Source organism: Camellia sinensis, chromosome 15, assembly GCF_055761805.1.
Source record: "Camellia sinensis isolate YWXY chromosome 15, ASM5576180v1, whole genome shotgun sequence".
Classification (NCBI taxonomy): Eukaryota; Viridiplantae; Streptophyta; class Magnoliopsida; order Ericales; family Theaceae; genus Camellia; species Camellia sinensis.
The window spans coordinates 35,159,869-35,231,957 of record NC_138975.1 but is presented as its reverse complement, the minus strand read 5'-3'; the positions used below and the strand labels follow the sequence as shown (position 1 = coordinate 35,231,957).

At 33.4% G+C, this 72,089-nt stretch overlaps 1 protein-coding gene and 1 long non-coding RNA gene across 2 annotated transcripts; both read right to left on the bottom strand.

The window, feature by feature from the left end:
• Window positions 1-5,581: 5,581 nt before the first annotated feature.
• Window positions 5,582-8,814, bottom strand: LOC114260697 (receptor-like protein 13). Its single transcript, XM_082908155.1, has 3 exons — window positions 7,059-8,814; window positions 5,816-5,907; window positions 5,582-5,683 (listed from the first exon to the last, which is right to left on the bottom strand). The coding sequence occupies exons 1-3, from the start codon at window positions 8,812-8,814 to the stop codon at window positions 5,582-5,584; spliced, it is 1,950 nt and encodes a 649-aa protein (XP_082764281.1).
• A 43,101-nt stretch (window positions 8,815-51,915) lies between these two features.
• LOC145813358 (uncharacterized) lies at window positions 51,916-54,815 on the bottom strand. Its single transcript, XR_014356354.1, has 2 exons — window positions 52,831-54,815; window positions 51,916-52,705 (listed from the first exon to the last, which is right to left on the bottom strand). It is a non-coding gene; the product is annotated as an uncharacterized LOC145813358 (long non-coding RNA).
• Window positions 54,816-72,089: the final 17,274 nt, after the last annotated feature.

Sequence of the window (72,089 nt, the reverse complement as noted above, 5' to 3'; positions counted from 1 at the left end):
GAAGTTGCGCTTGAGCGACCACTCTTATTTTTGAACCTCCGTTCGAGCGAAGGAAGTTGCACTCGAGTGAAGACCCTGTTTTCAGCAAATTTGACTAAGTGTTCTGAACCACTTTTTGGCATCCTCATTGTATCTTAGGCATTCATAAGCCCTAATTAAGACATTATAATGAGGATAAATGTTAGAAACACACTAAGAATGAAATGAAATAAATTAAGTACGATCCAAGTGTGTGTTTCAATAAGTGTATCTGGTATATGTTTGTGTAGGTCACACGCCGTGAGTGGTTTAATCCATTTGTTCTACTATCGAAGCTATCTATGAGTAATAACTCTGTAAAGTTATTCTGATGATATGTAATAATCAGTTTTTTGAAATGCTATGTTTTGTATGAATGAATGATGATTAAGCTCTTGAGATGTAATTGTGGTATCCTTAGCAGAGGCCCTCGCCTAGGGGACATAATACTGTGGTTTATGGTTATGAGGCCCTCGCTCGGAGGAAATAATACCATGGCCTTCATATGCTATATGATACCCGGTACTGGAAGTTCCATTATGAAACTTGATATGCTTGACCAATATGATATGTGAATGCTAATGGGCGTACCACGCATGATTTGAATATGGTTATGACTATGTTTTCGATTTGAAATCTGAGTTTGATATGGACATCATTCTTTAAAATCTTTACTTTGTTATTATTCACTGGGTTTCAGCTCACTCTATTATTTATGTATGTAGATGACCAAGCTCAGTGATGATTGCTTGGAGGTCTGTTTTGTTGGCCAACCATTGGGCCTTCCGAGGAGGTTCTGGAAAGAGTTTAGTAGCCTAATTTTGCGAACCCAGTTATAAGTTAACGACTTTTGTTGTTTTGCAACAATTCTTTGGTCTTATGTTGGATACTGACAGTGTAAAATGGATATGTATATGACGACATATATGGCTTTATGTATATTAGTTTTAATTTTTGTCCCATGTATGCCTGCACAGCTCTATGGACTATGTATGTTTTATATATCTTCTTCCGCAGCCCCTTATTATTGAGTTAATCTGTTCAAAGGCCTTGGGTAATCCCAAGATTACTGACCGGTTACGATGCTAAACCTATAGGAGCGGGTTTGGGTTGTGACAGCAACATTAGTCGCTCGAGCGAACCCTTCAGTTTACAAAAGTACTGGATGCTCGCAATGTGCACTCGAGCCACCATTTGGTCACTCGAGCAGTCTGTCAAATTTTTGGAATTTCCAAAATTCTGGTTGAGCTTCAAACACACATTTAAAGTTCCAAATTTCATGCATGACATATTCTAATGTACAAAAACACTCCCAAAGACATGTATATAAGGTTATTTCTAACTCTTAGCTCAAATCTCCATGAATTTAACTATTTTAATACTTTTCTTCCTTTCTTACAAAACATAAAATTAAAGCTACAAGCTCTTAGAAAAATATTTGCAAGTAGGAAATTCAAATCAAAATTAAGTCAATTCTTAATTGTCAAATTTTAAATCATAATTAATTTCTTAATTTATCCAAATTAATTTTCTTCATATCAAACCCAATTTCAAACTCATAAATGCATTAAACTTTCAAAATATAATTTTAAAACTTGGGTTCATACATGGCTTGTCTAAAAACGCACACACTCTTAAATAATCAAGAAAATATGATCAATTTTAAATCATTTACATCAAAACTCCTATAATTTAAAAGTTAAACTCATTTGTTCATAAAGTCAAAATTTTCCAAAGCTTAGTTCTTATTTCTTCAAAGCATGAAATCAATTCTAAGAAATCTATAATGCGTGTACAATTAGAGTATTAAGACATGTAGAATTTGTTCATGCATGTAGAAATAAAACTCAAATTCATGCAAGATAATCAAAATCAAACCTAAAATAATCTATTTCCAAATTAATTTCCATAATCATGAATCTAACTTAATTTCTTCATCTTCTTGCTTAGTTCTTTTCAATTACATGAAATTGAACCCAATTACTTCTTAATTTCAACTTTTAGATGACTTTTCTACAAGAATTAAGCTTGAAATCCTTATCTAAAGTCTTCAATTTGGTGTATTGTTGACAACTTCTTCACTTCTGCTAGCTTTCTTAGTTTTTCTTCAAAATTCCAGCAAGTTCTAAAGAATCGAACTCTCTCTCTCTCTCTCACAATCACGATTTTGTCCAAAACAAAATAACATAGAGTTGCCTACTCTCTCTTCTCATGTACACATATAAAACTTGAAGGTTTGAAATTTTTCTCACAATTTCTAGAATACTCTTTAATATACACCAACAATGTTAATTAGTTGAGTAGAATTAAATTAGTCACTAATTATCCATTAGCTTAATTAATCACCTCTTAATTTTAATTGATCTTGATTAATCATAATTTAATCAATCATAACTAATCACAAGTCCCACATAATTTAATTAATCTAATTGACTTTATTTAAGACCCAATTAATTATATTTAATCTTTACCATTCTGAATCAGATTTCTAATCAAACTCCTAAAAGGCTCCAAATATCAAATTAAACTTATTGCCATCATCAATTTTGGTTTTTCAAATCATTAAGGCCTTCAATTTCAGATCAAATTCAAAATCTCCGTCAATAAATAACATATTCAAATTGGACACCTCATAAGTGTATTTAATTCAAAATAATCACAATTACTAATTTTTATAACCAAATTGGCTTAATTAATTCTAATTCGGACCCAATTAATCAAATCTCAATTCTACTAAACTGAACCGAATATTTAACTAAACTTTCATATGGTCTAATACTTGAAATTAAACTGATTCAGCTTATCAATTTCACCTCTCAATTTCTAATTCCAAAATAACTCTTTTATAAAATCATACACGAATCAGACCCAATAATGTTCATCAATTCTACAATTAAATCAGAATAATAACTAATTAAAATCCAAATCACCTTGATTAATAAAATATAAAATATTATAAATGGTGTGGTCGTCACAGTTTCTTTTTTGCTTTGGACACTGTCATCCAAGACCCATATGTACCTAGGTTTAGCTCTTGCTTTTGTTTTGTATTCTTATGGTCAGGCACATTGTTAGTGTTGGTTTCCAACTTCTGATTGTCTTCTTCGATTTCTTCTTGTCCTTTCTTCTTCGGCACCGTTCTAGGATTATCTCTGCAAACTTCCCTCTGGTGTCCAATCCTACCACAAGAAAAACATAGTGAGTGTATATGCTTATATTCAATTCCATATGTATACCTATCGAAAAGTGTGAAATCAAAGGTTTTCAAAGATACATCTTGTGACAATTGTTTTTGGTGGACTGCTGGAGCGGACATTTGGTCACTCGAGTGAAGATTTGTAGCTCTCAATAGTTTGCCATTTTTTAAGTGAGACCGCTCGAGTGGTGAAAGTGGTCGCTTGAGCGTAGATTTCATGCTCCCAATATTTTCACTGTAGCTCTACAAAACTTTTAGGACCTCACATTTAAGCGGTGGAAGTATCGCTAGAGCGATCTCTTTAAAATTTTGTTGGTCGCTCGAGCGAAAAAAGTTTGCTCGAGCAGTCTGTTCGGCACAACTCACTTAAAAATTGGTCTAACTCATTATTTCCTCACTTTTTCCAGTTGCTCTTTCTTTCTCTATTACCCATTTCGAAACCCTAACACCCTAAACACTTGATTTCTTCAATCTTTACCTAAAATCCACCTTAGATCCTCCAAGAAAATTGAAGAGTAAGTCAAGTCCAAGGTATGTACTGATTGTTTTGCTTTTTCGTCAGAGTTTTGCGTGGATTCTCGTTTTTAACTTCCACTCTTGAGGTAGGTGTGTCTTTAACTTGTTATGCCTTTAATTTGAAACTCATATGTAGTAATTTCATTAGATACTCATCATATATATGTATAGGAATATATATATATATATATATATAGAGAGAGAGAGAGAGAGAGAGAGAGAGAGATTATTTTGTGTTAGTGAAGGGATTGGACAAAAGTGAGCAATGTTTCAAGGTTTTGGAAGGATTTGTGTTTAATATTGATGATTATTGTTGTTTGTGATGTATATTAGCTTCAATTTCATGAAAGGGAGGAAAATTCCTAAATTTTATATAAACCCTTGTTTTGGAAATTGTTCAATAAAAATGGGTTTTTCTTAATTGATTTCAAAAACATGAAATTGAAGGTAATTGCATAACTTTGAGTTGAAATGTATGATTTGAAATGCTTTTCTACGTACACCTTGTGTTGGTGATGATTGTTAGAAGAACAATGGTTATTATTGAAAAGTGAAATAGTGATTTGTGTTCATCGAAATCATTTTAGGGAAAAACAAGAATTTATAAATTCATGCAGCATCTGCATTGTTAAATAAACAGTGGAAAGTTGAAAGGGTTTAAATAGTTTATGAGTCCAGATGGTGAGTCGGGTGGTTTTTGAGTTGTGTATTGTATTTAGTAGCCGCGCGAGGAGTCAAGGTGCCCAATTGCCTGGTTTGTGCATACCGTCGGACGAATGTGGAAAAATGATTTTGGGTGTCCATGAGCCTGCTATTTTTGGAGTCGACAAATGTGGAAAAACTTGGTTTTGGGTGTCCGTGGCCCCGCCATTTTTGGAGTTGGCAAATGTAGAAGGAAAAAATGTTTTTGGGTGCCCATTGCCCCGCCATTTCTGGAGTCAACAAATGTGAGACTATTTTAAGTATACAAAACCTATATCTATGTATGTGTTTTGAATTTCAGCTCTTACTTGGAAGGTCATAGTATATATACTGCCTTGTTTGAACTCAGGAAATGCTAACTTAACTTTACATTGCTCATTTCATACTCATGCACAAAGGCATTTATGAGCATAAAATAATAAAATTTCCAAATGTTGCATTGCATGATCATGTGTTTTTCAATTAATGTTATAACTTGTTAAATGCATTACCTACTGAGCTTTCGCTCACCCCAAAGCTAACTAAATTCAAGAAATGACAATGAAGTGCCTTCTAAGTGAATGTTTTGTGTTGAAGAAAACTTTTGGAATGTGAAATCTTATATTTGAAATCATATTATGTGTATGCCAAGGGTAGTTTTTGGGTGACTATGTGCTGACATGTATTTTGATGTAACAAGGAACAAATTTTGAAGAAGAGATGAACAATAGTTGATTTTGTTGTATCATTCCTTACTTGTTGAACTATTTTATTTTGTTTGTAAATGTAATGAAACAATGTTGTAAAGTTTGGAAATAGTTCAAAAGGGAAGGAATGTTGTTGATATTATATCATCACTCTATTGTTTTGTTTTTGTTGTCGATCTTGTATTGGTAATGCCCTGATAAAAAAGGGAACATGGAGGTTCATTTGTCAGGACGTTACACATCTCCACGCAAACTCGTTCATATTTCCCTTGTGTTGCCATTGCCATGTTGATATTAATCTTCAGAGGAACACCCAGCACTTTTGCTATGTGATATAATTCCTTCTCATTATAATACTCAATGGGTAGAGTTGGGAATCGCACCCAAATCACAGTGATATCCTCTTCTGCTTCATCAGATTTGAAGTCCTATTGCCACTTCCATACCATCACATAATGATCCATCACGATCCAAAGGCCACAGTAAAGACTTTCATGTAGTCATCTGCCATATCGAACTTGACTATGAAGAAGCCATTACCTATGTCAAGGGCTTCAAAATCAGCCTACAATCCCCAAATTTTTGTCATTTTTGTCATGAAGAGTTTGTAACCTATAATCTTCTCCAATAATCTCACTATTAAACACTTCATCTGTGGTTCTCTAATTTTCTTTAGAAGAGCCATAGGGGTTTTTACTTCAGGAATCCCTTCTCTGCCCTCTTCCATTGCCTTTTCTTCATCTTCTGTGTGTGTCTCAGTGGGAAATTCCTCCTCATTCGATGAAAGTTCTTCCACATCGCAATCGAAGTTTTTCTTATTTCTACTTTCATTAAATCACGATCGGAGAAGTGCTTGTTTGAATGATCAAGAGGTGTTTTTGTTTTCCTCTATGATTTTTGTTTAATCTTTACCTACACTTTCTTCGTCCCCATTAGAGTGTCCTTCTTTTGATTTCTTTGCTTCATTACTGATTACCCCTATTTCTATAACCTCTAAAAGGGATTCACTCATGGGTTCATCATCTTGAACGATGGTGCTCTTGATCTTTTTAGTACTTCAGATGAGATGGCCCTTCTCCTTCATTAAGCATCCATGTTCATTCCATTGGTCCACCAGTCTCAGAGCTTCGTTAACAGTCATATTCACTTCTAGGCTATGTTTGGTATATAGATTTAGGTAAGAATTTGAAAAGAGAAAGGAAAAATGTGGATGAAGTATAGTTACATTTCACACACTTTTCCCTTTTTTCTTTTCAAATTCTTACCCAAATCCATAAATCAAACACAACCTTATGAATAATGAGTGGATAGTAATTTTTGCCAAACATGAAATAATCTCAATCTTAAAGAAAAACATTTCTAATTTGTAATTTTAAACTTTCTCAATGTCCTAAACATTATTTTCTCTATCTTAAATCCAGAAGTAGCTAGCTAGTCTGACATGCCAAAGTAATTGTCAATCAAAGAATTAAAATAGATTTCTTATATATGTGTTGTATCTTTTCAATTTTTTGATAGCCAATGAACTTTTTCATAAATCCATATTATTTCAATGTATAAAGGGAAATGCGATACTTACCAAAAACCTTACAAACTTTGCTTCCAAATTATATATATGTTTTCTGGGACCCTATATATGTTTTCATAGCAATATTTCCAAGCAGCGTGGAATGAAATGAAAACAAGTAACCAATAATGCTTACTATGTTTCCATTTATTCATTCATAAGCAACATAAAGCTAGCACTATTACAATATTTGCCATACTTGTCCATCAAAACAAACCATAGCTAATAATACAAAAGGCCTAATAGCTTGAAAAGCGAATCAGAAAACAACATTTGCTATACTTGTCCATGGAAACAAACCATAGTTACTAATATAGAATGCGTAATATTTTGCAAAGAGAATCAGAAACAAAATAGTAACTGGAATACATACCCTCCTCAATCAGATAGAACCACCTTTGTCTCCAATACGGGTTGATGTAAAGAATAGCAGCAAATCCAAACAAGAAAGTGATGTATGTTCCAACAAAACTTGCAGAAAATGCCGCTAAATTGATATCATACCATTTCCCCTCAATTTCATCTAAGGATACTATCGTTGGCAAGTGTGGTGAGTCAGCAATGGCTGTACAATTTTTCTCCAATGGCGGTCCACAAAGAAATGGATTTCCCTCATAACTGGTCGCTTCAAAGGTCCCAAATTGTGCTTTCCTGTCTAATATTTTACTTGATAAATTGTTGTGAGCCACAGTGAACACTTCCAAAAAATTTAGATTGATTAGTTCTGTTGGGATGTTTCCGCTCAAACTGTTGTAAGAAAGGTCCAAACTCTCTATTTGGGCAAGGTTTGAGAAGGTCTTTGGGATGGGTCCAGTCAAGAGATTGTGAGGCAAGTTCAGTGCTCGAACACTACTTAGCTTCCCTAGTTCAAAAGGTATTTCACCTATTAGTTTGTTATGTGACAAATCCAATCCAGACATGAAATTAAGGATGTTGCCCTTGTAAGAGCTACTCCTACTTTTTGTGACAAACTCAACTTTGTCTGCTTCATCATACAAAACTTCATCATTGGGCACATATGTGCTCTTTAATATACCTCCATATTGGTAAGTTTCATACTCACCAAACAAAATTATAGGTCCTTGCATGAAGGCAGGGTCACTAGCCCCTACCGTGCCAAAGGTGATATTACTGAAACAAGGAGGTATAGAACCACTGAAATAGTTATTGGAAAGGTCCATCAAATTTATCCAATTTAGTTGACACAATTGATTTGGAATTGAACCGCTCAGTTGGTTCCCTCTGAACAAAAGAATTCTGATGTTGGAAAGTAGCCTAATGGAATCAGGAATGCTAGCAAAAAAGATGTTGTCTCTAATATCCAGAGTCAAAAGAAATGACGAATTAAGGAGAGCCCTTGAAATTAACCCTGTGAACTTGTTTCCTTGCAAATGCATATGCTCCAAGTATTGTAGGTTTGGGTTTGAGCAAGAAGGAAGTATTGATCCTGAAAATAAGTTATAAGAGATATCCATAAACACCCTTGGAACCAATGCACATGGGAACTCACCATTGAATGAATTATTTCCCATGATTAGTGTTCTCAACGATGTCATGTTACCCATTGAACTTGGAATCTTACCAGTCATGTAGTTGTTGCTAATATCAAGGAAATACAATTCATGCAATTTGGAGAGCACATTTGTTACAGGTCCTGTAAATTGATTATCATTCAACTGCAAAATCCATAGCTGCGTCAAGTTGAAGTCAACTGAAAAGATTTGGCCACAAAAATTGTTATTTGATAATTTTAAAGCTCCTAAAGATATGCAATTTCGAACTAACTGGTTCGGTACCTCCCCTGAAAAATTATTAGTGGATAAATCCAGAACATCCAAGTTACTCATCTTACCAAATGAGGATGGGATACCACCTTCAAAAGCATTCCTGGATAAGTTTATGTATCGAATATATGGAAACATATCCCCAATGTTGGCTTGAATTTTCCCACTGAAGTGATTGTCAGAGATGTCAATTCGGGAAATACTTGTATAGCAGTATTGCGGCAGAAAAAATAGATCAACAAAAGAGTTATTCTGCAAGATTAAATGTTCTAGTCTCGTGTTGTTTACCAGTAGCCAGTTTGGGAAAGAACTTGTCAAGTTATTGTGAGAGATATCAACGAACATTAGCCTGTTTTGGTAAAGGAGAAATTTTGGAACATCGCCAGAGAGCTTGTTTAGATTACAATTTGATAGAACAAGGACTTTCAACTGAAACATGGGATTCCAATCTGTAAATTCAGTCTCTACCTCAAATTTGTCATTTTCACTTATCAATTCAACCACTTCAAGGTTTGAATGGTTTGCAAATGACCTGAAAGAGAATAAACCCTCGAAACGATTATGACTAAGACCAATGTACTCTAGGGAGTTGAGGCTTTCAAACATAGATGGAGAGAGGTTTCCTGTGAATTGGTTTAGAGAAATATCAAAAAACTTGAGAGATCTCAAATTGCTTAGGCATGGAGGAAGGATCCCTTCAAAGAGGTTATGGCTGAGATCTAACTCCTCAAGTTTCTTCAATTTGCACAAACCTACAAAACAAGAAGCTTATGAAACACGTATTGTTTGTAATGCCATGGATTTATGTAAAAAATTTGTTATTATAAGATGTATACTAAAATGTTGTTCGATAACAAAATTCAATATTTAAAACCAAATGTATTGAATGAAAATCAATTACATCCTTTTGATAATTATAATTAACATCACTTAAAAATTTAAGTGGTCTTAAAATTTATGCTAAAAGTTAAGAAAGTTTTAAATGATATGAAACTTACTTAATACTAGCTGAATTTATAAATACTTATGCACAAGCATTGACATATACCGTTATAACCTCACCATCATCACCACCACCACCATCACAATATAAAATTTGAAACATATAATTTGAAAATAATAAATTTCAAATTTAATCTCTTACATATCAAACAATTTCAACACTTAAATTTTTATCAAATAACTTTTCAACTAAAAGAATTTAGCTTTTAATTTTCAGTACTTAATTTTCAACTTGTAATTTTATCAAACTCCACCTAACTCTTGAAAAAAGAAATATGATGCTAGTTTATAGTTTTCTTCAATGCTAAACAAATTAAACAAGCATGAAGCAAATAAATAAATAAAAGAAAGGAATAAATAGAATTTTTGTTGGCCTTCTAGTTTATAATAGATAACCTTAACGAATATAATTTTTACCTTGAATTGGTAAAGAACCATTAAGGTAATTTTGAGCCAGAGATAGAGCTTTCAGAGAAGATAATGCTCCTATGGATGGAGGAATACTTGCAAAGAAATTATTCTCACTCAAATCTAAGATCTCCAAACGGCGAAAGGATGTCAAACCTACCAAAACAAATGACAAAGGTAAAATCGAGCCAAGAGAGCTTAACAAAATACAATCAAGATTGCAGGGTGATCCTAAGTCAATTTAAAAAACAAATTTCTTGCCTTCCATTGGTAGCGTTCCATTGAGCTTATTAGATTTGAGGAGGAGGACCTCTAGATTGCTAAGATTATAAGTCAATTCTGTAACTCAGATAAAGAGACTCGTTAATTAGATTGAGACAAAGAAAATAGAGATAAATATAATTTGATGTTGTGACCTACATTCTATTGTTAGTAGCTCAATGTCAAATGAAAATGTAATGTTAAAAAAAATTTTATGGACAATGATGCCATTGATGGCAGTAATAGATTCCAAAAAGATATATTTGACGAAGAAAAACTATAAGTTTGCACAATTTGCTAGTTGTAAGGCTTCATTTTTCCAACTATTTGAGTCTTCTTAACACTCAAATGGAGATATAAAAAAAAAAATTAGGGTAAACTACCAATAGGTCCTAATAGTTGGACTTAATTCCTATCAAGTCCTATTGAAAATAAGTCTTGGTAAAATTGTCGCTAAAAATAAATTTTTGTGACAATTTTTATATATGTCGCTAAAAATTGACAATTAGTGACTTTTTTTGTCATAATATTTATAAATTGTCGCTAAAACTTACAATTAGCGACATTTTTTTATGACAAATTTTTCTCATTGGACCTATTAGACAATAAATCCACTTATTAGGATCTACACGTAAGTACCCCAAAAAATTAACTTAAGTAGCATGAATTTGAGAAATAAAAAATACACGTACCTTGGTTAGAAAGTGGTCCTTCGATTCTATTGGACTCTAAGGATATAAACTTAAGGGATGGGAGAGCACCCAAAATCCTGAAGGCATCCTTGTCAAAATGATTACCACTTAGATCCAGATGTCTCATCTTGCTCAAATTAGACAGCAGTTTAGAATCTGAGCATATGACCATGATCAAATGCCATTAAAAGTCAACCCCAAAGAACCATAAGTGAAAATAACAGACTTATTGCTTTTATAGGTAATTAGGTACTTTTTAAAAATATTTTCACTTTAGTCTGATTCACAATTGTAGAGAATATATATAGTGGTATGGAATGAGCGCATGCGCACCCCTTATTTCACCAAAAACAGTAATTAGGTAAACCACAAACCACTAGCTATGTCATTTTAATTAAAGAATCAATACACTTTCATTTGTTTCTGCTCATGGGGAATTACTTGCTACATATAAAACTAGTCAATGTAGTCAATTTCTGTCATAAGTAACATCAAACGTATTTCATCATATTTTCAATTTCAAATCAATAAGTAAGTTGGACCAGTTAAAAAAATAAAAAAATAATAAACAAAATGAAACAAAAGAAGTTATAGAGCTAGAAGTACTAACAACTATTTACTAGCCTTTTATTTCTTTTTCATTTATCTTGCTTTCTCTTTTTGGGCTTTTCTGTTATTTATTTAAATATTTGAAAATCAAGAGCACAACATTGAATGGCACCATCATTCTTTTACACATAATTGCAAAGTAGAAATCTATGATCTTGAATGTTACTATCAAGGAAAGTGTTAGCTATCTAAAAGCAAAGTTATAACATTAGATTTTTATTTTTTTAGTGATTTCGAGTAAACATTAAAATGCTCTTCTGAAGCTCAATGAATGACACAACACTCTAAAATCCATGCATTATGAAATATATATATATATATATATTATTCTTTGTATTTCATATTTAGATTATAGGCTCCTCCCTATTAGGTATGTTCAATCTTGCCATGTTCTTTCCCTACCTTATTCTTTCCCTTGTACAGCACTCCTACATAGCGCTATATATATACCTATAGCTCTGTATTGTAAATACATCAATTGAATACAATTCTTTCTTTTCTCTCTTTCTATTTTCTCTTTCTTATTTGGCATATGAATATTATGTTTTCATGGTACCAGAGCTAAAGGTGAAAATCCTTGATCCTCTTAATTCCACTAGCACACAAATATACTACTCTCAATCTGCACAATAATCAAAAGTTGTCGAAATCAACTTTTGTATACATCAAACTCTTCCTCTCATTACCAGGAGTTCAACGGCACAAAAATCAAGGCTAACCAACCCTCCACGCGCCCTTACGCACTGCCTCACCTTCTGCGCATATCTCAATGTGTCGCACGCACAAACACGCACTATCTCTACCTTTCTTGGCTAGTGCCATATTTGACGTTATCCCAATGCATTAGCGTCTTGCGCTCAGCCTTAGCCGACTCAGCAGACACTCTGTCCTCAGCTTCCGCCCAGCTTGTTCTAGCCGTGTGCCACGCCATCTGTGCCCTTTATGCTAACATATGTCAGGCCTCACTCATGTGCGCCGCGCCCCACTTTTGCTACTAGGTGTCGCACCCCACTCCTGCCTAGTTTCATCCATTGTTTTATTTTTTTTTAGCCACTATTTAATTTATTTATCTATAAAAAAAATTTGTTTTAATTTTTCTTTGCTCTCTATGGATCGTTCTGACATGGCCCAACCAATTTCCATCATTCTTGATGGTTCTAATTACACCATTTAGGCTCAAGCCATGTCTAGTTTTCTCGAAGTGAAGAAGTTGTGGCATCTTGTTATTGGTGATACTGTCAAACCTATCAAAAATATTGATGAACTTGCCTCTAAATATAAAAAACGACTTGATGACTAGGATAGTAAAAACCATCAAGTCATCACATGGTGCCGTAATACTTTAATTGTCTCCATTAATCTTCAATTTGGGTACTTTGACACATCAAAGGAAATCTGGGGCTTTCTAAAGACTCGTTATAGCACCACTGCTTTTGCTCACCAATATCAACTTCTTAGCCAGCTTCATCACATGCGCCAAGAGTTTGGTCAATTTATCAATGTTTTTCTATCCCAGATGTATGCCATTTGGAATCAACTATCTCTGTCTGAACTTGAATGGAATTGTAAGGAAAATGCTAGTCAGTTTTCCACATATCGAGATGAGCAATGCTTGGCATCCTTTCTGATGGCTCTTCGGGATGATTTTGAACATGTTCGAGCTTCTCTTCTCTACTACCATCCGCTTCCAACTTTAGAATATGCCATCTCTGAGCTCCTTTTTGAAGAAACTCGTTTTGGCTCTCTCAAATCTTCACAGACTCATAATGTTCTTGCTACTTCTCATCAGCCTAGCAAATCATCCGTTGCACAATCATGTACTTATTGCCATAACTTCGATCATGGTTTACTTACATGTCCAATCTAGATTTGTAAGTGGTGCAACAAGACTAGTCCTAGCCATTATTAGAGTGATTACTTCAAAAATCCCAATCACCAACCTAGTCGTTCCAAAGAAGGTCAATCTCGACACCATTACCACTATCGACCCGCTGCTCATTCTCATTTTGCTGATGCTACTGCTACCACATTTTCTTCCTGTGTTGCTCTTCTTGAGCCCAACCAAACCTTCACACTTCATGACATTGAATCCATAGTCAAACAGGTCCTCTCGACTTCTGGTACACCATCTACCGCTCTTTCAGTCACCTCAAGTACCTCTTCATGGTTTTTTGATTTTGCTTGTTGCAATCATATGGCATCTAATTCTACTATTTTCTATTCTACCATGTCTACGTCTAATATTCCTACTATTTATACTGCTGATGGCTCTCCCATGCATGTTAGCCATATAGGCCATGTCTCTAATTCTACTATTTCCCTTCATAGCACTTGTTTAATTCCTTATCTTACTCTCAATCTAATCTCTATTGGGCAACTTTGTGATCTTGGTTTTACTATTCTTTTCTCTTCCTCTAGTTGTGTTGTGCAAGACCCCCGGGCGAGACAAACTCTTGGGATCGGCCGTAAAATTGGGCGTTTATATAAGCTCATTCATCTTTACATTCCATCTCAACTCTCTCCTTCTACAGTCGCCACCTCCATTAGTTGTACTCTCAATCTTTGGCATTCCCGTCTCGACAATGTGTTATTTAGTCGTTTACGTAGTTTAGTGTCAAGTGGTCAGTTAGGTCATGTTACAAATATTTCAGTGGATTGTTTATCTTGTCAACTTGCCAAACAACCATCTTTACCATTTAATAAAAGTGTTTCTATGTCCCATGCACCTTTTGATCTCATACATTTTCATGTTTAGGGGCCTTCACCACATCCTACCATGGAGGGATCTAGGTATTTTGTAATTTTTGTGGATGATTTTACTGACATGTTATTTTTAATGAAAAATTGTTCTAACTTACAACAATACTACTATGATTTTTCTAATATTGTCAAGACCCAATTTTCTCACACCATCAAAATTTTTTGTGCCAACAATGCCCAAGAATATAAAGAAACTAATTTTTAAAAATTTCTCCGTCAATATGGTACACTCCCTCACTCTTCTTGTCCTGGCACATCTCAACAGAATGGTCGTGCTAAGCTCAAACATCGTCACCTTCTTAATACTGCTCGTGCACTTTCAATATCTGCCTCTTGTCTAGAGCGTTTTTGACGAGACATAGTCTTCACTGCTACTTACATTATTAATTAGGTTCTCTCTCTCATCATCAACAATCAAACTCCATATGATTGTCTTTATGGTAAGTCTCCGACTTATAATAATCTTCATGTTTTTGGTTGTGCATGTTTTGTCTTATTACAACCACATTAACGTAACAAATTAGAACCTCAGGCTCATCTTTGTTGTTTCTTGGGATATGGCATTGAACACAAAAGTTATCGCTGTTGGGATTCCATCACTAAACACCTTTGTGTCTCTAGACATGTCGTCTTTTGGGAACATAAAATGTTCTCTTCGATGTCTCCATTCCAAAACTCTGATTCTCCCACTACACCTTTCTTTACTGATCCCTTCATTCCTCTATTTTCTGATGATGAGCTTGATACAGATGCTACTAATGAGCTTACTACAGGTCCACTCCCCTCTATAGAGTTTTTCTCTCCTGATGGTCCTGCATCTCCATCTTTTATTCCTAGTCCTCCTACTTCTCTTGAAGTCCTTGCATCCACTGATCCTCCGGAGCTTCCCACTAATTCCTCTGTGCTTTCGAATACATCTCTTTGTCAATCCACCCTGGGTAAAAGAACATTCTATCTTGCTTCGTGACTATCATTGTTATTCTATTATTTTCTCTCAACATAAACCTCACTCTTATCGTGAGGCTAGTACTAACCCACTTTGGCAACAAGTAATGATAGAAGAGTTATAAGCCTTGGACCAAATTAGATTGGTTGGTTGGTTGCAAATGGGTCTACAAGATTAGGACACACATTGATGGGACTATCGAACATTATAAAGCCCATCTAGTTACTAAGGGCTTTACACAAGAATATAGAATTGACTATGAAGAAACCTTTGCACTTGTGGCTCATCTCACTTTTGTTTGAAGCTTAATTGCTATTGTTGCCATTCAAAAATGGACATTATTTTAGATGGATGTCAAAAATGCATTCTTGAATGGTGATCTTCAAGTCAATATGAAACCACCTCTTGGATATCCTAACTTATCTAATCAGGTCTATAAACTTCTAAATGCACTCTATGGACTCAAACAAGCTCCTCATGAATGGTTTTCAAAGTTTAGTTCCACTATCCAGGCCTTTGGTTCTCTTCCAGCTCTTATGATTTTGCTCTCTTTATCCGTAAATCTGAACATGGCACTGTTCTTCTTCTTCTTTATATGGACAATATGATTCTTACTGGTGATGATGTTCATGGAATTTATGTACTCCAAAAGTCTCTTAGTGAACACTTTGAGATGAACGATTTGGGTACTCTCAAATGTTGTTTGGGGCCATAAGATCTCCTCTAGCTTCGATGGTTATTATCTCTCTCAAGCCAAATATGCTTCTGACCTTCTAACAAAGTATGGCCTCACTGACAGCAAAACCGTCTCTACTCCTCTTGAGCCTAATGAACACCTAACACCCCTGGACGGTACACCTCTTCCCAATGCCACCTTGTATCGACAACTAATAGGCAATCTTTTTTGTCTCACTATTGCTTGACTTGACATTGCACATGCTCCTCACCTTGTTAGCCAATTTTTGTCAGCTCCTCAATCTACACATTATGTTGCTGTGCTCTGCAGTCTTCTTCGGTATGTTAAAGGAATTTTATTTCATGGTCTTCATTATTCCTCTAGTTCCTATTCAGATGCTGATTAGGCTAGTAATCTGACTGATCGTCGCTCTACCACAGGATTTTGTTTCTTCTTGGGTGATTCTCTCATATGTTGGCATAGCAAGAAACAAACCTTGGTGTCTTGCTCCAGCACCGAATCCGAATATAATGCTCTTGATGATACCATTCAGGAGCTCTTTTGGCTTTGGTGGTTACTTTCAGATAGGGGTGCTACTTCTTCCATTGCCACTCCTCTATATTGTGATAATCGTAGTGCTGTCCAAATTGCGCATAATTATGCTTTCCATGATCGAACCAAACACATTGAGATTGATTGTCATTTTGTTCGCCAACATGTTACTCAAGGCACTATTCATCTTCTTCCTATTTCCTCTGCTGATCAGATTGCTGACATCTTCACCAAGACCCATCCACTTGGACGTTTCCAAGATTTGGTTTCCAAACTCAAGTTGATTTCTACCTTGCCACCTTGAGTTTGAGGAGGGATGTTAATATATGATATATATATATATATATATTATTCTTTGTATTCCATATTTAGATTATAGGCTCCTCTCTATTAGGTATGTTCAATCTTGCCTTATTCTTTCCCTACGTTATTCCCTCCATACCTTATTCTTTCCCTTGTACAACACTCCTACATAGTGCTATATATATACCCATAGCTTTGTATTATAAATATATCAATTGAATACAATTATTTCTCTTCTCTCTTTCTCTTTTCTCTTTTCTCTTTCTTATTTGTCATATGAATATTCTGTTTTCAGTCCAATGTCTTTGTCAAATCCTCTTTACTTTAATTGATTCATGGCCTTTCTCTTTATGTGAACTTGTTGGAAATTGTCTCAAGTTCCTATCTTTAGATGTTGGTTTTTCTTTTATGTAGTATTGTTGCCTCAATAATTTCATAATCTTTGCAGTAATAATCTGGTTTAAAAGAGGCTTAGAGTTAAGAATTTGAGCATGCCCAAGGTTTTAATACGCCAGAGGGTTGAGGGGCTCTCCTCTCATGGGAAAACATGTTCCTTGTAAGAGTAATAGAGTTGATTCTCTAAAGAAGAATGAGTAGTGCTGCTTGAACAGAATATTTAGGCCAAAATTGCAAACCGACTCCAAATGGAATTTTTCTATTAAAAAAGCAAGTTAAAGGGTTATGCATTGGTATCATTTCTATTAAGTTATGGTTTGTAGGTAGTATTATTGTGTTTGGGTATTTTGGTAGTGTAGTCGCTTTGCTAGGTAAAGATGGTAAACGTAAACCACATAATTGTGTTTTGTATTTATTACCTATGCTTTTTTTTTTCCTGATAATTACACAAGTAATATAAGAGCTTGTGTTGGCACAACAAAACCATGTAGTACAACATATACCAACGGCTACAACTCAACGCCTAGGCTAACAAAAACAACTAGATGGAGGAGCGTGTAAACATGTTGTAATAACTTTTTGAGGATAAACTACTAATAGGTCCTAATAGTTGGACTTAGTTCACATCAAGTCCTATTGAAAATAAGTCTTAATACAATCGTCACTAAAAATAATTTTTTGTAACAATTTTTTACATAAAAATTGACAATTAGTGACTTTTTTTTATCATGATTTTTATAAATTGTCTCTAAAACTTACAATTAGTGGCATTTTTCTGTGACGAATTTTTCAAACAGTCATTGAAAGTTGAAAATTAGTGATGCTTTTGTGACAATTTTTTTAAATTGTCGCTAAAACTTATAATTAGTAACTTTTTTGTGACAAATTTTTTAAACTGTCGCTGAAAATTAATAATTAGTAACGCTTTTTAACAGTGTATGATGAAAGATGCCATTAATTATCATAGTACCTATTGGAGAATAAGTCAATTTAGTAAGACCTATACGTAAGTATCCCTAATTTTAAATGGGTATACAATATTTAAGAAGTTGTTTTCAAATAAACAGATATACTTTTAATCCATTGTTGTAAGTTATACTTGTGCCATTAATCATTGTATTTGGTACTTGTGTATCCATAACAGGTAGTTTAAACATGAACTCATACATATAAATATAAAATTTATTGATAGTTCTATTCAACTGAATCTAGGAAGTTCTTAAGTCGTACCTTGCATTGTTAGGGAACTAAGCTCAGTAAGGCTTAAATCCAAAGTCTCCAAGTTTTTCAACACCGCTAATTCTGCATTGAAACAATTCTTGTTAAGATATGAATAAGATAACGATGGATAATATATTATATTTGGGAGTTCTCAAAAAGATAGACATGCCTCGGGCAGGAAAGAGATCCCCCAAGTTGTTTCCGTAAAGAGAAAGGTTTTTGAGAGATATCAATGAACTCAAACATAGAATGATCCTATTGTTGAACTGGTTTACTCCAAGATATAACGTCTCTAGCTTTTGCAATCTCGATAAACTCTCACAACCTGCAGTAAATAATTGAAAATTAACAACATTTGCTTCATATTTATGTAACTTTCAAGGAATTGATCATGTTTATCATATTACAAGTTAATGAAACATTGAATCGATCAATCTTTCATTGGAGTTATGAGAATGACATTTAATAAACCACTATGATAATTCATTATGTTTGTAGTTACCACTTGCATACATAATTTTCATTTCGTTAATTCATCCTATATTGAAGGAAACAGAAGAGAGAGAGAGAGAGAGAGAGAGAGAGGCAACTCCATATCAAAACAAAAGGGGAGAGAATAGAGATTATAGAACCCGTCTTGCTAATATTGCTATATGATTGTAAACTAATGTATTATTATTATTTTGATCGATTTATATTTGACATTATAATGAAATCCAATGAATTACAATAATAATAATAAAAAATTAAATACAACACACAATTAATACAAAGAAGCTCTCAAAGACGGAGACAGAAACCCAACAAATATACAAAGAACAATATTCACACGCAGGTGGAAAAATTTGAATTACTAACCTCCTAGTGAGGTGTAAAGGTTTTGGCCAAACGGATACGTGATTGAAATGATTTTGTGATACACCAAAATCCTCCAATAGTTGTATTGGGATTTTAAACCATAAATGGGAGAGTTTAAGTGGAATGCTATCTCTACTTACTAACTAAGATTACGAGCATCAATTTTTTTTTATAATTGGGTGACCGGGCCAACTTACGCGCACCTCGACTAATCTTGAGGTCTGAAATTAACAACTAGGTAAACCTCCAATGGCCCCAAGGTTTGTGATGTTTGGTCTTTGTTGGGTTCGAACTTGTGACCTCTTGAGTGGTAAGCACTTTGGTTGCCTTCTTTTCCTACTAAGTCAAACCCCTTGAGGTAATTATCAGCATCAATTTTAACCAAGAGTAATCAACAATCCTGCTCTATTTAACATTGTAATTCTATTACTAGAAGCCCCAGAGGTTTATAATTTTCTCATGCAACCTTCTCTTTCAGAAGGGCTATAATATTTATGATTATTTATAATATGTTTCTGACTTGTGGGACAATTTGGTTAGTTGATGCACTATGTATATAATGATTTTGGTTTAAACCCGACCCATTCATTATTTTGGATCTAGAATTTCTTGTCTTGATGGTTGTTCATGTCTTCTTTCATCTTTTTCCTTGTTGAGATTGGTTATTGGAGTGTCTTGGTTGTGTTTAAAACAGATTGAGAGTTAGTTTTTCAAAACTGTTGCTATCCAGATTTTGGCTTGTTCACTCGAGCGAACTTTTTTGCGCTCGAGCAAACTTTGAAAACTTCTAGTACTTTTGCAGGTCTATAAAACTACTGGGAGTATGGCATTCTTTGCTCGACCGGTCTTGGCTCGAGTGATCGTTCTTGTGCTCGAACGGTCTTTTAGAACTCTCAGTACTTTTGTAGGTCTATAAAAGTACTGGGAGGGTGGTGATCTTCACTCTAATGGTACTTTGTTTGCTCGAGCGGTCTCTCTTTTTGTGTCTGGTCGCTCGAGCGATATTTTGGTCGCTCGAGCGGTCTGCGTGTATATCAATTCGTAAAAGTCACTTTTTCATATCTCTCTCTCTCTCTAAACATTTCAAAACCTTAAATCTAGACCCTCTCTCTCTAAAACTCATCTTCAACCTCCAAATACTCTCAATCTATTGATCTTTATACCCTAGTTCCTTTGTTAAAAAGGTAAAGCTCACCTAGAGCTTCATTTTAATCGGAGCAAAATTAATTTTCAGCTTTGCCAAAGTTTCTTCTCTATCTCCCTTGTCTTCAAGCTTTGAGGTAGGGATTTTTCCACATTTTAGTATGATTTTTAACTTAGCTATTTGCCTTTTTAAAGAAATCTTGATATTGGGGATTTTTTAAGAAATCTAGGGTTTTGGTTCGAAATTAAAAGAGGGGTTTTCAAATGGGTCTTGAAAATGATTGTGAATTGTAAATGTGGTTGAGTTGTGGTAAAATGATGTATTTTTACCCTTAGAATTGATTTATAAATAAAAGGGGGGGGAGATTTTGCCCTAAAATGTGAATATTTGATTTTTGTAAAGAGGAAATGGAAATAATGTGGGTTTTATGGAATTGGACTGATGATGACAATGATGGTGGAGTTGAATATGTATTATCATTCCTATCTTGAGATTTTGGAAAGTATATCTTTATTGAAAATTATCTATCTATTTAGAGATATCTGTTTGGGCTATCGGTGGAAGATAGCTATGATTGTTATAGAAATTGCATGAGAATTAGCTGAATTGAAACTAATTTCTCGTCTATTTGCATCGAGCATTGTAATATATTTAACACATTGACAATGTTTATTGTGTTGAGAAAAATTGATGAATACCTTGGTGAATCTAGGTAGGAGTATAGTTGTGATATTATGTTGGCCTGTGTGTCTTTGGTGAAGTCCAGAAACTCGCACGGATAGGTACTAAGCCCTCCGGTTAATGCCGGATGCGGTGGTGGAACCACAGAGAACGGTCACAAAAGAAAGAAAGAATCTTAACGTGCATATTCCTATATTGCAGATCCATTGTTGGAAGGTCCTGTTTTCGCTTAAAAATGACAATTGGTAGTGCTTGTAGCCTACTTGCAGAAACATCCTAAAGATTCCAAGTGTTGTATCCACTGCCCTTTTTTCTATTGTAAAGGAAATGATTTCATGAATTGTGATATAAATATGACATTGCATGGTTTTTGGAAAGAGATATAAAATGTTTTGACACGAGCATTGCTTATGCATTCACCTTATAGCTTTGTTAAGATTCATACACTGGGATAGAGTTTTTCTACTAGGTTTTGGCTCACCCTATGTGGAAAAACCATTTTCAAGTGCTAATGATATGCTTCCGCCAAGGCCGTAACTTGAGAGGACTTAGAACTAAGAGTTTCTTTTGTTATTGTTGTAATTATTTTTGTACAAGCCAAGAGCTTTATTTGTATTGAGTTTCAAACTCACGTTTGTTGTAACTAAGTATCGACTTGGAAAGTTATAGCCATTAAAACATTTATTTATCTATTTAACTTTTATTTCATATCTTTTGCTTTTGACGCATATGCTGTAGATTTAGGGTTAGAACTTATGAATGTATAATTGCATGCTCCATCTTTTGTACAACTGAATCATATGGATGTAAAGATATCATATTCTGAAATGTATTGTTAATTGGTAAATATATTGTGAGATGATTTTATTATTATATTTTAAGGGCGTTACAATGTATTGAGCACCACAGATACAAACATGAATACAACATGATATAGACAAACAAACAAAATAATATTAAAAAATCTCAACATGTGAAGTGGAAGAATACAACAACGACAACTAATGTACATATATTTTATACGTATACCTCAAAAGAACAAATATAATAATTTTATTTATTTATTTCTTTAACAGTGTGAAAACATTAACCTTGTTTTGTTTAGTTTTCGAAAGCTGCTTTTGAATTTTTTTATTTTTCAAGTTTTTTTTTTAAAATTTTAATTTTATATATTTAGTTCAAATATTTTTACTTCTTATATACACCTAAAAAGTAATATATTTTTAAAGAAAAACTAAAAAAAAAAATTCATGAATGACAAAAAAACACAAAAATGTGCTCTTTTGTGTGTGTATATGTGTGTGTGTGTGTGAACTTTCTTCAAATTTCTTCACATATATTTGGAAAAGATATGTACCCCAAAAAGGTGATATGAAATTTATTCTCGAAGTGAAATGTGTAGTGTTGATTTAACATGGTATTACGTAGCCAGCTTTAGAATGAATGTGATCAATACATTTTATTTTCTAGATACTTTTATGGATATATTTTTTTATGAGTACCTCACATTACAAATATTTTACTTTTTAAGTGTATCTAAAAAGTAAAAATAAAAAATGACACAAATTTGAAGAAATTCACTAAAAACAAAACATAAGAAAATAAAATAACTAAAACCAATTTTTGAGTTTGAAAACTAAACAAGATGATTTATAATTTATTATAAATTATTTTCTAACAATATTTAATTAAGATTAATTGTAATTAAAATTAAAAAATTTCAATATTAAAAGGTGTCTCTTGTTTCCTTAACTTTTGCATTCTTATGATATTAATTGGCAAACAAAGTTAGTGTGGATAAGAGAAGATATTTTGAAAATTTTATTTGAGGTAAGAATATGTGAAAAAAAGAAGATATTTTGAAAATTTTAAAAATGGTTTTTGTTAAGAAAAAAAGGCCTTGGGAAATAATAATAATAATAATAATAATAATATTATTATTATTGTATTTTGAAAGAGCTTTCATTGACGGTATAGATGTATACAATTCTCTAGTCTGATTGTTATTTATTTTTTTATTTTGTCAATCGGTATGAAATGATTAATTACAAACATAAAATAGTTAGAAATCATTTTTTACATTCTTTCTACCTATTAGAAAAGAAGTGTCAATAAACAAATCCTAACATAAAAAATCTATTCATAAACATTGGAAGTATTGGGCTTTACAATTCTTAAAATTCGAAAGTGAAAGAATAAGAGATTAATAAGCATTCACAATTTCTTTTTCCCATTAAATCCCAAGTTATTTTTTCAAACTTGCAATACATGTGTTTGAAGCAATAGATGTGATGGGAGTCCCCCAAATATTTGAAATGTCTCTGGCTGTAAAAATAAAAAATAAAAATATATATATATATATATTTTTTTTTATCAGCAAAAAGAATCTTTATTGATGGAATCATACAAAATGATAGAGTACATCAATAAAGAGGAGCTCGGAGCCACATTAAGCCTGGAGCTCCAGTTGGAGAGAATCCAACACAAAGAGAAAACCAACAACGGAGCAACATACAAAGTAGCAGCATGCAGATCAGCAACAAAGCAAACTAGCAGCATACAAACTAGCAGTATACAGAACATTAACCGATCAAACTAGAAGCATACAAACTCCCCTCAGAGTAGGCAGCCACAGAACATATTTCCTGCAGGTTGCGCACCACTCAGCACCCAAAACTGAACAAAAGTCAAACTAAATATAGCGATCTCAGTTTCAATCCTTCTTTCACGTTTTGCCACTTCGACTAGACCGGTCGGGGGTCGAGCTGCTCGGTCAGCTCGCGGGGGTCCAGGGGGCAGTGCCCCTTGGTGGGTCCGAGGCAGCGCCCTGGCGGGGTCGAGGGGCATCGCCCCTTGAAGCAAAAAGAAAAAATCCATTCGAAGTTGCTTGTACGCTCAAGCGTCCATTTCCTCGCTCGAGTGGAGAATGTTTGGTTCCTGCACTTTGACCTGTCTGCAAAAATACTGGAAAGGTGTATTCGATACTCGAACGGATCTTTCCACGCTCGAGCGGGAGTCTGTGTCTTACGCTCGAGCGGGAATTTCCACGCTCGAGCGGACCACGCTTTCAGATCGTGAAAGTGACATTTTAGATCATTTTCTGCTTTTCTCTCTCTCTAAAAGTCTCCAAATTTCCAGATCTAGAGTTTCTCTCTCTAGAAACTCACCTTCTCTCTAAGATTTCATCTAAATTCATTGTATTCTTGACCCTAGTGTCTTTGAGAATAAGGTAGAGGGCTTCAAGAGCTTCGTATTGATCTAAGTAAAAGTGGGTTTCGTCATTTTTGGGGTTCAACCTTACTTTGCTCGTCTTCTTTTTTTGAGGTAGAGATTTTCTACACTCTAATATGGCTTTTAGCTTAGTTATTTGCTATTGTGTATAGATGATGAGATTTGATAGTGGTTTGGACAAATCTAAGATTTGGGTGTGAAAGGAAAAGAGGGGTTTTTTATGAATATGAGGTAAATGAGTATGGAGTTTGAATATAAGATCTTGGTGTACCAAAATAGTTGATTTTGGGTGTTTGGGTCAATATTAGAAAAAGATAGATTTTTGCCTTAATTTGATTAATGATTATTTTGTATAAATAATTGAAATTAACATTGAATATGTTAAATTGGATGGTTATTTATATAGGTGGTGAAATTGGTTATGTATTATCTCACACCTTTGGAAGTTTTAAATAATTATTTGTCTTGAGATTTCATATATGTCTAGAGATAAATGTATTGGGCTATCGGTGGAGGATAGTCATGATTGTTGTAGAAATTGTATGAGGATTAGGCGATTTAATGTTAGACTATTGATTGGTTGTCATTGAATATGACCGTGCTATAAATACATTATATATGTATGTTTATTCGGAAGAGATAGGGGATGTACTCCATATATGGTTATGTTTATATGTACATTGTATATGTATGTTTATTGGGAGGAGATAGGGGATGTACTCCATATATGATTATGTCTATAAATACATTGCATATGTATATTTATTTGGGAGCTGAAAGGGGATGGACTCCATTTTAAAGCAAGTTGGTTAAAGTGTCTTGGGTGAAAGACCCGAAATTATATATATAAATGGGTGCCGGTTCCTTTGGACGAAATATCCGTAAAATGGCAGGATTGAAGTGTTTATGTGTGTTTTGCATAGTTGGAAAACCATTGAGTTGTAGTCTCATTTTGGTTGTTAAAAGATAAAGAATTTAACTCATGAATTGAGTAGCATATATGAACTGGAAATGAATTCAAAGAAAATGGAATAAGATTGGTCTTGGTGGCATATGATTATGCAAGCCTTGTGAATACTTCCGTATCGGTATTGTTTATATACATGGTATTTATACCTTTGCTAAATCTCATAAATTGTGTTAGATTATTTCTACGGGGCTGTTGGCTCACCCTATACGGGAATATCATTTTCACGTGCAGGTAAGATGTTTCCTCCAAGGCAATAGCATGGATAGACTTTCAGGAAGCAAGAGCTTCTTAATTATGCATTATGTGTGTATGTTTGTTATTTGTAAAGCCAAGGGCTTAAGTTGTAATGAGCGAGACTCAATTTGTGTAACCAAGCAATGACTTGGAAAGATGTAAGCCTATAAGGCATTTAACTGGTTGTTAAACAGTGAACTATGATGTATGAAAGTATGTTGTTTCTCATATTTATTCCGCATATGAGCTATCTTTGTTGTATTATTTTGGGGGCGTTACACTAAACTTGCACTAGAGTTGAAGACAACCGACAAACACTGACATTGAGCTCAACCAGAGAGAACCCTAGAGGTAGATAGGAAGCAACAGAAGGCTTTTAACAGTCCATCAAAGATGCAACTAAACGACACCCAACTGAGAGCATCAACCCTTCATCACCAATCCTTAGCACCACAGAACTTCACTGAGATGAATCAGCAGGGCTATGAGCAGAACACTCTGAGAGCCACCTAAACAGCAGAGGAATTTTTCTACAGATCTATATGTAACATTGGTTACTATATCTAAATTCAACTTGAAAGTGCCTTTAAACTAATTGGAGCACAAAGCAACATTCTTCAACCCAACCAACACTAGAGCTTAGAAACTAACTGTAGAACAGAGGCATAGCTTCAACACACACAGCAGAAAACATACTGCAGAAATTCAGACAAAGCTCTGCAGCCTAGCATCAACATCACACTAGGCCTCCTCATAACTTCACTCACTCTAACCACCTCCCAAACTGAATCTGAGTGCTCTAGATTAAAAATGAAATCATGAACTAAAAACATATGTTCCTTAAATACTTCCTTGAACCACACAGGCATTTTAAACTTAATCAGATCCATTATCCCATCCACACTTGGGACAACCTCCCGAAATAAGCATTCATTAGGATGTTTCCATAAGGACCACATCACAACTAAAGGAATGGCATTCCACATCATCCTTTCCTTTTTGGTGAGACCCACCCCTGACCACCATTCAAGAATGTCCTCCACTGAGGCTGGCAGTGCTCCTTGAACCTTCCGCCATCTAAGCATTTCATACCACACTCTCCAAGGCACTGGGCATAATAGAAGCATATGGATAAGAGACACAGCCCCAGATTTGCATAGACAGCATAAAAATATATGTAATAGAACTCCTTGAGGAGTATTTTGGTGTCCAAGCTATATGTATCTTTATAAATTGAGCTATCTAGTTCAGAATTATGAGAATTAGTTAAATTGCATCAAGATGGAGGTCAAAAGAGAACTTCAAGACCTGCAATATCAGTTTCTACAAGATTGTGAAACATGTACTCATTCTTCTTTCTAGATAATATTGGTCTGTTCTTCTTTCTAGGCAGTATGGGCCAAATCAGTGATTAGAATGCAATAGGATGGAGAAGATAGACCATTATTGTTAGTGCATTAAAAACTTTTGAGGTTTACCTTGGATGTCATTAAATTGATTATAACTTAGATCCAACCTTTCCAGGTTTCCAAAATAAGCTAATTCTGCACAAAGAAACAACACAGTGATGAGTTTACACACAGTCATAACAAGATTAGTAAAAATAATTATGTAATTTTAATTATGATTAACAGTTCTAAACTCCTTGTACTAATAAGAAACACTAATGAATTTTCGGACACAATTGAAGTTACCATGAGGTGGAAATAATCCCCCAATTTTATTTGCACGGAGATTAAGCATCTTAAGGGATCTAAGTGCACTCAAAGATGGCAGAATGCTATAATCAAATTCGTTCCATTCAAGATTTAGAGTCTCCAATTTTCTCAAAGTCGACAGCTTTTCAAAACCTACATGAAAATTTTGATAAAATGAATCAGTGACACTTCAATAGAATACAACACATCCTTAAGAAGTATGGACACGTGACACGGCACGAACACGAAGATATGTAAATTTTCAAAAAATACATGATAGGATAGGATAGATGGGGGCATGTGCAAAACATATAATTTTATATATTTATTATATGTTATAGTTTTAACTATTTAATATATATTTTATGTTAAATATTTAATTTTATCAAATTTTTTAACTTTAGATATTCTATTTTAGTTGAAATAAATAGTACTCAGTATATCCTTTACGTGTTTCCGCCTTCAACATATTCGACATGTGTACGGAACGTGTCTGTATCCAACACATGTCAAATACCTATGCGTGATTTTTAGATGGTATCCGTACTTCATAGATTTCAAAGATCCAAACACCATCAGACTGGTGTTGAATAAATTTTTCTTACCCAAGTAATTCGTACATATTATATCCTTGATTACATGCAATGCAATGATTAATTGATCAACTAATATTGTAACAAATAATGACCCACTTCCTCCATTTGAACAAATACAATCTTGAGAGTTTGTGCCACTATTAAGTACATATACCATCAAGAGATTCAGTTTTATTTATTTATTTATTTATTTATTTTTGTTCTTTCCCAAGGAACAAACATACAAATGCACAAATGCAACAGGTTGATAAAGAAATGTAAGTTGTTCAACTAGTTCTTATCTTGCATCCATATTTTCTTTTTGAAAATTGTTTGCGGTGCATATTTATATTGGACCAGAGATGTGGTTTTCCTATCAGTATCTAGAGGAGTATAGTTATATTGTTATATTGGACCAAAGTGTGGTACATATGTTAGAGTTCAACACTAACTCTCTCTCTCTCTCTCTCTCTAGAATTTTCTCTAGCTTTCTCTTTAGATATTTCTTCTTAGATTTTGGTTAAAGAAATCTGTGGCTGTGAGAAGCTTGAGTTGCCTGCCTCTTATGGAGAATTCCGGAATTTCAAAGTCGGTGGATATAACTGACTCTGGTAGCTATAAAGAGGAGTGAGACTAAGGATCGAGTCTAGGTGTGCGAGACTGAATACAAAGAAAGTGTGTGAGATATATATACAAAATGTGTGAGTGAAATAGCATGTGCGAGGTGTGCCAGGTGTCACGAGAGTATAATAAAGTTTTGTGTAAGTGGTGTCTTGGTCAAGTCAGCACATGTGTGCTAGTGATATAGTGTACTACTGTGTGTAAGTGGATTGTGTATTTGTGGTGTATTCGTGGGTGTTATTAATAAATATATTTATATATATATATATATAATTTTTGTGTCAAATTCAATACATAGTTATATTGGATTGGAGATATGGTACACGTGCATCATAGGTTTTGTTTTCATTTTAGAGTCCACATTAAGACGTGTAAGATTCTTCTTTCGATAAGAAACAATGATAATATCACCTATTTTCTCTATCCTTTTTGGTTTTTTTTGTTTTTCCATGTATTTAAAAAAAAAAATGTGAGACAGAAGGATTGATTGTACGAATGCAAATAATAATAATAGGAGTAATTTATATTTATCGAATCTCTCTCGACGCATTACATCTTCTTGTACCTGTAATTTTATATTTTTAATGAAATTTTTACTTTTTATTAATTAAAAAAATGATAATATCATATCATATCCTATTCTCTCTCTTTTTTTTTCTTTTTTTTTTTTCCTTTGTTAAGTAAAATATTTTCATATCATTAAAAGACATTATTGATAAAACAGCATGTAGAATCAAGTGTCACTTTCGTCAGGTGTAGTTACATGAAGGCATCATCATTAGTGTAGCTGGATTCTTGTATTCCTTCAATATGGTTCTCTAGGAACCCTTCAATTGTTCTTCTAAAGGCGACCCTTGCATGGTGGTTTGGTGAATAAAAATTTCTAGCAATTGAATTTCAGACATCTTGGTGATTAAAAGTTCCTAAAAATCAAATTTTAAATGTTCACTGCCAAAACATTATGTCACAAAATTTGTGAGGAAGTAAAAAAGAATATCATTGTAAACTGATTGCAAACATCACACCGTGGTCACCAGTCAAGTTTTTATTCTCTTCTTTCCCTAGTATATAAGTAAAAGGATATTTTTAGGAAGAAGACTTGTGACAGCTCCAAAATTTTATTCCACTATTACTAATTTTTGTGATTTTAAATATTGACTAACAAGGCAATTATAAATTTATTTTTAAAAAAAAACACCGACACACAAAATCACCTAAAATTTTAAATTACAAGTTCTTAAAATCTCTCTCCTAATATTTTTTTTCTTTCTTAAATCTCATCTCATAACAAAGTGATTATACATTAAAAAAAAAAGTTATACATTAAAAAAACACACACACACACACAAATCTCATTTCATAGCAAAGTAATTATATATTTTTAAAAAAAATAATTGTAGATTAAAAAAAAAACAAAACCACAATTGCTAATTTTTGTAATTTTAAAAATATTTAAAAATAATATTATTCGCTAACAAAGTAACTATTAATTAAAAAAAAAAAACATACAACCATTGTAATTTAAAAAATATTTTAAAATAATACTATTGGCTAACAAAGTAACTATAAATTAAAAAAAAAATTTGAATTACAAGTTCCTAAAATTTCTCTCCTAATATTTATCTATTTCCTAAATCTCATCTAATAACAAAGTAATATATGTATATGATAAAACAAAAAGGTTTTTGAAAATGTGTATCTCTTATAATTGGTTAGAACGGTTGAGATTGACTCAATTAAAGATTGAATGGTTAAGACTGTGAAATGAAAATTGAGTTCCTGCCTAAACAATCGTTAACTATTAGTTTGCATAATCCCACATCAGGAAAAAGTGAGTTGTTTCGTTTATATAAAGTGAGTTTTATACTCTTATTTAATATTATAGTATTGTGCATACTTCACTTCAAGATAATTTAAATTTACGATAAAATTTAAAAGTTTTAATTTATTAATTTTTGTGTAAGTTGATTGGTATTTTGACCTAGCCAATTAGGCTAAATTGTTTTTGATTTGACTGATTCATTAGTTTAATTACAATTTTAGTGATTTTATTAAAATATATTGGTTAGATTTGTTTGATTCGAAATTAACTTCACACCTAAATAATTATTAGCTTTTAGTTTATACAATCCCACGTCAAAAAAAAAAAAAAAACAATTGAGTGTGTTATTTCACTTATATAATAAAACATGACAGTTTTCAAAATTGTTTAAGAGTTACAATTGGTTAGAATGGTGCGAATTGACCTAATTAAATATTGAACAACCGAGATTGCTTGATTCAAAATAAATTTTCTACCCAAACAATTGTTAAGTTTTGTTTTACACAATCTTACATCAGGAAAAGAAGAAGAAAAAAATGAGTTGTTTCATTTATATAAAGTGAACCTTATACTCCCATTTAATATTGTAATGTTGTGCATATTTCAGTTCAAAACTGTTTAAATTCTAAAATAAAATAAAATTTAAAAGTTTTGATTAATTAATTTTTGTGTAAGTTAATTGGTCTTTTCACCTAGCCTATTAAGCTGAACTATTTTCGGTTTGACTAATTCGATGGTTTAACCGCAATTTTAGTGATTTTATCAAAATATATTAATTAGACTTGTTTGATTCGAAATTAATTTCTCAACTAAATAATTATTAGTTTTTTGTTTACATAATCTCACATCAGGAAAACAATTATTGAGTGATCACAGAACAGTTTTAATAAAACAGAACAGTTTTAAAAATGTGTATCTCTTATAATTGGTTAGAACAATTGAGATTGACTCAATAAAAGATTGGACGGCTGAGATTTTGAAATGAAAATTTAATTTCCATTCAAACAATTGTTAACTTTTATTTTACACAATCTCACAATCCCACAATCAAGAAGAAAAGGAAAAAATCAGTTGTTTCATTTATATAAAGTGAACATTTATGTTTCCATTTAATATTATTGTAGCGTTGTGCATGTTATAGTTTAATTTTTACAATAAAATTTGAAAGTTTTAATTAATTAATTTTTGTGTAAATTAGTTGATCTTTTGATAAATATCCAAATAAAATTATACTTTTTAATAAATATGACATTTGTTTTAATTGCAATCACATCCTTAAAAAAGTTTACAAAAAAGAAAAAATAAAAAATATTGTGAGGCATTTAATGCTTTCAATTTTCCGAATTTAATTTTCTGGAAATTGAGTTTTTTTCTTTAAGCAATTTTTTTTTTTTTTTAGATGCACATTATTTAGATGTATCTAAAATGTAAAATATTTATAAAAAATATATTTTAAAAAATTAATAAATACACAAGAATACGAAAATGTATTAAATTCTCGTATTTTTTTCTTGTATTTTTGGTATTTAGTAATTTTTTTATAAAAAAAATCACAAATATTATACTTTTTAAGCGTATTTATGTTAAGTGTATCTAAAAATTAAAAAAAAATTACTTAGAATATTAAAAAAAATTAGTGAAAACAAAAAAAAATACGAAAAATAAAAAATTGTAATTTTTTGAAAAGTAAATCTGAAAATTCAAACAAAACAAGCTGAATTCATTTTTTAACTTTTTTTTTTTTTTTTGAGATTTTAAATTACATGTTACCATAATTTTTTCTTACTCATTAAGTTTTTAAAATTTCTTTTAATTGTTTCTCTTTCAAAACCAATATGATAATTTTTTAAAATTCATATATTTTTATTCTAAAGTAGTAAAGTGTTAGAACTATATATATATATATATATATATATATATTTTATAACAAATCATAATTTTAATTATCAGTTGTCAAGACAATAATTTTAATAAACAGACATTTCAAACAAAACTTTTAAACTTATATATAAAATTTTATTTATAAGAGACAAAATACCAAAAAAAAAATTGAAATATAATTATAATATTTTTTTTATTATAAATAATATAGTAGCGTGTCATCTGTGCTATATACAGATTAAAATAATATATTATTTATAAAAAAATATGATAATTATATTTAATTTTTTTTTAATTTGTGCATAACATGAGTGACATGCTAGTATTATTATATAAACTAAAATAATTTTAGTGATTTATGATATAAAACACTATTTGCTTAAAAAAGTTTGGGTAAATTACAAATATACCCTTGAGGTTTGATTAAAATACGAATTGTCCCCTGTAGTTTTAAAAATTACATTCCACCCTTTGAGATTTTTAATTTCATAACAAATCGCTCATTTTATTAATAAATCATTAAGTCAATTAACAGTTTTTAATGATGTTAGAAATATGTTTCAATTAATAATTTTATTATTATATAAAAGAGTAATTATAAATTTTATTTTTTTAGTTAATTTTATTAAATGAAAAATACTAATAAGAGGATATTTATAATTTTTCAAACTATATGAAATAATTTGTATTTTAAATAAATTTAAAAAGAATATTTGTAATTTACTCAAAAAGTTTTGAATGAGTTTATCGTCAAATCAAATAGACAATAAAAGAGAGATATAGAGATGGTTGGTGTCACCGTGCATTGGGAGACAGCCCTGATAAAGATTGCCGCCTATATCCAATGTTTCCAAGTTTCTCAATGCTACTAATTCTGCGCCAAGAATATATATATATAATTAAAAAGAAACTGCGTGGAAAGAGAATTATGGACGCCCTATGAAAATGAATGGACGGAAACATGCCATGTGCAGGGAAGTATCCTCCCAAGGCATTGTGACGGATAATCAAAGTCTTAATTGAAGTGAGAGCACCCAAAGAGTGGAAGATATTATTGTCATCAAAGTGATTGAAACCCAGATCCAACATCTCCAGCTTCCTCAAATTTGACAATCTTTCAAATCCTGCAAAGAGGAGTACAGTCATAGCAATTCAAATATAAATTTTTGCAGGTAAGAGGAAAGGCTATGATCCTTAAAAAGTGATGAATTTTTGGGCGGAAAGATCCTTGGTTTCAGTTTTACAAATGTAACCCTTTTTTTCTCTTTTCTTCGTATTTTTTTTCCCCCTTGATTTTGACAACTCACATTGGTCGAGTAGCCACGACACGAGCCATGAGTTGAGACTATTGAGAATTAGGTTTCATACCCACCCTCTCTAATTTTTGAGAATTGGGTTTCATCACAAAGTCAGTGTGGAGAAGAGTTATATGGGTGTATTTAAAAGAATTCATTTCAAATCCCTCTACGTGAAGGTAAATGTAAAATAAAAAAATTTCTTTGTTTGTTATCTAGGCAGATTAAAAAAACAAAATTAGGAAAGTAAATAGGAAACAATTTCTTTTTCCATTTTCTTAATTTCAGATCATCTGTAGAAAAAATAGAATCTTAGATAGCATCTTTAATCATTCGTCAAACTCAAATTTAATGGAAAAATACTTAAAAATGAGTTCCAAGTCCAAGCCTCCAACCATTTCGTTAAACCTATATCAATATCAAATAAAGGGAGACCCAAATTTTTCATCAACTCAAGGCTTACTTAATTCTTTCATCAAATGCTCCACGGTCATGTTTTTATTCAACTATGGATAGGAATAAGGATTGAGGATGGTTTTTTTTTTTTTTTTTGAACTAGGGATTGAGGATGGTTGAAACACTCATTTCTTTCATAAGAAAAAATGGTTAAAAGAGATTTTTGGGATGGACTGAGAAATTAAAATTTTGATTTTAGCATTGGTAACCTTCATATTAAATCAAGCTTTTAATTGAATTTTTACTCAAAATTCATGAAAAAAGAACCAAAGAGTATGGATTAGGGACTGCCTTATATGGAATAATTTGTAACTTAAAAAATGTCACCATCACATATTTCATTTTAAAAAATGCCAATGACTGTCCATAGAGTTGTTATTTGTCTAGGTTGACAAATAAAATATACATTAAAATGTGTAAAAAAAATTATATAAAAATATGTGAAAGTATTTTAGGATATGTAAATACATATGATTCTAACTTTTTGATAATTTTCTCCCCTTTCCGACAACTCATTAGTTGTTGACTTATTTTTAATCAGATGTATCACCTATCCCAAAATATCTACCCATCCCCACCTTAATTTTTGGTACAGAATCCCATGCCTTCTTCAACATAAGACTCGTATAAAATAAAATAAAAAATTATATCAATCACATCCTTAAAATTTACAGATTAATTTAATGTAATCTCTTCTCCTAATTGTCTTTACCTAATAGACAAAAAAAAAAAAAAAAAAAAAAAAAAAAAAAAAAATCCAACCAACCGCATAGAAAGAAATATTTTAGTGCATCTATCTGCACTAACACTACAAGAAGAGGGGTTAAAAAACACAGAAGCTTTTGTAATGGAACAATTTGCCTTTGCAAAAACTCACAATTTGCGACGAATTACTTAAATCGTCGCTAATGTATATTTTTTAAGACGAAAAGTGTCTGTTGCAAATAAAAAGGCGAATTTTTTTTTTTGTTTTTTTGACGACAGAAACAACTCTAACCGTCTCAAAAGGTAGTTTATTTGCAACGGGAAAAAACCATTGCAAAAAATTTTATTAAAACGACATATTTTTGCTTTGTTTCTTCTTTTGAGATGGCATCAATTTCTTCACGATAAGCTTTTAGTATCGATAAACTCTCTCTCTCTCTCTCTCTCTCTTAAGTTGAGAGTTTGTTTCGCTCTGCTGTCTTCCACTGGTGCTGTCGTCGCTCCACCGATACCACCAACTCGCTCTACCGCCTAAATCCTCAGTTATATATGCCTTCCTCTCTTTTAGATTCACACTATAATTCTCTTTTCTATATCTCTCTCTTTCGCTCTCGTCAGGTAAACTGATCAATTGTTTTTGGTTTTAGGTTTTCTAATCTCATTGGAACTGATTTGGTTTTAGGTTTTCTAATCTCCATTTGCTTCCATCTTCTCTCTCAATAAATCCTCAGGTATATCAATTGATTAATCTCTACCTTGATTTTTTAATGTAATGAGACATTTTCAATGTAATTCTTAAAATCATAGGAATAAAACGAAATACTATGGTTAATTTGTATGAATTGAGAAGGGGAGGGAATCTGTATGAATCTGTATGAGTCTTCCCACAAAAGTGTGAAGTAATCTATATATATATATATATATATATTAGTGTATGCATGTGCCTAAAGATACGATACATCATTGTAAGGTCCCAGTGTCCCACATCGAGAATGGAGGGGGAGTTCTTGAGCTATAAAAGTAAAAATTTGGACCCTTATGTAGCATTGAGGCCTTTCCCCGGGTGGTGAAATCCCTATTAGAACACCCCAGTTAAGCATGCTTAGATTGGAGTAGTTTTGGGATGGGTGACCCACTGGAAAAAATAAATCTGTGCGGGCGTGGCCCAAAACGGACAATATCTATGACATATGAAGGGTTGGGGTGTTACAAATGGTATCATAGCCAACTATCCGGAGTACCGAGTATGGGCCCCTGGCGTCTCTCGGTGCATGTGGGCGGGCTTGCGAGCTAGCAGGCTACTGCACGATGACATGCAGCCCTAAGGTAGGTGGATTGTAAGGTCCCGATGTCCAACATCGGGAATGGATGGGGAGTTCCTGGGCTATAAAAGTAATCGAGGCCTTTTCCTGAGTGGTGAAATTCCTAGCAGAACTCTGTAGTTAAGCGTGCTTAGGCTGGAGTAGTTCTAGGATGGATGACCTACTGGGAAAAATAAATCCATGCGACCGTAGCCCAAAGTGGACAATATCTATGACATGTGAAGGGTTGGGGCATTATACTATAACACCAATAAAGATAAGTGGAGTTTGAATGAGCTTACTAATATGTGTATTCAGGAGGAAGTGACATTGATGGAGGAAGGACGTCAAACTATATTGGCTGTAACTCATGGAGCTCTAAAGAAAAAGAAGGGTAAGTTTGTAAAATTAAAAAAAAAAAAAAATCAACCCAAAAAAAAGAATGGGCCTGGGGAAAAAAATCAGGCTTCGAATGGTTTCACTGTCAAGTGTTACTTTTGTGGCAAGAAGGGACATGTAAAGAAAGACTGCAGCAAGCGAAAGGCTTGGTTCGAAAAGAAAGGTAAGAAATTTTCTTTTGTTTGTTATGAATCAAATCTTGTTGAAGTACCTTCAAATACTTAGTGGATTGACTCTGGAGCCACGACACACAGTACAAATGACATGCAGGGATATCTTTGAACAAGGAAACTGAAGGAAAGTGAAAGATTTGTCTATATGGGGAATCGTCTCAAAGCTGAAGTGGTAACTGTAGAAACCTATCGACTGATCTTAAAGACGGGTCATCAGATCGATCTAGAAGACACTTTTTATGTTCCTTCAATTTCTAGGAATTTAGTTTCGTTATCCAAATTAGATAGTGTTGGATATTCAGTTTTATTTAGTTGTGGAAAACTCAATTTAATGTTTAATTCAATAATGATTGGTTCTGGTAATTTAAGTGATGGTTTATATAAAATTGCCTTAAATCATGAGTTTGCACAATCATTAGTAACTATGCATTCGAATATTGGTTTAAAACTGGTTTAATTAATGAAAAATCCTCAATCTTGTGGCATAGACGGTTGGGGCATATCTCTAGAAATAGAATTGAAAAAATGGTAAAGAATGAGATTTAGAAAACCTAGACTTCACTGATTTTGAGATATGTGTAGATTGCATCAAAGGAAAGCAAACCAAACACACCAAGAAAGGTGCCACAAGAGGTAATAAGCTTCTTGAGATAATTCATACATATATTTGCGGGCCACTTAACATCCCATGTCTTAGTGGTGAAAAATATTTCATCACATTTATAGATGATTTCTCACGTTATGGATATGTGTAACTAATTCATGAAAAGCCTCAGGCTATTGACATCCTTGAGGTGTACATAATTGAAGTCGAGAGACAATTAGATAGAAAGGTTAAAATAATGAGATCAGATAGGTATGGGGAATATTATGGTAAATATGATGAGTCAGGCTAAAATCCTGGCCTATTTGCCAAATTCTTAGAAAAGAAAGGCATTCGTGCTTAATATACAATGCCTGGTATGCCACTGCAGAATGAAGTTGCTGAAAGGTGTAATCATACACTTAAAGATATGGTTACGAGTATGTTAAGTTACTCGATTGTACCCATTTGATTGTGGGGTGAAGCTTTAAAGATTGCCATGTATATCTTGAATAGGGTTCCTAGTAAGGCGGTCCCAACAACTCCTTTTGAGTTGTGGACTGGTAGGAAACCTAGTTTGAGACACTTACATATTTGGGGTTATCCAGTAGAGGCAAGAATCTTCAACCCACAAGAGAAAAAGTTGGACTCAAGAAAAATATCTGGATATTTCATTGGTTATCCAGACAAGTCTAAAGTGTACAAATTTTATTGTCCTAATTACAGTACGAGGATAGTGGAGACTGGTAATGCTAGATTCCTAGAGAATGGTGAAATTAGTGGAAGTGAGAAAACACGAGTGGTGAATTTCGAAGAAATTAGGGTGGATGTGCCAACATTTGACCCTTATCGAAAAATTGTTGTTCCTCAGACTATTCCACAGCCTGAGAAAAATGAATAACATAATGAAAATCCTTCACCACCTCATGTTTCACCACTTCATGAAGATACCACCATTGAAAATATTGTAGAACCACCACAACTGACAATTCTAAGAAGATCTCAGAAGGAAAGAAAGCTTGCCATTCTAGATGATTACATGGTGTATCTACAGGAATCTGATTTTGATATTGGGATTAACAAAGATCCAGTCTCATTTTCACAAGCCATGAATAGTGATGATTCTACTAAATAAGTCAATGCTATAAATGAAGAGTTAAAATCCATGGAACAGAATGGTGTTTGGGATCTCGTCGAATTGCCTAATAATTGTAAAAAGGTTGAGTGTAAATGGGTCTTCAAAACCAAGCGCAACGTAAAAGGCAATATCAAACGATTTAAAGCCAGACTTGTTGCTAAGGGTTTTACTCAAAAAGAAGGCATAGACTATAAGGAGACCTTCTCTCCGGTATCAAAAAAGGACTCGCTTAGAATCATCCTAGTATTGGTAGCTCATTATGACTTAGAGTTACATCAAATGGATGTGAAAACTACTTTTCTAAATGGAAATTTGGATGAAGAAATTTATATGGAGCAACCAGAAGGATTTGCAAAGAAATTTAAAGAACATTTAGCTTGCAAATTAAAGAAATCCATATATGGTCCTAAACAAGCTTCCAGGCAATGGTATTTAAGATTTAATGATACCATTACCTCCTTTGGATTTAAGGGAAATACAGTTGATCAGTGCATACATCTGAAGGTTAGTGGGAGTAAGTTTATTATTTTGGTGCTATATGTGGATGACATTTTGTTAACTAGTAATGACCTTGGCTTAATGCATGAAACCAAGGAATATCTCTTCAAGAACTTTAACATGGTCGATATGGATGAGGCAAACTATGTTATTGGCATAGAGATCTTTAGGGATCAATCTCGAGGATTGCTAGGACTATCTTAGAAAGGATATATTGATTATGTTTTAGAGAGATTCAATATACAGTTTTGTTCAGCCAGTGCTGCACCCATCGTGAAGGGTGATAAATTAAGTGAAAAATAGTGTCCAAGGAATGACTTGGAAAGAAAACAAATGAAGGACATTGCATATACATCAGCAGTAGGGAGCTTGATGTATGCCCATACATGTACCAAGCCAGATATTAGTTTTGCAGTTGGAATGTTAGGAAGATTCCAAAGTAATCTTGGAATGGAACATTGGAAAGTAGTAAAGAAAATTATGAGATATCTTCAGGGAACAAAGGACTATATACTCACCTATAGGAGATCAAAACAGTTGGAAGTGACCGGATACTCAGACTTAGATTTTGTCGGTTGCCTTAATAGTAGAAAATCTGCATCTGGTTTTGTTTTTCAACTAGCTAGTGGAACAATTTCATGAAAGAGCGTGAAGCAGTCCACTATTGCTTCATCTACTATGGAGGCTGAATTTGTGACATGCTTTGAGGCTACAAATCATACTTTATGGTTGCGAAACTTCATCTCAGGACTTGGTGTTGTTGACTTAAGTGCCAGGCCGCTGAAGATATATTGTGACAATACCACAGCAGTTTTTTTCTCTAATAATGGAAAGTACTTCAGTGGTTCCAAACACATGGAAGTAAATTATTTAGTTGTTAGAGAAAGAGTCCAGAAATAACAAGTGTTAATTAAAAACTTACGCACCTCTCTTATGATTGTTGATCCATTCACAAAGGGATTGCCACCAAAGACATACAAAAAGCATGTTATCTGGATGGGTCATTTAAGCAACCATGATGTCTATGGATAATCTTGAGTGCTTATTTTCATTTGACACTATTTGCGCAATAATAATTTTGTTTCTATTTTTCCTGTTTCTAAAAGTGTGTGTACATATTAATTTGAATATTGATAAACAGGAAATGTCTTAACAAGGCAAATTACAAGGGCCTTGCAGGAAAATAATTACATATTTTGATAATGGACTAGGTTAATGAAGGTTATCGATGGTGTGGTGCATAGAAGGAAATATGACATAAATGTTATATAACCGCTATGACTCACATTGGTGATATGAAGTAATCACAATATTATAGTTTCTAATATATCTGAACTTATTAGCTATTTTTAAAATTCATGATCACGTGTCAAAATTTTTAGAGTGGAATCCAATGAGTCAAATTTATTTTTAAAATTGTTTATTTTGAATGAAAAAAAAAAAAAAAAAAAAAAAAAAACTCATAGTTGCATCATAATCAGCTTAATGGACCAAGTGGGAGAATGTTGGATTTATTTTCTAGTGTGGCCCAATAGCCTACATATTTTTCACATATTTTATTTTATTTGGACTCCACAATTAGATAAAGCCAATATTTGAGATAAAGTTCAGTAATTAGAATTTTAATATAATTACTTTTCTAAGATAAGAAGGAAACCTTGATGGATAGGAATTCTTCTGATAGAGTTTATCTGGCCCTCTTCTCTCCTCTACATAAGGATAGGTGACTCTCCTTTCATGAGATAAGTATTTTCCATCACTATAAGTTCTATAGTCATCCTAATTAAGAGAGATAGAGAGGAGAAGGTGGGCCAAGAATTCAAGGTTCAACTATTAGGGGTATTTTCTTAACTTGTCTAATTCAATGGCTGACAAAGTTATGTTCGTTTTATGCTTTGAGTTGTATTGAATTTAAGATCCTATAAATTTTAATTCCGTATTATTATATGGTTACACGTACAATAATTACTTACAAACATAAAATTAAAAAAAAAATTCTTTGTTTGTTATCTAGGCTGATTAAAAAAACAAAAATAGGAAAGTAAATAGGAAACAATTTCTTTTTCCATTTTCTTAATTTCAGATCATCTATAGAAAAAATGGAATCTTAGAGCATCTCTAATCATTCGCCAAACTCAAATTTGATGAAAAAATACTTAAAAATAAGCTCTAAGTCCAAGTCTCCAATAATTTCATTAAACCTGTATTAATATCAAATAAAGGGATAACCAAAACTTTCATCAACTCAAGGCTCATTCAATTTTTTCATCAAATGCTCCACAGTCATGTTTTTATTCAACTATGGATAGGAGTGAGGAGCGAGCATGTTTGAAACACTCATTTCCTTTGGAAGAAAAAATGGTTGAAAGAGGCTTTCGGGATGGGCTGAGAAATGAAAATTTTGATTATAGCATTGGTAACCTTCATATTAGATCAAGCTTTTAACTGTCACCATCACATATTTCATTTTAAGAATGAAAGAGTAAGGATTAGAGACTACCTTATATGAAATTATTTGTAACTTAAAAATGTCACAATCACATACACTACAAGAAATAACAGTTTTGCCGATCAAAATATTAGTCGCCAAAGGTCGCATTTTTAGTCGCTAATACCATTTAGCGACTAAATTTTTTTGTCGCCGAGTTAGTCGCCTAAACCCTGTCGACGATTGTTTTAGCGACTAAACGTGTGTTTGGTCACCGAAAGTGAAACATTTGACTACTATTTTTTTTAGTCAGCAATGTTACCTTTTAGCTACTAAATTTTATTTGGTCAGCAAAATTAAATGTTTGGCTACTAAATTATTGGTCGCCAATAGTCAATTATATAAAATTAAATTATACATTTACCGACCAATACTCAAGGAATCGGCGACCAAACCTTTTAGTCGCCAAAAGCTCATTCATGAAAAAAAAAATATTACACTCACTAGCTTCTCATCTGTTCTTGTGGAGATTCGAATCATCAACCTCCCACACCGTAAACCTTATATAACACACTCTTTCCACTATGCCTCTATAACACCATATGATTATATATGCAACATATATTATCTATATAGTACATAGACCCGTATTAATATAAAAGTATATATATAAAGATAATTATTTTTTAGGGAAATTTACCAATAAATCCTACATGTTGATATTATAATCCAATTAGTCCCAAATGTTTTTTAATGCTCCATTCAGTCCTATTTGTTGTGAAAAGACCCAATTGCCATTAGTAGTTGTGGATTGTTTGTTGTGATACGTCGCTTGCGCGTGTGGCACAAATGAGCTAAAATGGCATGAGATTTGTCACGTGTCACACAGTTGCCTGTCACGCACCCGAAAAGTTTACTAAGGGTTTTTGTAGAAGACGTTTGTGGTTTTTGGTTGCCATGTATTCCACATATTGAAAACCCATACCCATTAAAAACACAACCCGATTTCAGCATCCACATCCCCATACACAGTGAAGTGGAAACGTAACATAGGAAACCCTCGTTTTTGGGATTTGCTTGGATTTCGAAATTGGGATTGACCATATATACCGTTCGCGTGATTTGGGGGGAAATAACAAAGATTGAGTGGCCAATTTCCATTGTTGCTGTGATTAGTTGGGCAAACGTATTTGTGACAGGGCAGATCGTAGACGACGACGAAACCCTAGTGTTCATATTCCGTAGTCCTTGGTTGTGGGCGTATAGTTATGGCCGAAAATGGTATGCACCATATCTTTATGCTGTCAGTGTTGTGTGACAATGTGGATTGTGAGTGTTTGATTATTCGTTTTGATTACCCGATTGCAGTCGTTTTTTTTTTTTTTTTGCGATCTTTATTTTGCGGTTGTCTGTGTCGTTGATTTGTTATGTGTTGTGATGCTATTTTTGTGTGTTGGGGTGGGTTGGTATTGGTGATGTTGTGGGGAAGGTTGTACTTGGTTGTGGGTGTAGGGTTTGTGTAGGGTTCGTGTGTGTGGCATGTGTCGATGTAATTGCTGACAAGTAGTTGGCATGGGGGGACGTAAAATTGGTTGGGACCACACAAGTGGAAGATAATGGTGTGATGTGTGGCTGGGATGGGCGGGGTTTTGTTTTTTTTTTTTGGGGCGTGTGTTGCTTTCTGACGTTGTTAAGGGTTTTTTTTTTGGTTGTGTTTGTGAACATAGTGAACATATGTGGGATGTGTAATGGTGTTTTGTTTTTATTTTTTGTTCTGCGTCCTGTTGCTGGGATTTGTGAAACGAATTGTGAAGTACCTATGAGGTGCTGATGTGAATGACTGTCGTGTTGCTTTGCTTTGTAGGACGAGTGGTATGTTGGTGTTAAATGCGTGTCCCGCAGTTATGTGGTCTGTAATATGGATTTGTGTGGCGTAGAGTTGAAATGGTGTTGTTGACAGTACTAATGCTAGTTACGTTGGTTGTGTGTAACTTATGTACGGTGTAAAAGGTGTGTGTTTTAGTTTTTTGGTGCATGACATGAACGATAAGGGGTTGGTGTTATGTTTGCGAGGCGTATCTGGTTGTTTTTCTGTGTTAACTGCGGTATTTTTTTGTTAATGCTAGTAACGTTGGTTGTGTGTAACTTATGTATGGCGTAAAGGGTGTGTGTTTTAGTTTTTTGGTGCATTACATGAACGATAAGGGGTTGGTGTTATGTTTGTGAGGCGAATCAGGTTTTCTGTCTGTGTTAACTGTGGTATTTTTTTTTTTTGGCAGAGTACGGAAGGGCAAGTAGTCCGTGGACACGTTCATGTGAACGGAGAAAGGCTGATGAAGGTAATGGTTCAAAGGGAAACAACCTAGGTGTGAAAATGCAGGGATGCATTTTGTTCAAGCAGTCGAAAGGGGTGAACAATGCGGTTGGACGAAAAGTGGCTAAGGATATAGTAGCACCCCCGCAGGAGACACACACGCGGATGAACTTTCGTTCGAATGTTACTGGGATAGTTAAACTTGTGCGGGAGGCAAATTTGAGGGACGCACACTGGAAACAGTTACGGAAGACACCATTTTGGATTATGATCGAGGTGATACACATGAACAATTTGAACCATAACGAGTTTAGGAAGTGTGATGATCTTATATCCAAAATTATAAGATCATACAATCAGCGAGATAATGCATTCAACATTGGAGGTGTCAATGTTAAATTCGGGAGCAGCGACATCAGGTTAATATTTGGTTTGCAGTGCAAGAAACGGCATTTAGATTTGTCACTCGGTCAGCGGCTAGTGTCGGACTTCATTCAACGTAGGTGTCGTGACACTTCGCGCCTAACGTTGAAATTGGTTAAAACATTATTTTTAGAGGCTTTGAATGGCCAAAAGAAACAAGATGAAGAAGACACAGCGAAGTTGTTAAGGCTGTACATGTGTGGGAAGCTTTTTTTCTCTAACTCTGGGAGACAATAAGTTGGGCTTTTGTGCGCTACATGAACGACCTGAGCACCGTTAGGATGTATGATTGGACTGGAGCTATACTGACAACATTGATGGCGTCAACCAAGGAGTTTCATCATACCCCAGGGAAGGTGACAGGCTGCGTGGTTGCGTTGCTGGTATGTGTACATTTGGACAGTAGTTAGTTATTGAATGTATGTAATTTTTTTGTTTTTATTTTTGAATCAATAAATGCCTGATTTGTTGTTTTCTGTTTTGTTCTTCATGTAGTATTGGTTTTGTGAACATTCGAACATAGTGCAGCCTCAAACCGACAACATGTTTCCGAGGTTCCTCAAATGGGACATTGGGGCATTAATGAATAAAATTCAAGGGGTGGATTTGGCTGGTCCAATTGGTTTTCAGGTAACTTGTTGCGTTGAGTTATGCACTTTATTACTGAAGTTTGTATTAGTGTGAATAAGATGTAACTATTTATTATGATGTGTTTTAATTATTTGCAGGTTAAAGTTGACCGTCTAAGGTCTTTTGATTATGAACATGAAGTTATGGGCACAGACATTCAGACGGAAGAAGAAGGTTTGGCAGATATCAATGGCGGATGTGAGGATTGTGACAGTGTAGACGAGCATTTCATGGAAGAAGGGACGAGAAAAAATGCAAGTGCTGACCAGATGGTGCAGGGCCGCAACATTGCTGTAAAACGGTTCACAGAGCATGTGGATCGCAATTCCGGTATTGAAAGGGATAGTAATCACAAATTAGAAGAGGCACTAATTGTAGTCGCAGAGCTTGAAATGCAAAACAAAAAGAAAGACAAAATGGTATCGTCGCTTGAAGAAGAAGTTGTTGGTTTGAAGAGGAAGATGGAGTTGCAAGCTATTAACATAGTAGGGGGATTTGAGTGTGTGGTGAAGATGAAAAACGATGAGTTGAGTAAGTTGAAAAATGAGAATGAGGAATTGCGGAAGAGAGTCTTAGTGCTTGAGGACCAATTAGAGGACCGTGATGTCCACGTCGTAATGCAACGGTTCCGGGAAGGCGTGGATATTGGGAGTAGTGGTGTGTGTAGACACCCCATTTTTTACCGACCTTAAGACTTGGACGCGACTGATGGTTTACATGGTGGAGAAAGGTGTGCAGGGGAAAGGTTCAGTTTCTTCGGCAAGAAGAGAGTCAAATCTCAACTTCATACCCCTTTTTGGACCAAAGCTATTTTGGATAGATTTTAGACCTTAAAATCCTCTCTTTCAAAATATTTTTGAAATAAAGTTCCTACAATGTTCCGAGGCTCACATTTTGTTAAATGTCGCGCTTTTCGGTAAATCGAGCAAGGACAAAGTGGAAATGAATGAAAGAGAGATGAAATCTTTGAAAAATCTTTCAAAACACTTTACTTAGGGGTTTGGAGTTGAGGAAAAGAAGAGAAGAGGGAAGAAACTAGTTTGGGAGAAGTTCGGCATGAATCCGGGTAGGAGAGAGTCGAGCAGCCCTCGCTGAATCAGGCTTATTCATTTGCATACTTGGATTCTAGCTATGAGGCCACCACCGTTGGAAATCTTACTTCCGAGGCTTCATTTTTCACTCAAGAATCTCCTAAACCCAATTCCGGACGGGGAGATATGATTGGTTGAAGTAGGGCATCACTCCGATTGGACCGAATCTGTGCGGCTTCACCAAAACAGGCATAACTTTTTGTACAGGAAGAATATTGATGCAAGGCTGGTGCCATTGGAAAGCTAACTTCTGGGGCTTGAATTTGGACACCTGGCCGACCACTTTTGGACTTCCCAATCACTGGCCGACCACCTTTCTTTCCGGCAGACCAATTTTTGTCCTGAAAAACCAAAAAAAGTAGCAGGTCGACCAGAAAAGGTGGTCGGCCGACCACCTGAACCCTTTGAACTGGTCAGCCAGTTTTCTCCTTTTTTGTCTCATTGAGTTGAAGCCAGCTGTGCCAGCTGGAAGCCTCAGAATGCATCCTCCATACACGTGTATGGAGGATGTTTAAGCTTGGTTTTTAGCTTCCTTAAGAAGCTTTAGAGCCTCTCCTCTATAAAGGAAGGGCTGAGTTTCCATTGCAAGGGTTGAATCCTTTGGTTAAGGCATACATACACCCTCCTCCATAACTCTCCATTCCAAGCATCAAAACCCCATTATTCTTGGCCATTTTACACTACACCTCATAGCCTACCACCTCCACCATCCATTCAAGCATCTTAGAGGTCATTTGCAGAGCTTGAGGAGTCACATTCTTGGTCCAGAAGTTGCTGAGGGTCGGCTCTACAAGGGTAAGCCTCTATTTTCCCCATTTTTGCATTATTTTGCTCCATAATTTAGCATTATTTGCAAGCATTTTTGGACTTCAACATAAGCTGGAAAAAGTTTTATTTTGAGCTTACAAACATGTTTTCTTAAGGTCACTTTTCTGTTTGGGGTCATTCTCCCCCTTGCATGCTTCATTTCCTTATGTTTAGGGCCATGCATTAGAGCATTTGCATTGGCCTTGGTTTGGCTTCTTAACCACTAAAATCTAGTGGATTTTCAGTGGCTTAGATGTGTTTTTGAGCCCTAAAATCAGAAAGGGGTGACCCTCTCACCCCTTGTCCTCTTTACTAACATTGTTGGCCTTCCAAAGGGGCTCCATCTTGAATGTTGCGAAGTCACATTTCAGGCCCTATTTTGTGAGTTTTAAGGTCTGCCTTGATTCTGTCTGAAGCCCCTTTGGCCATATTTTATGTCTATGATGCATGTGTAGAACAATCCCACTCAAGGCCTTTCAAAGGGTCTTTCATTTGCATGCTTCCTAGGTTGATTTCAGGGACTTTTTGGTGAGTTTTAGGGCTGTCATAACCTATTTCTAGAGGTGGTTTTTCCATCATTGATGTCCATCATGTATGTGTAGAGTAACCCTCTTATTGGCCTTTCAAAGGAGCCCATCATTTTTGCATGCATTGACTGAGTTTCAGTGGTTATTTGGGCATATTTTGACATGGCATACATCTGTTTTTGGCTGGTTTGGTGATCCCTCATATGCTTCATATAGTTGTAGAACAACTCATGGTTCACTAGCTTTCTTTGCATGCTTTGTTGGACCTTGATTTTAGCGCATTTTGGCCATGTCTTAAACTGACAATGTGCTTATTTTGGACTTCCCTAGCTCTGTTTTTGGGTCTCATGTTTGAATGATGTTTGTTTTACATGCTTGTAGTTCAATACCCATGCTTAAGTTTGAGGTTTGAGGTACATTGCATGCATGTGCTGAGGTATTTTCATGCTTTGGGGTCGTTTTGCATCACATTTCAGAGCCTATGTTAATTCCATATTGCCATGTTTTGTATTCTTTAAATGCGTTTGAGAGTCGGGCTTGTATGCTTTGTTTTCGGACCATTGAATGAGCTCCATTTCGTTGCATTCTGAGCCATCATTTTAGGCCATTTCCCCATGTTTCAGACCTGTCTAAGGTCTGTTTGGGGTTGGTTTTGCCTTTGGTGCATTGCTTTGGGTACCTCTAGTGTAACGCACTTCACTAGTGCCGGTACCCGAGCCCCCTAACTTGCATTGTGTGACATATTTGCATGATTCGGGACCACTTTGCATGCTGTTTCAGAGCTGTATCATGTGCTATTCTATGCCATATTGCATCCCTTGCCATGCTTTGCTAGAGTTGCACTTTGTGCCTTAGATTTGGTCCCTTGCATTGGGCATGTTTGCATGAGTGTTCTTGTTTTCTTTTCGTCATTGTATGGCCACTGATGTGGGTGTGGCTGAGGTCCACTCATATTGGTGTAAGTCCATCTTACATTGTGTATGTCATTTCAGTCCATAGCATTGCGTATGCTAGGTCGCATGTTAGTCGCATTGTGTATGCCATCTCATTGCATAGTGTTTGGAGTAGAGTTAGTCCGAGCACGGGAAACGAGAAACGTTTCGTACTCCAAGTGACGAAGCGTGTCTCAATTTTCGGTCGCCGACACTCCGGATTACCCATGATGGAGTTTAGGTCTTGTTGTGTCTTCATGTGCATTCATTTCACATCGAGTCGTGCAATTCGATTCCTCGGCCATCATGCATTGGGATGCGTGATTGGTGGCATGAGGATCGAGGTGTGCATACATATGTGAAAGTACTTTGCCATGCCCCTTTCTTGCTCTCTATTGCAGTAAATCAGCAATCAGCAGCCTTCTAGAGCTTTGCACAGCATTCCGGGATTAATTGCAAACAGAGGTAAATTGGGGCATCGCAAGGAATTTTCCGACGAAGGCGACTCGAGCATGCATCTTTCATCATTCGGAACAGAGCTGAGGCGGTCCATGGATTTGCATACCTAGTTTACTACTTTCCTAGTTAATTTGTTAATTAATTAGGGCTTTGTTTTATTCGGACTGTATTATTCATTCGGACTGTATTATTTATTCAGACCCTCCGAGCGAGGGCAATGTTGTAATAAGTGTGCGCGAGTGTGATGTATGTCTTCCAACCCCACGTCTTTCTTCCTTTTATTTACCAGCTTATGATGGTTAGATTAGGGCATGTTTCAATTAGCATACTTATGATAGCATGTTTGCATCATTCATTTGTATTGCATGCACCGGGCTCGGCGCATCATACTAACTGTATTTGTATTTCAATTCCAAAATTGAATACGTGTCAGCTGTAGTATCATCATATGTCATCTTAGAATAGCCGAGCCTATCTTAGTTGCATTCCTGTATGTGTTGCATTAGGCATTTCTGTATAGTTAGGATCATGTATGGATTTCTAACATAGCTTCTGTTTTGGCTTGGAGTACTCGGCAAGTATTTATGCTTTAGCATCCTTGCATATGTGTGAGTGACTGCCATGATAGCATGCTTACCATAAGGCTAACTGCTTATGTGATATATCTTCCTGAATGCCTGTGGGTGAAGGTTGGATTATCTAAATTGGAATAATGCATTGACTGTGAGTTTTAAGCCCACTAGATAGTGGTAAAACCATCTTTTCTAAGCCTACCCGAGGGTGGCAAAACCTGCATTTTAGCCTACTTGCGAGTAGCAAACCATTTTCATAACAAACATGAGATGTTTCGTTCCAATTCAGGCGATCCAGTCTATACTTGTATGATGTGCGCATCACATAGTAAATCTAGGCTAATAACCAGAATAATAACGCATAATGTTTTCAAAACTAGATATCATGGTTAGTAGAGGCCGATCGTTGATCGGGCGAGCGGGGTGCTCACGAAGTGACCTTCCCCAATCGTACCCAAGTTCCCGAGCCGAGGCAACTTTGGTGATGACGGACACATGGCCTTAGGCAACGAGTCAGGGTTTCCTAAATTTTCCAAAATAAAATATTTAGGTGGCGACTCTGTATCTGGCAAAGCAGTCCATGTTTGGCACTTCTTTCAAAAAAATCTGTTTTAAAAAACGATTTGCCGGATTTGGACTCTTTGATGATTCATCGATCTTGCATTGCACTCTGTGAGATTAGATACAGGATCGTGACTTTGAGTCCTGAACTGTAGTGAGCCCAAATGAACAAAACGAAATGGGATTCCCTTCCTGGATGTTCGGGGACGTCTACAGTGTGGTTAATGTGGGGAAAGATGGATGTGATGGTGTTATGTTCTGTGATGTGTCACCCTTGCGTATGTTGCCACAGTATGGACGCAGTAGTGACGAGGGGGAGTGGACAATGTGGCGGAGTGCAGACGAGGGATGCTTCGTGGTCATTACGGTAGCAGTAGTTCTGCTGCTGAAGCTGAAGGCTTGACTAGTGATATTGAATGTGTTGCAAGATTGGGTTATGTAAATTCATATGTGTGTAAAATCAAGAATAAAGTTAGAAGGGAGCGAAAAATGCCTGAGTTTGATTACCCACTGTTAGGTGGGCGTACTAAGAAGACAGTCGGGAACAATTATGACGCAGTGGATGACAGCAAACGTGACATGCATAACGCAATTATTGACATTGAAGCGGTGGTGTTACCTGAGAAAAAGTGGTCTGGGTTTGATTTGAATAACCGGTTGGGGGTTTGGAAGATGATGACAATGGATGAGAAGGCAAGGATCACCAAAGCGTATAAGCGGCACGGTGATGGGTACGTATTTATTTTGAGTGTTATTTGTGTTGTTTGCATTCATTTGTAAATTTGAATAATGTACGTCAGCATTATGTACAGGGCGGTCATATGGGAGGACAATATGAATGACGTTGTGGTTTATTTTAGCGATGTGAAAAACCTTGTACGGCAGAGCTCCATGCATGGGAATGTGAGTGTTTACATATAGTGGTTTTAATGTTGTATTCCCTATTCATATATTTGTGGTTAATTTCATTTTAAACGGTCGCATCATGACAATTATTTAGTTGCTACAGCATTGTTCTGAAAATTGGTTATGGTGGTTGGTAGGTCGTTGATGCGTACGTGAAGTTATTGAAGACCGACCAGTTGAGGATGTATGGAGACAATGAGTTGGTGGACAAGTCTTATTTTTTCAGTAGCGTGTGCCTGGTGAGTTTGTAGTTTATTTATTTTATTTTTTTTTTGTTGTTGGTGTTATGGTGGTGTAGTAATGTTGCATAAGAATGATGTATTTGCAGGACGTGGTGAAAAGTAATGACGTGCGTTTAATAGGAAACTATATCTGGAAGAATGTGTCTGCAGGGAGCGAGTTTCGTTTCATGCATTTTCCAATGTGTCATCTTGGGCACTGGACGCTTGTAGTGTACGACACTGAAGATGGTAGTTGGAAGCATTACAACCCGATGAGGCAACGTGGGGATAGGACTGATGTGCACCACACCGAAGCTGTTTTGCTGGTAAATATGTGTAACCAGTATGTGTGTTGTGTAAATTGGTTGTAGTTGTGTAGACGATGGTTAGTGATTTGGTTTTGTGGTGGTTTAATTTTGTAATTTTATTGAATTGCAGAAAGAACGTGTGTCAAATGTTATGATGCAATCGCTACGTCAGTTCGGACTGGATGAGCAGAGCATTGAGGCAAATTTCAGGCATCCGTTAGAGGCCGTAACTAAGTGTCCACAGCAAAAACCAGACACGTAAGTAACAGTGTTGTTGTAAATGTAAGGGTACTGTAATTATGACAATGCTGTTATGAGTGGCACTGATTACATGTGCTTATTTCATGTGCAGGCTTGATTGTGAGGTGATAGTGTGTGGGATAATGCGACAGTATGTGTATCGTGGCGACGTGGAGCGAACATTGCAAGGTAGTAATTGCAGTGTGTTACGAGCAAACATGGTTAAGTATTTCATCAACAATCCAACCCGGGGGTTGAAGGATTAGATGTGTTTGGTCTGAAACGGCGACGAGAAAGAATTCGGACGCAGTAGTTTCTATTTTTTGAAATTGGTTTATGCATTTTGTTTGTTTTTTTGAAACAACATGTTTGTTGGTTTGAACTTGTGGTTTGGAAATTCAAGTTTAGAAAATGTTGGATATATTTTTTGTGGGTGTTACGTACTAGTCGTTGTGGATAAGGTTTTATGCATTTTGAATGGAAAGTATGGTATGATTTGCATTATGATTTTGGTTGTTTGTTTGGCCTGTTTCTTGATACGTTTGTAGGTAGGTTGTGTGATTGTATTTAGACTTGTGGGACTGAGTTGTGGGCAGAAAATGTGTGACGTTGATGTGCACATAGTAATAGAAGTTGGGTGTCGAAAATTGTAAGATATTGATGTATAAGCATGGTATATGTATGAAAATTATAGTCATGGAAAAGATGGAAAATGACACGACTATGGGCCACATGATGGTTATCCAGACAAAATTGAAAATGGTCCAAACATGGTTGTTAGTAGGGAATTCTGTGCTGTATTTCTTGTTTGTGTGTAATGTTTGCAGATGTGGTCACATGACGATAAAATGTCGCAACTACACATTGAATTATGGCATATGTGCTGAAATTAATAGTAGTACAATACGAAGCAGATGTAAATAATACGGTGAAGGGGTAAACAGAATAACGCATCAAAACTAAATTTGTTCATTGACTCTTCTATTTGAATGATGGAATATGGAATTGTGGAACATCCACTTATTTAATAAGAAAACTGTGAAAGTTTAATGTGAAAAGTACGAATTAATGAATTTTGTGTAGAAGCTAAATTGGTTCCTTGCCCGTTTTCCTGTTGTGGTTACCCATGCATTGACAACGACCACACCGAATTTGTTGGACTTGTTCCCCTTTGGAAAGCATGTGTTTCTTCTTGGGCCTTCCCGGTGGGCATTTGACAGCGGGGGTATGTATGACAAAATCTACAGAGTCAAATTGTGGTTTCTCTACAGTTGGAATGGGGGTTATGTTCTATGCATATGAATTCTGGTACTCAGTCACATGGTAGTAGGAAATAACTAACTCGTACAGGTCTAGACCACTGTTTCGGATTGCCACGACTACATGAGCACATGGGAAGTCGTTGATTTGCCACTTGAAACAAGAACATGTACATCTGCCAACATCGACCATGATGGATGGAAAAGAGTGAACCCCGTACACGTCATCGTTTGATTGGCTTACGAGCCACGATCTACCTTTGTTGTACGCTTTGACCAACCGAGCTTCCATTTTGGGACAAATAACACCTGCCCACGGATTTGCCTTACGTCTCCGTTTTGCCATCTAGCGCATAATTTTGGCCCGAATACTATCAATCATTTGAGTTATTGGTAGGTGGCGTGCTTCCCATATCCACGAGTTAAATGATTCAATGGCGTTGGAACTCATCTCACCGTACCGTGAACCTCTGGTTTTGAAGAATGATGAAATGTGTTAGTAAAAAAAAAAAGGCAATGCGCATGCATAATACAGGAATGATGTACTGTAGGAATAAAGTGTGCGTGGGGGAAAAAAAAAGAAGTAATTACGTACTGGAAGTAAGCATTCGCCCAGTAATATGGGGGTAAATCTTTTAAGAAAACAGGCACAACCTTACATCCACATTTTGTGAACTCTTCCATACTCTGGTTGAATGCAGCCACAGTCGGAACATACGCGCAGGCACGAAATTCAGCCAACATCACAGACCGGTATGAACTATTCACATAACATAACTTGTCTTGCAAGTTACGCTGCAAATGTTGTAAGCAAAACGCATGCTTCGCTATGGGGAATATGATGGGTATCGATTCTAGTAAGCCCGCATGTCGGTCTGAGACAAATGTAAGTGTTCTTTGCCCATTTACCACGTTTGCGAGGTGTCCCAAAAACCAAGCCCAATTTGTGGTGTTTTCGGAATCAACAATCGCAATGGGCACAGGGAATAAACCTGCATTTTGAATTTGTTAGTCAAACAACCAATCTGTGAAACATAATTTATGAACAAGTGTTATGACGGTCTCGCCGATGTGGAAAAAAAAGTGTCCTTCCTAGCAACAATGTAAGTACATTTGCACCACATAAATATAATATATAAATAATTTTCACATAGTAATACCTTGGTTGCCATCCTTCGCAGTTGCGGCTAGCAAGTTCCCCTTGAATTTCCCTTTTAGAAAAGTCTCGTCCAAGAAAAGCAATGGGCGGCAATGGTTGAACCCGTCGATGCATGCTTTGAATGATATGAAATATCGTATGAAACGGTAGTTTTGTTCATCATATTCAATGTTGATGTAACTCCCAGGATTATTTTCCATTACTACGCTACTATACTATCGTAGTTGGTCAAATGAAATGGAGTGTGCACCGAACATTTCACCGCAAGCTTTTTCTACACCTAACCATGCAACTCGGTAACTAACCTCCAATCCATAATCTTTTTTCAAGTCATACACAACATCAATAGGCCTTGTGAGTGGTTTATCACGTACCCGTTCACAAATAATATCGGAACCAGCCCTAGGGTTTTTGGGGGTCCATATAGCAACACCACAAATGTGCTCGCTGTTCCACTTATGAAGGTAGAAAAATCCATTGGCATGCAAGACACGTGCATGTACCAACCACATGCATCCTCTCAATTTCCTCATCGTGCATATAGCTGTGATTCGAACAGAATTGTTCTTCACAAATTTGAAGCGAAAGCCACACTCAACCGCATACTTGCGAAGAACATTTCGAAATTCAGATGCTCCACCTTCAAAACTTTGACTAACATGTTGAATCCCATTAGCCCATAGAGCAGACAAAAAAACCTTATCAATGTGAGGGCAGAAATTTTCCAATAAATCTTTGTTCGTCATCCATGTCCGAATCATCAAGCACCCCCGCTGTGTGACACGGGACAGTCTGCAAATTATGAATCGGGCTGCCAGCATTGTCAGCATTGCGTGACTCTTGTAATTGAATGATGACATCGATGCATTGCAGACGGAAAGACCGTGCAAGAGATACCATGTTTTCTACATCGACATCATTATGAAATATGAAATTATTATAACCTGGTATCTTGAAGAACAAACACACTTGGACCGGTGTTATCCCAGGAAACTTTTCGCACGCACAATTAACCATGTCATCAAACCGAAATGGAGCTTGCAAATTAATTGCGGCATTAACATTTCCATAACAACAAATTAACATAATCTGTGTGTCCATCCCCCTAACAAGATTAACACGTGCTTCATCAGGACCAGAAAAACCCTAAACAATACACACCCACACTAGAAAATATGCACCCACACCAGAAAACCCATAAAACACTAGAAAACCCAAACAATACACACCCACACCAGAGAATATGCACCCATACCAGAAAACCCACAAAACACTAGAAAACCAAAACAATACACACCCACACCAGAGAATATACGAACAACAACACATACCTTTGTAACACAGAAAACAACCCCAAAAAATGCACCACACAACCCCTCACCCCACCTGCTAAACAGAACCCCCCTTACACCAACACGTAATGCGGCACACACCTACAACAAAAGCAATTCAAAAAACAGAGCATACCAGCCTGACACAAAAAATCACCCCAAATAATGTACCACATAACCCCCCACCCTCACCCGTTGTCGTTCAGCCCCTTTCACCAAAACATACAAAACTGTAAATGCTATCCAAATAAGAAGGCATACCTTTCAACCAACGGGGAACCGACTTTCGTTAAACTTTCTGAATCAGTCCGTCACACAGCCACCGTAAAATCACCGACCCACACCACTAACAACCCTAAAGTCGAAAAGGCTGAAACGTCTCCACACGTAACATTGATATATTAACTGTTATATCCTCAAAATCTCAAGACCCACGTGATCCCCTAACAGAATATGGAAACATAACAATTATGGGTAAAACCATCTACACAGTTACACCAAATATGGAAAATAGGATCAGCAAGTAACAAACTTCCCCACTGATAAGACTTACCCGAACAAAAGAATAAAGTTGGGACTAATTGGTTTAAGAGTTTGTGAAATAAGATTTATTGGTAAATTTTCTTATTTTTTATTGAACATAATTTATGTAAAAATAAATTATTTACTAGAAAAAAATAGAGACCACTTTTGGCGACTAAACTTCTTTTTAGTCGCCAATTCTATACTTTTGGCTAGTAATTTTTTTTGTCGTTAAAAAATTTAATTCCCGCGCTAAAATTACCACTTGTGGCGACTAAACTTCTTTTTAGTCGGTAAAAACCTCACTTTTGGCGACCAAACATCTTTTTAGTCGCCCAATGCATCACTTTTGGCTACTAAATTATTTTTAGTCACCAAAAAGCCTCACTTTTGGCTACTAAAATTTTTTTAGTCGGTAAAAGCGTCACTTTTGGCCACCAAACATCTTTTTAGTCGCCCAATGCCTCACTTTTGGCTACTAAATTATATTTAGTCGCCAAAAAGCCTCACTTTTGGCTACTAAAATTTTTTTACTCGGTAAAAGCCTCACTTTTGGCGACCAAATATCTTTTTAGTCGCTCAATGCCTCGCTTTTGGCTACTAAATTTTTTTTAGTCGGTAAAAGCCTTACTTTTGCCTACTAAAATATTTTTAGTCGGTAAAAACCTTATATCGGCGACCAAACAGATTGTTTGTCGCCAAAACCTATACTTTTGGCTACTAAATTTTTTTAGTCGCCAAAAATTTTACTTTTGGCTACTAATATTTTTTTAGTTGCCAAAACCTATACTTTCAGCAACCAAAGGCACTTTTTTAGTCACCAAAGATGTTTTTTCTTGTAGTGATATTTCATTTTAAGAAATGCCAATGATTGTCTATAGAGTTGTTATTTGTCTAGGTTGACAAACAAAATATACATTAAAATGCGTAAAAAAAAAATTTATATAAAAATATGTGAAAGTATTTTAGGTTGTGTAAACTATATATGATTCCAACTTTTTGATAATCTTCTCGCCTTACTGCCATGACAACTCACATTAGTTGTTGACTTATTTTTAATGAGACGAATCACCTATCTCAAAATATCTACCCATCCCCACCTAATTTTTGGTATAGAATCTCACACCTTCTCTAACATAAGACCCCGTATAGAATTTTTTTTTTTATATCAATCGCATCCTTAAAATTCACAGATTAATTTAATGTAATCCCTTCTCCCAATTGTCTTTACCTAATAGACAAAAAAAACACTCCAATCAACCTCATCATGCATAGAAAGAAATATTTTAGTGCATCTATTTACACTAACACTACCAGATAAAGGGGCTTAAAAACACGGAAGCTTTTGCGACCGAATAATTTTCCGTCGCAAAAACCTCACCATTTGGGACAGATTATTTAAACCGTCAATAATGTATATTTTTTAGACGAAAAGTGTTTGCCACAAATAAATAGCTGAATTTTTTTTTTATCAGTCTCAAAGGGTAGTTTATTTGCAACGGGAAAAACCATCGCCAAAAATTTTATTAAAACAATGTAGTTTTGCTTTGTTTCTTCTTTTGAGACTAAAAACTAAAATTTTATTTTATTATAGGGTTTAAACCCTTGGATTTTTTTTATTATTATTTATAATTTTCCCTAATAATTATTATATTACATTTCACTTTTATTCCAATAAACCAAACATTACTCAATATTATTTTTAAAAATTATATAAAAGAAAATTTGCCTACAAACAAAAAAAAAATGCATACAAGAAAAAAAATATTTATAATGAAGTGTCAATAACATTTTTGAAATTATGAAGATGATGATGGATTGTGAAAACGAAGTAATCAAAAGAAGTTATATTATTCTATATATAAATTTGTATAAAATTATATTGGAAAAATTACAAAAAACAAAATTAAAAAAAAACCCCACAGTTTGAACTATGTAACAAAATAAATTATAAATTTTTAATTTTATTAATTTAAACTTAAAATTTTGATTTGTTTTTAATCTGAACCATTTATTATTTTTGTTAAATAAAACAGATGAAAAATTTATATTTAGTCTTTAAATTCAATGTAAGTGTATAGAAAATATCTAAAATATAATTTTCTTTGAATTTAGTAACTAAAATGCATTTTACTTATTTATTTTACACAACAAAAAGACAAATGGTTTAGATTGAAACCAAATCAAAAGTTTAAGATTTAAATTGACAAAATTAAAAACTCAGAGTTTATTTTTGTTATAGGGTTCAAATTCTAGGGGGGGGTTTTTTTTCTTCTGAATTCTATTTGTATATCATTACTCTTCAATAGAAATTGGAGATTATTGCATTATGTTTGATTATGATGCAATAAAAGTATTTAATTATTTTTTACTATTAATTAGATAAAAAAGGGAAATAATTTGAAATGGCATAAGAATATCTTCAACAAATATAATATTTTTGTAGGTGACTCCCTAAGTAACAATATTTGACATTTTTAATCTCTAAACACTCCCATAAAATTCTTTCTAATTTAACTATTATTTTTAATATTAAAATGAGTAGTTATTTTATTATCTTATAATTTAATATATATCATATAAAATCATTATATGATAATTACACTTTTATAGCACAATAAAATTAAAATTATCAAAATAAACAAATAATTTAACTAAATTTATTATATATTACTATTCAAGTAATACTTTTATAGAACAATGAGGCTAAAATTATTAAAATAAATAATTAAAATTAAAATTTTATTTTAAATTAAAATTAATATTATTCTTTCATAACACATATCATTATATAAAATATCATTTCATTAATTAAAGTAAATATCATTGTGATTTTATGTCAGACATCATATTTCTAAAAGGGATTTACATACATGCATGACATCCAATTTGATATTGATTAATTAAAATAATGAAACTCAATATTTTTTGAACTTTTTTTTTAGAAGATAAATTGACAAATGTCAAATGATAAATAGTGTAGAATATTATTTTAAAAAATAACGATTCATAAAAAATGATTGTTTGTATTTAAGGAACCTATTGATGTTTCTAGAATAATTTTTAAATAAAAATTTTGAATTTATAGTATTACTGATAATGCACCTTCATGAGCTTTGTTAGAAAAGATATGGAAAAATAATTTGGCTGGAATAAAAATTTTACAGTTATTATGATGTATCGCATAATTAATCAGAACCCCTTTGAGAATTGAAATTATTAAGATTATAGAGATTTTGTGTCTGATTCCCTTTAATGACACTGTTTATGATTTGAATTTATAATTTTTTATGTATCCATGTGAATAACTCTTACGATCGTACTGATATAAGCATAAATCGTATCTTTGAGTCAACCCACTTAAGCACTTTTTCGTGTAATAAAATATTTAAATATTGTCATATGAAAGTATTATAATAAATTATAATCACATACTACTTGAAACATAATTGAAGACTTGATGCATCACTTTAGACATAACAAAAACATAAGAAGTTAGTAAAGATATTTTCGATTAATAACCAAAATAATACATGAGTTATAACCAAATCATAATTTGTATATTATAAAATTTTTCCTTTTTTTTTCTAAAAAAAATATTTTGATGCAAGTGAAATTCATAATTTTTGATAAATTTGATTATCACATATGAGGATTTGATTTCAGGTTGAGAATTCAATTTTTTTTGAAAAAAAAAAAAACTTCAAAAGAAATTATTTTTATGAGCCTTTTACATAGGATCACACACAGAGTGACAAAAATTTTTATCAGTCATTAACAAATCTGTTTGCATTTGACTTTCAATTGTTAAGATTTTCTATACATATAATATTAAGACACAAAATTAATTTTAAATTTTAAAAATAAATTCGTGTGCATCGCACGTGTGATAATGACTCACTTTTTAAATTCACGTGCATCGCACGTGCACGGTCACCTATTAGTTTATTATGAATAGAGCCTTGATAGATAATGACCCACTTTGTAATCATATGTAACTGAGTTTTTTTATGGCTGTTCAAACGAAAAAAAAAAAAAAAAACAGAGTTTTTATGATTATAATGTTTTAGATTGTTAGTTTGAAAGAATTAAAATAAGTTGTAAATTTGTTTGGTAACTTTTTATATTCTGTATTTAAAAAGAAAAAGAAAAAAAGTTAAACTTGTTTGGTAACATGTCATGTGCAAGTATCTAACATTCACTCAAAAATTATAATTACGACAAAAGAAATAGAGTTATTTTGTCTATATGTATTATGAGTCTTAAATAAGTTTCAAAAATTATATTTTACAACTTAAAAATGTTTTTATTTTTCAAATTAGTTGAAAAAATGCAATAAATTATAATCTAAAATTGCAATCGAACACAATTAGTGAATTTTTTTATTAAATAATTGATTTAAAAGTGTTATCAAAAAAGACAAAAATTATACATAAGATATAAAAATTACAAAATTGTCCAACCAAAAAAAAAAAAAAAGAAAGAAAAGAAAAAGACACAAACACAAAACAAAAGATAAGGGCAAAAATGAAAAGAAAAAAAGAGAGCCATGCTATAGCAACTCCCTCTTATATTATAGTAAGATAAGATATATATATATATATATATATATATATATATGTGTGTGTGTGGGGGGTACAAAACACACACATAAACAGTGTATAAGCTTGCGCTTCTCTCAAATTCAAATTAAAATTGAGAAAATTTGAGAGATCCTTAAAGGCCATCATGGGTCATGTTTTAATGATCCAAACTATAAAACGAACGAGGCCCTGTCTATATTATATACGGAAAAAATTAAATCGATTCAATAATCGTAATCTTTTCATTTGTCACATTTTACAAAAAAAAAAATGGATAGTCTATTTTTAAAATCTACTTGTCGTCTATTTTTTTGGAAATAATCAATACAAAATGAAAATGAAAATGTTATGATTATTTGATAGATCTAATTTATTTTGTAAATGACATATACTGAGATTTTTAAAATGAATAATTCAAATTATTACAATGAGACTAATGGAAAGCCTCACCTCAAGTTCAAATCTGACATGAGATAATACAACCCTCTATCTTCATGCTAATTACAATCAATCAAAGTGATGGAGTGAAAGGAGTAAGATAAGTCAATACTTAGGATAAGGGAAACTACATTAAAATATCATATAAAGTTTATGCAATTGATATAAATTAAATATTGAGGTGTTAAAGGATAAAAATAAGTAGTGTATTTTAGGCATCATTGTGTAATTTAGGGTTGATTGAGACTTTGAAGGTTCTTATTTTGTGAACACAATTTTTTCAAAAAAACAAAAAAAAAAAACAGTAGAAAAATTAATTTTTAACATATTTCTCAAAATAGACGTACATATTATTAGCTTATAACTTGCGTTACCTTCATTGTGAGTCCAACCACTGAATGGATTTTTATTCAAATTGAGACTTCGGAGCTCTTTGAAAGGAAGGAATAGGGAGGCATTTATGAACCAAATCATGGAATCGGCATATGATACATATATTATATTATCCAGAGAGAGCTCTGTCACGTGTCCTGTGGTGCGATCACACGTGACTCTCTCCCAATCACAGCAATCGCTGTGATGATCTGCTTTCTCATCAATCCAGGTAGGGAGGAGATGGTCTGCATCAGCACCGTTGGATTTGAGGAAGTCCTTGAATTCCAATAGACCCCTCCTCTCTCCTTCCAAGCAACCACCACTGTGCCCACTGACATGAATCAAAACTATTACCCACAAAATACAAACCTTGCCCAGAAAAACCCACCCCATTTATGCAAGAACTATATGCATGTACCTAACATAGCTCTTTGTATATATAGTGGCGGACCTACATGGTGATTGTGGGTCACTTGCCTCTTGAATTTTTTTATTTTATGTATATGTATATAAATAAAATTTTAAATAAAAATAATATTTAGAATAAAATGTTAAGGTATTTTTAAATTTATGAAAATAATAGTGATTGTTTTATTGAAAATAAAGTGATTACAACAAATTATATTTTTATGTTTGAAAATTTTGTGAAAAAATCTCAATATAAAGGTAATATCCATCGTTATTGATATGCAAATATAATTATCTTACTATATATATGTAAAAATTACTAGAGTGTTAGTTATATTTGCATGTAGAGTTCACACTTCATATATTGTTTTACTATTGGTTGATAATATCATATGTCAATAATGACGTGATATCACTATTATATGAAATTTTTTAGTTAAATTTTGTAAAAATTTGATTTATCTTACTATTATATAATTTATTTTAAGACTTAAATATATGATTTTTTTTACATTGTTCATGATACACTAGTTACATGTAATATTTTCTTTTCGATTTTACTCGAAATTAATTGTAAAATTTTATGTGAAATATTTTTGTAATAATTTATTTAATTTTTTATACTTAGGCCTCGTTTGGAAACTAATTTTTTTAGTAACTTTTTTGCGTTTTGGCTAAAATAAGATGTAAAAAAAATAGTATATTTGTGATGACTTTTTAATTTTTTACAAAAAGATGAGCAAAAAGTAAAGAGAAAAAGAAATTTTTGACTTTTTGGTATTTGTTAGACTTTTTTATTTTTTTAGTATTTTTTAATTTTTTGACTAAAAAAGTCACTTATCAAACGAGACCTTAATATTAATTTAAAAATTATTCAGTGTGTTTGGTTTGAATTTTTTGGATTAAGTTTTTTGAAAACTGAATTTTTTGGTTTTCGTATTCTTTTGTTTTTAGTGAATATTTTTTAAGTTTTAAACATTTTGTTACTTTTTTAGATGCACCTTAATTAGATGTATAAAAAAGTAAAAAATTTGTGAAAAAATATTTAAAAAAATTAATAAATACATAGAAATACAAAAAATCTACTGAATTCTTATATTTTTTTTGTATTTTTGATATTTAGTGAATTTTTAAAAGATTTTTTTTATAAATTTTTTACTTTTTAGGTGTATTTATGTTAGGTATGTCTAAAAAATAAAAAATTACTTAAAATATTAAAAAAATTCAATAAAAACAAAAAAATACGAAAAATAAGAAAGTAAAATTTTTTAAAAAATATTTTCTAAAAAATGAAATCAAACAAGCTTATTATTACCTTCTCGTTGGTTATGGTGAAAAAAATAAATAAATAAATAAATAAATTTAACGTTGTAATCAATCTATGCTGTGTACATGCAAAAGCTTGATCTAACATACTTGGTTGGAATGGATTCGGTTGTACAGATGGCAAGCATCCCGTGGATCTATGGCTAATAATTATTGTTGGGTCTCGTCCCCACTATTCTTGCCTCCACAACACTGCAAAGACTAGACTTTTTTTTATTTTACTTTTTTTATCGGCACTATTCTTGCCTCCACAACACTGCAAAGATTAGACTTTTTTTTATTTTACTTTTTTTATCGGCACTATTCTTGCCTCCACAACACTGCAAAGACTGGACTTTTTTTTATTTTATTTACAACACTGCAAAGACTAGACTTTTTTTTATTTTACTTTTTTTATCGGCACTATTCTTGCCTCCACAACACTGCAAAGACTAGACTTTTTTTTATTTTACTTTTTTTATCGGTAATTTTTTTTTTTATTGATAGCATCAAATATACATAAAATATAAATAATATCAATAAAGTAAAGATAAAGAGTAAAAATTATCGTGGAATTTCCTTTCATCCCAATTAAATTGACACCAAGGCAAATACGGTATTATATGTTAGCTCTAATCAAAAGATTGGTGAGAAACCAAATTCAAAGAAAAAAAAAAACTACCACCAAGAACAGCCAAACAAAACTAACAACAATCGAACTGTTAATGTGTATGTGGTATTCCTAAATATATTAGGTATTGATTTCTTAGATATATTTGGAAATAGTCATTAGTTAAGTTTATAATAGAATACTCTTTCGCAACCTATATATACAGGTCTTCTATTGTATAAGATAAATTCATTCAATACAATACATATTATTTCATCTCTCTCTCTTTCTCTCTCTCTCTCCACTATTCTAATATGGTATCAAAACTATAGGTTAAGCTCTTAGTGTTCTTTGCCTTACTGGCGAGCGACAACCTTGCTTTGGCCACCTGCGGGACGTCAACCTATTCCGCTGTCATATTTTCTTGTTAATATCACTTCATGGTGATCTTTTCTTTTGTTCGCTAGTTCGTTCCTACCCCAAATATCTCTATTATATATATATATATATATATTTTTTTTTTTACTCGTAATCCTTTTTTTTTTTCCACTCTATCTTTCTCTCTGCTTCAACCTCAAATAAATTTCTATCTTCAAACCTATTTGCGTTTGAGAGGAAGTATTATACCTATATTATAGTGAATATGGTTATACACCATGCAAACTCCCTAAGCCATCTCCCTTGGCGCACTCTCTAAGCCGCTTCTTTGGAGCACTCCTTATAAAGTCGTCTTCTTTGGCGCACTCTCTAAACCGCTCCCATTGGCACATCATCTAAGCTGCTCCTTGGCGCACTCTCTCATAAGCCGCCTCTGGGTGTATTCAGTCATCTGTTGCCATCATCGTTCAGCACCACGTCATAAATTATGTGTGTTTCACGCTTGCTGGTTCAACATCTAGTTCTCCATATCGGTCCGGCATGACCCCTTTAAACTGTCCTGACAATGATTCCGGTTAGCTTCTACAACGATCTGGCATGATTATAAACTATCTCCAGGCATTAACTCCGGCCTCTGATTTTGGCATTAGTTCCGGCTAGTTTCTATATTGGTCCGGCAAGACCTTAAACTGTCCCAGCATCAGTTTCGGCAAGTTCCTACAATTGTCCGACACGATCATAAACTGTCTCCTGGTATTAGTTTCGGCCTCTGATCTATTTCAAACGCCCTTGCGCTCCCGTTCGAAAATTGAAATCTATTTTCCTTTTATTTTATTTAGTTTTATTTCATGTTTTAATTTTTCTTTCCAAACTCAAGATGTTTATCCTCTTTGAGTTTGAGGGGGATGTTAATGTGTAGATAGTATTCCTAAATATATTAGGTATTGATTTTCTAGATATATTTAGAAATAATCATAGTTAGGTTTCTCATACAATACTCTTTCTCATAGTTAGGTATACTCTTTCTCAGCCTATATATACAAACCTTCTATTATATAAGATAAATTCATTCAATACAATACATATTATTTCATTTCTCTTACTCTTATTCTAAGACAAACAAAACACCATCATTATCACATTGAACTCATGAAGAGCCGATGCAACTCCATCATTAACTGAGAATGATGCTCCACTGACCCAATTCAACTCTTGACTGCAAAGACTAGACTTTGACAGTTGGCCTCAAGAAAATATCTGCAACAAGAATCCAGATCCTCGGCCGCCCTACCCGGCAGCCCCCTAAAACGACGTCGTTATGGGTTTTTTTTTTCTTTCTTCTTCGTTCTTTTCTTCTTCTTTGTTTTTTGCGACGAGCTGCCATAACCAGAGGGGAGGGGAGAGGGAGAAGAGGGAGGAAGGAGGAGGCTGCGAGCTCGCCATCGCAACTCGTCGCAGCCGCCTCCGCCTCCTCCTCCTCCAGCCCCGCCTCCACCTCCTCCTCCTCCCCCACTGGTTATGGCCCTCTCCAGTCCGGCCCTTCCCTTCCTCCTCCTCCTCCTCCTCCTTCTCCTCTCTCCTCCTTCCTCCTTCCCTCTTCCTCTCCTTCCTCTCTCTTTTCCTCTGCATTTTTTTTTTTTTTGAAAATTTGCCCCCAAAACGACGTCGTTTTGGGGGCTGCCGGGTAGGGCTGCCGGGTAGGGCGGCCGAGAATCCGGACTCCTACAACAAGCCCGAACGCGGAATGTTTTTGCAAAGACTAGACTTTGAAAAAATTATCGTTCATTAATATTTTTACAAAGTTAATAAAAAAATTTAAAATTTAATTATCAATATTTATAAAAATTTTCATCAATTAATAAATATTTTTTTAAATATATATTGAAATTTTTTTTTGAAAAAATCAATGCAAGAAGACTCCATGGAAGCCCACTCCATTCCAGAGGATCCAGACACAAAAAAAATTGAGGGATGGAGCAGAAAGCACGTTTGTTTTATTTTTTCTTTTCAGAATTGATTTTTATTTGGAGTTATTTACACAAAAATTTCCTAAACTATTAAGATATATCACTTTAACTTCTTAAATTTTAGGATAAATTACAAATACATCCCCTGAGATTTATTCAAATTACGAATTACCCCTGTAGTTCTAGAACTTATAATATGCCCCCTAAAGTTTCTAATTTCATAACAAATAAATCATTTTATTAATAAATCATCAAGTTAATTAACAGTTTTTAATAATGTTAAAATTTTATTTCAATTAATAATTAATTTTATTATTATATAGGAGAACAGTTAGAAATTTTATTTTTTTAATTAATTCTGTTAAATAAAAAATTATGACAGTGAGGTATTTGTAATGTTTCAAAACCACAGGGGACAATTCCTATTTTAAGCAAATCTCAAGGGTATATTTATAATTTATCCTAAATTTTAACAGCCCTACAAGTATACAATCTACTATTTATTTCAAACTTTACTCTTTATTCCAAAATTTTAAGGTATTTGTATTATATACAGTGGCAACTCCAGAAATTCGTAAGGATTTGATCACTCCAAAAACTTAAGTTTCACAAATTTTATGAGAAAAAAAAAAGATTAAACTAATTAAAATTTAAACTTCTCAAACTTTAAGTAAAATAAACTTTTAATAAAATATTATTGTCTTTCTTTTGGGGGGTAAATAATATTATTGTCTTAACAAAACAAAAAATAAAAAAATACATAAACTTCTACGGTTACATTCGACGAGGTGCATGTTTTGAAATCATTGTATGATAACCTCATTCTCAATAGTGTCAAACACACCATTTTCTATATATCTGTGCGTGTGTAAATAGGGACATTATATACATAAAGAGTGTTCAATGGAACAAGTTACATGTTTTTGTTATTCAACAAATTCTTCATAGTGAAACTCACACAAATATTATCGGACAATTATCAAGTTTTTGCAATAATATTAATGTTCCAATTAACAATCAAGACAAAATTTCTGTAAAGAGCATAAAAAATATTTATAATCACAAAAGTAATCTCAAATTATATTTTGCCCAAATTAATATCATAAACCCTAAATTTACATAAACAAAGCTAATCTTGAATAGAAATAATACCTATTGAAATCCATTTAGTCTTTTCACCCTAAATCCTTCCTTTATGTAAGGTGCCAAAATGTTTTGAAGAAAAATAAATAAATAAATAAATAAAACTCAAATGTGAGAGAGAATGAAAGGCGGCAGTCCTTAAGCAACGTGTAAAGCCATTTCCAACGCTATATCAAATTTATCACCAAATTCAAATTTGGTGAAAAAGTCCCTGTTTTTGTATTCCAATAGTTTTATCGAATCTGTATCAAATTGAGAATATAGAAAATGTTTCATCAAACTAAGGATCTGGGCTATCTTTCACTATTTTACTGTGTATGACCGTTGAGAATGGAACCCACCGGACGACTGGCCGGGCGTCAAGCTGAATGTCTTTCTTGAACAATTCTCAAAAAACTAGGTAATACAGAGATTGGAAAAATGGTTTGTGCAATCATGACTTTTGGCTAACTTTGAGCCTAAATTCAGATGGATTTTGGACACCGATTGCGGTTTGTCTGGGTGGAAACGCGTTCTTTGTCGGGTGATGATTCACGTCGTATATTTGGTTATTCAAACCATTTTCCAAGTGAATGCGAAATTGACTACAAAAGAGACTTCTACAACACGGTAGTTTAACGAATTCAAATTCAATTCGTCTCTGGTTTCGTCTACAAACTCTGAAGTGTTCTAGTGGAAATTCAATTATATGAAACAACAATATATTGTAGTAAAAGATTTCACATTACTTAGAGCTAATGATGGAATTTACACTAAAATTGACACTAAAATTAAAAGTGACAAATGAGGGAATTTGTGACAAAAACCCAAAACCAAAATGGGAATTTTTTGAAAGCTTACAGTCTAGTAAGTGAACAATTTTGTGTTGTTATCACCATAAAGATCTGGGCTAACCTGAAACCACTTTCACTCTACAATCAGACAACAATTCAATTGTGGAACAAAAAATGCAATCAAATGAATGCATTTTCATTTTAAGGTGGTGAGTAAATTCAAAATTTGAGTTAGAAAAATACACCTTCCAACTAGCTTCAATGTTGTTAAGATCTTCACCAAAAGAACCACCCAATATCCAAATCTGAGACAAGTTGAACTCATTAGGTTGTTGTATTTTGGGTTCCCACACATGTAAGGTTGCTTTGGCTCCATAGTACTTGTCTCCTTCAACATAAGCTATTGCATGTTGATTACCCCCTAAATTAACCAAAAAAACCAAAAAATATTAGTTCAAATAAATCAATATCACCAAATCAAGAAAAATGTCAGCTCTAAACTTATTTGGTTTTGTTTTGTGTGTGTTTGTGTGTGTGTGGTAGTAAGGATTAGGTTCCTTTTCATTGATTTACCTGATGACCACTTTGGTTGATAAGGTCAGGATCTGTAGACCTGGGTTGAGGGATGCTTCTATGTTACTTCTTTTATATATTTTCACTGAGTTTGCTCTCAGCACTTGTTCCTCATTTGTTCTTATAATAGGTATAGTGTCTTCAGGGCACCTACAATTCAACTGTTGTTTTTTTATTTTTTTGTCTTCAGGGCACCTACAATTCAACTGTTGTTTTTTTTATTTTTTGCACTGACTGGTCGACTGGCCAGTTGTCTGCCTAGTCGACCGGTAGTTTGATGAAAAGTCAAATCTCTCTTTTGAAACAGGCGATATCAAACAGAGTTTTTACTCAAATTTTTAATTAAATGTGTTGAAAAAAATAATGTACCATTGGAGATGCCTTAATAAGACTTTTTTTGGTTCCTTAAAAGTTGGTAGGTCCTTGGTGGTGAGTTATTATTTACTTTATTGGGGTCTTTTGATAATTAAGTAAAAGTTATATCATAAAAAAGATAAAAATTTCGTGTTCAAAAAAAAAAAAAACAAAAAAAAGATAAAAATTTCAAAAAATTTTGACAACCTGATGGGGGATGGGACCCAAGTGCAATATTGGCGTCGCCCCTCTGGAAAAGATGACTTTGCACTAGCTTTAGCATAATTGGTTGGAGTGGGTTGGAGTAGGTTAAAATACTTATAAAAAGGTAAAATAATTTTTTTGTAGTTTAATAAGATAAAATATTATATTTAAATTATGATTATTTTTTTTTATTTATAAAAGTTAAAAAATTCATCTAATACGAGACTTTTTAGCCTCAAATAGTTTGAGATATTCTAAATAAGTGTACTTTTTAATTTTTTATAAAAAAAATATAAAAAAATATAGAAAGTGGTTAGAAAAGTAAAGAGGAGATGTTGATAGATGTTACCTGTATGCAAAAAAAAAAAAAATTACTTTTTTAGTGTATGTCAAACACCTATAGTTAATTTCAAAAAGCCAACCTACATTCCAAACAAATCCTTTTACAGTTGATTTCAAAAAATATTTAGTAATTGATTTTAAATTTGTGAAAGGTTGATTTTGGCGCTTTTTTTTTTTTTTTTTTTTTTGAGCTTTGTGTACTTTTTTTTTTGAAATTTATTTATTTATTTTTATTTTTCGAATTCTCTAATCAAGTAAAATTTCAAAGTGTACAGTTTTTAAATTTTTTGCCTATGTATGTTACTTTTGTATTAGTATTGGTTTCTCTCTAGTCCCAAATTGGATTAGAAATATGGTGTCCGATCCATGAGATTTATTTTTGGGTTTCGTTTTGATAATTTGAGTCGTTCATATTTTAGTATTTGTCGAGTATATTATCTCTGTAAAAAATTAAGTCGATTGAATAATAAAAATCACATATTCAAATCAATATTATATAAGAAAAAAAATAAACAATAAGAAAATAAATAATTCGTACAAAATTAATCTAATAGCCCTTTCCATTTTTTTTTATTTTTCTTCTATAAGAATATCTTTCCCTCTAGCTGTCTTTACACGCTTAAATTTGGGCCTCAGGTAGGTTGAAATCCCTTTGGGTCCAATGCACTTTTTGGGCTTTTACCTTTTTTGGGCTAAGATATGTTGATTGGGCCTGGGTCCATAACTTTTCCCTCCACAGGTATGGGGCTATTCTATTTGAATCCAAAAATTTTAATTTTTATTACACCCTAATTTGAATTAAGGCTCTGTTTGGTAGAGCTTTGAAACTTTAATGCCAGTCACTGGCTCTCGCGTGCTGTTTGTTTGCAACTTTCAAAAATTAATTCCACCCTCACTTTTGAAAACTCGGTCAAAGGCGAGAAAATTTGGACTATCCGGACGTCCCACCGGTCGTCCGGTCGGTTGATTGGAACAGTGCATTTTTTTTTTATATATTTTTTTTGCAATTGATATATGTTAATTTTTATATATTCAAAAAAATATATATTTTTCAAATTTTAAAAAAAATTCTATAAGCTTTAATAGAATTTTGAGTTGTGTGTTTGATTATGAGTTGTAAGTTTTTGTATCAAATATCATATGTCACATCAAAAATTCTCCACTCAATTCAGAATTCTTTTCAAAACTCATTCCCCAAACAAATTTTTCACACTCAAATCATAATTTCAAAACTCACAAATTCAAAATACAACTTCTATTCTCAAATCATATTTAGAAAGCTCTACCAAATGCTAGCTAAATTTTTTTTTCTCATAGTACACCATAATCAATTATACGTATTCTTCCTATTCAAATCTCTTCATCTTCCTCTCCAAGTTTTAATTATTTTCTCTTCTTCTTTTGCTTCACTCCAAAGATTGAATCTACCTTGCCAAAATTCATCATTATTATCAATATCATTATTTTTTATTATATTTTTACCTGCAAATTGAAGAAAATTTGAACAAAGTCAAACAGTGGATGATAGTAATAATCAAAACAGTTTTTTTTGAAACAATCCATCAAAGTACAATTATTGATTTTTGTGTTTTTTTTTTATATACATAAAAGCGAATATTCATCTTCTTTTTCATTATTATTGTTTGGACTTTCAAAACCAAACAATTTCAATTTGTTCGGCAGTGTACAATCGAATACAGTGAATTTGTTCGATTCTAGAAGTCCAAACAATAATGACAAAAAGCAAGTTGAATATTCTGGTCCTCCTTCATTGATGCGGGGTTTCCTGATCGTATTCCATGTATATACGTGAACAAACAAAAGGTTTTTCAAAAGTAATTTGAAAATTTTAATTTGTTTTGTTGTAGTGTACCTCAAAAGGGTAATTTGTGAAAAAGAAAAAAAGAAAAAAATATGTACTGAGAATAAATTATAATCTTAAGTAATTTAATAGGGTGTAATAAAAAATTAGGTGCACTTAAATATTTCTTTTGAGTGTAAAGAATCTCCCACAGGTATGCATGGTGCAAGGCCATGCAAGTGGGCTTTTACCTTTTTTGGGCTAAGATATGCTGATTGGGCCTGGGTCGATAATTTTTCCCTCCACATGTATGTATGGGGCAAGTCTATTTATATATTTAATATAAGTATTTTGGCTAAGAAGTTAGTTATTTTAGTTTTTGACTATTTTAGTAGATTAAAATATTTGTGTTCAGGAAGAGGGTTGGATTTTTTTTATAGTTAGGCCTCGTTTGGTGTGCAACAGTTTTAATTTAAAAGTAAAAAAGTTACTAAAAAAACCAAAAGGCCTATAATCTATACAAAAAGTTAAAGATTCCATTTTCTCTCTATTTTTTTGTATATTTTTTTGTTAAAAATCAAAAAATCATTCCAAACAGACTACTTTTTTTACTTCATATTTTACCTAAAAAATCAAAAAATTACTAAAATAACCTGTTTCCAAACGAGGCCTTAGATGTGATATTTGAAAGAGAAAAAATGAAATGATTATAAATTTAGTGTGACATTTTATTTTATCTATTATTTTAATTTATTTTATCTTTTTGTAAATTTTATTTAAAAAAAAAAACTAACTTTTGACTTTCCAAACACCGCCTGTTATGCGTTAAAGTTATATAAAAACAATCATATCTATAATACAATTACTTTATAATTATCTCACTAATTTATAGTTTTCCCATTTAATTTTGGGACCCATTGGTAATTGACATGGTCTCCAAATGTCCCATATTTGATTTGGTTTTGAAAACTTGTTTTATAAATTTTTTAAAAAAAATTAAAAATCAATTTGGTGATATAAATAAAAAAAAATACTTATTATTTTTATATAATTTTATTTTTTACGAGAACAGAAATAATTTTTAAAGATTTAAAAAAAATAATATTTATTTTTATCAAATTAGTATTTATTTAAAAAAAAATCAGATTTTTTTCTACAATACAAACCAAACAAGCCTTCATTTTGGAAATTTTGGATAGGTGCAATGGCTAGGATGACATTTTTTTTTTTTTTTTTGAAGAAAAAAATCAACGGCGACTCCAGGAATTTATAAAAATGAGGTCATTCTAAAAACTTAATTTCACAAATTTTATGAGAAAAAAAATTAAACTAATTAAAATTTGAACTTCTCTAACTTTAAGTAAAATAAACTTTTAATAAACTACTGCTGTCTTAACAAAATAAAAAATATATATATAAATTTCTACAATTGCATTTAACGACGTGTCATTTTTTGAAATCATTGCATGATAATCTCATTATCAATTGTATCAAATACATCATGTTCTATACGTGTGTGTAAATAGGTATATATATTGTATATACATGAAGAGTGTTCAATGGAATATTGAAATTAATTAAGAATACC

Bases quoted from the DNA above. Each gene is read 5' to 3' on its own strand.
- LOC114260697 (XM_082908155.1), bottom strand. From the start codon at position 8,814: ATGTTCGTTGATATCTCTCACAATAACTTGACAAGTTCTTTCCCAAAC. The intron at 5,908-7,058 runs GTATGTATTCCA...GCGATGTGGAAG, and splicing joins GTTCTATCTGATTGAGGAGG to AACTTTCATCGAATGAGGAG. The intron at 5,684-5,815 runs GTAAAAACCCCT...TGGGGATTGTAG, and splicing joins GCAGAGAAGGGATTCCTGAA to GCTGATTTTGAAGCCCTTGA.